The sequence below is a fragment of the Equus asinus genome, chromosome 9 (genome assembly GCF_041296235.1).
Source record: "Equus asinus isolate D_3611 breed Donkey chromosome 9, EquAss-T2T_v2, whole genome shotgun sequence".
Lineage (NCBI taxonomy): Eukaryota > Metazoa > Chordata > Mammalia > Perissodactyla > Equidae > Equus > Equus asinus.
Window position 1 is genome coordinate 43,597,379 of NC_091798.1, and position 67,650 is coordinate 43,665,028.

A 67,650-nucleotide genomic window follows, 5' to 3' on the forward strand; every position below is an offset into this window, starting at 1 on the left:
AGATGAGGCAGGTGCAGAAGGCTTTGGCCCTGGCCCGCCCCCTCTCCGCAAAGGCAGCTCCGAGGCCTGATTCTGGCCCAGCTAGCTCCCCTGCTGGTGGCTTGTGCCCCCTTCTCCCCCCAGTGCTAATCAGCTTAGGATGGCAGCAAGTGAAGGCTCAGAGCTGCAGGGCCCTCACTCTCTGCAGCTACAAATTAACACTTCAATTAAAAGCCAGCCAAGCCAGACCTGACATCCACACCCTCACTGGGTGAGGATTTAATTAAGACATGATGGGGAGGTGGCAGGGGAGGAGGTGACCTTGGAAGGCCCCACCTTGAGCTGACCATCTCAGTCCACCTATTGTTTCCAGCTCGGACCACGGGCTTGAGACCACTGAGCACATTGGAAGCAGCAGAATTTCTCAAGGTGCAACAGAATCCCCCGCAAAGGGGAGGGGGCCTTGTCAAAATACCCATTCCTGGGTCCCATCCCAGTGCTCCTGAACCCTACTCTCGGTGGTGGCCCAGGGGTCTGCATTTTTATATATTCCAAGGAGCTGGGGCTGAGTGTTTTAAAACCACTGCATTGGTAGGTTGTGAAAGCAACGTAGTGGATCAAGACGATCAGCATTTTTACGATGGAATAAAATAGAATGGAATATATAAATACAAAATATCAGAGGGCTTCACATAGAGTGGGGCGAAGTATTATTTTGTGAAACTTTTCTTTAGTGATATATCTGTGTGTGAATTGGGTTGCTGTGAAACTATATATATATATATATGCATGTTTCAGTAAAAAAAAAAAGTCTGAAAAACCCGGAACCCACAACTCTTTAGCAACGAAGAGGTGCCAGCAGTGTACAGAAAGCTCTAGGTGCACAGCTCAAAGATGTGCCCAGCAGTGACACCTTGCCATACTCTTCCTCCAAGGCCACTGGTCTGAAACATGCCCACTGGCAGCCTGCCTTCCCCGAGAAGTCATCTGCAGACAGGGGGAGGGTGCAGCCACCATATGCTCCTGGGGGTAACAGCCCCACTCTTGGCCCAGGCTGGGCAGGTATTGGAATGGGACCCCCAAAAGAGACCAGAGGTAGGGCTTTTAGTGATGGCGAGGACAGAGCCCCCAGCCCAGCCTCCCAGCCAGCCTCCGAGCTAGGGCAACACTAACGGGTTGATAGTCACATGCAGACTTCCAGAGCTCCGTGCTTGCTTGGGAGAAAAAGAAGTTGCTGGAAAGGGTCCCGAGCGTGTCATAAGGCAGCACAGCAGAGGAAGGAGGGGTTGGAGGGAAGGCCTGGCTTTGCGGGAGGGTGGGGCAGTGGGCAGGCTGCCTGCCCCAGTGCCACATTCCCCAGCCCTGAGAGGCCATGCTGTCCCTGCCCTCTCTGCCTTGGAAATCCCTTTGAGCTCCAGAGGGCAGATGGGGGTCAGAAAGTGATGAGCCCCGGCCCCAGCCCTGTTTGAAATCGAAGCATCCTGGGCCAGGGGCGAGGCCTTCGAGGTGGGGTCGCCACCTCCAGGGCAACGGCATCCTCTGGCCTGGGCCGGCCTGTTGCTAGGGCCCCTCTTCTGAGGCATCAGGTTATAGGGCCACGTGGAGCAGCCCATCTGCCGGCTAACTTCTCACTTTCCCCCCTAAGGCTGCCTATGACCCGGCTCCCCAGGCTCTGGCCCATGTGTAAAGTGGCGGGGGGCCTTTATTCCCACTGAGCCCCTTCTCAGCAGCTCGGCAGCCAAACTGCTCTTGGATTACATTTTGATGAGTTTTCAATTTAGGCCCAGCAGACAAGGGAAGGGAGGGGATGGGGGTAAGGGGATGGGGGCGGGCGGGGGCGGGGGCGGGCAGGGGAGCCAGGAATAAATGCAACAGATGGGTCCAATTGTGCTGCCTAGGCAAATGAAGGGAGACATCTGTAGCTCCCGAATACTGGTGGTCTGAAACGCAATTAGCCCTCTGTGAAAGGGGCCCCTCGCAGCCCCCTCGGCCAATCCCCTCCGAGGCACTGCTCACGTTACAATGGCCTTGACCACAATCCATTGAGCAGAAAAAGGAAAAAAAGAAAAGAAAGAAAGAAAGAAAGATTAATCCAGGAGTTGCTGGGCCGTGGGGCTGCAAGGAGAGTTGCCATGCTGGAAAGGAAAGGTTACTTACGTTTCTGCTTTTCTCTTGTTTTCTTCTCAATCTATCTACTGTAGGTTCTTATTAAACAGAAGGAGAGAGGGGAGTGTCTTCGTTTTTGGCTTGGTGAGGCTATGTGGGCCCACATCTTGAGTGGTTATTAATCTGCAAATTGCTGAGAAACCTCAATTTTCTACTGACTTATTTGGAAAATAATGAATGAAGACACAAGTCCTCATGGTTGAGAGTGGGCCCCGCCTCCGCCCCACCCCCCAGGGGTGAGAAGGTTGTTTTGTGATAAGACCTCTTCTGTAAGTGATAATTGTAATGGCTGCTATGAGTTTCAGGGACTGGTCTTGCGCAGCTGGAAACACGAGTTCTGCCTGCCTGCTCTGAGGACCTGTTTCTCCCCACTATTGTGGGAGCCCAACTGGAGAACTGGAAAAGGATTGGGGCCTCCTTTATTCATGCACATTTATGCTTGGTGGGACCTGGCAGGAAACTGGGGAAGCCCAGTACAATGATGTGTGCTGCCCCTAGGGGATCAAGACACCTTTAAATTACCCTCCTGGCTTTGTTCCCTCTGATTCTCCTGTGCCTGATCCAGGAGCTTGCAGCTTGGCCCTACGAGGTGAAAGAAAGCTCACATTCTGGACACTCCATCTTGGGTTTCTGCTGCCCATGCCTGTGAGCCGTCAGGCAGCCCGTAAAGCCCTAGAGCCCAAGTCGCAGGGGCCCCTCCAGGCCATGCGCTCAGCAGCTCATTTGTTGATGGACATTTGTCTTATTTCCACCTTTTGGTTATTCTGAATACTCCTCGTCTGGACATGGGTGTGCAAATACCTACTCCAGTCCCTGCTTTCAGGTCTTTTGGGTCTATACCCAGAAGTGGAAATGCTGGATCAAAGTAATTCTATGTTTAATTTTGTTTTGTTTTTATTTTGTTTCTTTTTTCATTTTTACTCCAAAAAAGAAAGCTCCAGATGAATGAAATACCGGGTCAGTCCAGGAAGATGCAGTTTAAAGATCACATTGATGATGACTTCCATTAGCCTTGGGAAAGTGATGCTTGGGTTCATGTTGCGTTCAGGCCCGGGGGTTTTGGTTTTCTTTAATTCAGAATTATGTGTGAAAGAAGCCCCAGGGTTCTCCATAGGTTCAGCAGTTACTGAAGCTGGTTTAGGGTTCACGTTCTGTTCAGGTCTCCATCAAGGCCTGCTCACTCCAGCCCCTTCCTCTTCCCAGGTCAGGCCACAGGAGCCTTAGTGAGCCACTGTTGTTGTTTCTGTAATTATTCTCATGTGCAAAGTAGTAAAAGCTTGGACGCTTTACTAACCAAGTGCTCTAAGATCAGGATTTCCTAGTTAGCCAGCACCTGATGCTATTTGGTCAGTCAAGAGACCCAGAATTGAAATGAACTAGCTGTGCTGTGTGACTCTCTTCTTGAGAACTCCCAGTGTTTCTCACATGGGCACAAATGTCTTCCCCTTTCCCAGATCCCTGTCATGGGCATAGAATCCGTTTGAGGAAATTGGCGGCCAGCTATCCCGATTTCCTAGGATGATCCTGATTTCAAGTACTGTATTCATGAACCTGCTGCACAGTCCAGAAACTCCGTGTTTCAACATTCAAGCTCTCTCGCGTCCTGGAAATAAGGCAAAAATCTTGTGTTAGGCCACAGGCCCAAGAGTTTGAAAAACGAAGTTACCTGTACCTTAAGAGTGTGGGAGTCACCAGAGCCTGAGGATTGTGAGTGAATGGCCCCCCTCTCAGGAATCTTTTCCCAAGTCTGAGCTATTCCCCCAACAAGGGCATTAAAATCCTCAAACGAGCTCTGTCTCAGGGCCTCTTGGAATAGGTCAACCAAGCAACACCATTGCCTATACTCTGGGCCTGGCACTGAACTCTCTTCCAAGTGCCAACTCTCCTGACCAAACCACCTGGACCCTCACCCCGCTCCCAAATAAGGCTAAGTTCTCTATTAGTGATGACATCCTGACCTGACCCGTGTCAGATGTGAGGATCCAGTGGATTAGCATTCTGGAGGGATAAGGCAGAGCTGCATACCTAACAGACTTCACTAGGTGTCACGCATGTGAGGTCATTTCTCTAGGAATCCCCAGGGCTGGTTCTTGAGTATCCCTCACAGAAGCTGCAGCCCAGGCCTTGCCCACAGCTGGGAATGGCTAGGAGAAAAGGGGCCCTAACCTGCCAAATGCAGTCATGCTCTCCCCCTGAGTGAGCTGCACCCCAGGTCCTCATCATGGGAATCTTTCACCCATTTACCTGGAACCAAGGCCCCCCTCCAGGCACAGACTGCACAGGTGCACATGGCTTTGCCCAGCACCAGCATCTAGAATTGCACACATCAAATTTGGATAAAAGGAACCCTATGTGCAGACACTAATATATATCCAACACTTTAGGGCTTAGGAAGCACTGCAAGATGCAGCCCCCATTTGAAACTCCAACTACCCAGAGGGACCAGGAGGACAGTCAGTACCCTTCCCCCATGCATCTGTTACTTCCGTTTATTGAGGCCATACCATACAACATGCCAGAGTCAGTTTTAGGCACTGAAGATAGAGCAGTGACAAGACAAGACAAGGGACCTCACCCAAAGAGCTTTCCTACTACAGGAGCAGAGAGTCAATTATCAAACAAATATCGAATGTGACTGCCAGGTAGTGATATGTGCTATAAAGAAAATAAAGCAGGAGGTGGTAGAGACTTCTGGTGTTCAGCCACTACCAGTTCTTTCTTTTACAGCACTGGGAATGTGAGGAGCTCATTTTTCCCCACCCCTTGCTGTTAGGCAGAGCCATGAAATTAGTAATGGCCAATGAGCTGTGAATGGAAGCAATACATGCCACGTCTAGGGTGCAGCATCTCATCGCTAGCATGAGACCCTCTAGCCCTCTTTTTCTTCTGTCACAGTGACTCACACTGTTGCAGAGAGTGGACTTCATTTGGCTTATTCTCTGAGGGATGATGGGTGATTACCACCACACAGCCTCGCCTGTTCTTGTTAAAACACTGTGAGGGGTTAGAACGGCAGCTCTCAAATGTTTTGGTCTCTTAAAAATTATTGAGGACCCCAGAGAGTTCTTTTTTATGTGTCTTACATCTATTGATGTTTATCCTTCCAGAAATTAAAGTAGAAATATTTATTTAATTATCCTAAAATAACAATAATAATGGTGGAGGGTCCAGGATGGTAACATAGGAGGCCCCATGACTTCCTCCCATGGATGTACCAAATGTAGAGCTACCCGTGGAGCAATTCCCTCTGAAAGAAATCTAGAAACTAGCTGAATGACTCCTACACATAGAGCAAATGAGAAAATACCCACATTGAAATAAGTAGGCAAGGATGAGACACAGTCTCACCATAAAACCCATCCCCAGCACAGTGCCGCACAATTGGGAGGGAACTCCCATCTCCCAGCTTCTCCCTCAGGAGCAAAGAGTTTGCACTCCACATCTAGTGTTCCAACTTTTAAGACTCCCACACAACGGATGGGCCCCCAAAACATCCAGCTCTGTAAGGTATGGGGTTTGTGTCCACAAGTCTCACAGGAATGTAACAAACATGAGTGAGTACATGAGCACTCACTGCACCTAGCCTCCCCCGGGCTCAGCACAGAGGGAACAGGCAAAATCACCCATCTACAAGTCTTTCCCTGAAGGCCATTTAACTGCATACTTTGCTGCTGCCTGAGGGTCTAGCTCCTAATTCAGCCTGCATCTAGGGGCTGACCGTAATCCTCCCCTTTGGGACACTGACAGGTCTTGGCACACACTCAACTACTGGAGCCACTAAGAACAAAGTAGGCAGCTTGGACAATCACAAAGATTTGACAGGACATCAGGAGCTCAGGCCAGGCTGTTTGACAGAGTTTATCTCCTACACAAGACCAGTCTGTCAAGACTGGGAGAGGTGACTGTTTTATCTAATGTGCAGAAGCCAACAGAGAGAGCCAAAGAAAGTGAAAAAACAAAGGAATATGTTCCAAACAAAAGAACAATATAAATCTCCAGAAACTAATTTTAATGAAACAGATAAGTGATTTACCTGATGGAGATTTTCAAAAAATGGTCATCAAGGTGCTTGGTGAGGTCAGGAAAGCAATGCATGAACAAAGCAAGAATTTCAACAATGAGAAAAGATATAGAAAAATACCAAACAGAAATAGAGCTGAAGAATACAATAACTGAACTGAAAATTTCAATAGTGGGGTTTGACAGCAGACTAGATCAAGCAGAAGAAAGAATCAGCAAACTGGAAGACAGGGCAGTGGAATTCAGCCAATCAGAGGAGCAAAAAGAAAAAAGAATGAGAAAGAGTGAAGGTTGCTTAAGGGACTTACAGGGCACCATCAAGCAGACCAATTATGCATTATAAGGGTCCCAGAAGGAAAAGAGAGAGAAAGGGGGACAGAAGCCTTATTCAAAAGAATAATGGCTGAAAACTTCCTTAACCTGAGGAAAGAAACAGACATCCAGATCCAGGAATCCAAGTCAGTACCAAATAAGATAAATCTATAGAGACCCCCACCAAGACACATTAAAATTAAATAGTCAAAACTTAAAGACAAATAGAGAATTTTAAAAGCAGCAAGAGAAAAATAACTTGCTATATACAAGGGAACCCCCATTAGAATATTAGCAGATTTTTAGGCAGAAACTTTGCAAGTCAGAAGAGAGTGGCATGATATATTGAAAATGCTGAAAGAAAAAAACTGCCAACCAAGAATACTCTATTCAGCAAAGTTGTCCTTCAGAATTGAAGGAGAGGTCAAGAGTTTTCCAGATAAACAAAAGCTGAAGGAGTTCATTACCACCAGACTGACTTTACAAGAAATTCTAAAGAGAATTTTTCAAGCTGAAAAGAAAGGACACTAATTAGGAACATGAAAGCATATGAAAGTATAAAATTCACTGGTAAAGGTAAATACATAATTAAATTCAGAATACTCTAATATTGTAATGGTGGTGGGCAAATCACTTATAACTCTAGTATAAAGGTTAAAAGAAAAAATATTAAAAATAAATATAACTACAATAACTTGTTAATGGATGCACAATATACAAAGATGTATATTGTGACATCAAAAACATAAAATGTTAGGGAGGGAATGTAAAAATGTAGAGCTTTCATATGTGTTTGAAGTTAAGTTGTTATTAGCTTAAAACAGACTCTCATAAATATAAGATGTTTTATGTAAACCTCATGGTAACCACAAAGCAAAAGCCTATAATAGACACACAAAAGGCAAAGAGAAAGGAATCAAAGCATGTCATTATAGAAAATCATCAAATCACAAAGGAAGAGAGCAAGAGAAGAAGAAAGGAACAAAGGAACTATGAAACAGCCAGAAAATAACTAACAAAATGGCTACAAGTACATACCTATCAATAATTACTTTAAATGTAAATAGACTAAATTCTCCTAACAAAAGACATAGAGTGGCTGAACACATAAAAAAATAAGACCCAACTATATGCTGCCTCCAAGAGACTCACTTCAGCTTTAAACACACACATAGACTGAAATTGAAGGGATGGAAAAAGATATTCCAGGCAAATATAAATCAAAAGGAGTAGTTGTACTTATATCAGACAAAATGGACTTTAAGGCAAAGACTGTAACCAGATACAAAGAAGGTCATTATATAATGATAAAAGGGTTAATACGTCAAGATGTTAGAACAATTGTAAATACTTACTCACCCAACATAGGAGCATCTAAATACATAAAGCAAATATTAACAGATCTGAAGAGAGAAATAGACAGCAATACAATAATAGTATGGGACTTCAGTATCCCACTTACATCAATGGATAGATCATCCAAACAGAATATCAATAAGGAAATATTGGACTTAACACATTAGACTAGATGGACTTCACAGACACATACAGAACATTACATCTAACAGCAGCAGAATACACATTCTTCTCAAGCACAAATGGAAAATTCTCCAGGATAGAGATCATATGTTAGTCTACAAAAGTCTTAATAAATTTAACAAAATTGAAATCATATCAAGCATTTTTTCCACCCACAATGGTATGAAACTAGAAATCAATTACAAAAAGGAAACTGAAAAATTCATAAATGTGTGGAGATTAAACAGCATACTCCTGAACAACCAATGGATCAAAGAATAAATCAAAGAGAAATAAAAAAAAATCTTGAGACAAATGAAAATGGAAACAAAATATATCAAAACTTATGGGATGCAGCAAAAGCAGTTCTAAGAGGGAAGTTTATAACAATAAATGCTTACATTAAGATAAAAAAAAGATCTCAAATAAACAACCTAACTTTACACCCCAAAGAATGAGATAAAGGAAGACAAAGTAAGTCCAAAATTAGTAGAAGGAAGGAAATAACAAAGATCAGGGGCCAGCCCAGTGGTGCAGTGGTTAAGTTTGCACGTTCCGCTTCAGCAGCCTGGGGTTCACCAGCCCGGATCCCGGGTGCAGACACAGCACTGCTCGGCAAGCCATGCTGTGGCAGGCATCCCACATATAAAGTAGAAGAAGATGGGCACGGATGTTAGCTCAGGGCCAGTCTTCCTCAGCAAAAAGAGAAGGATTGGCAACAGATGTTAGCTCAGGGCTAATCTTCCTCAAAAAAAAAAAAAAAAAAACAAAGATCAGAGTAGAAGTAAATGAAGTAGAGACTAAAAGACAATAGAAAAGATCAATGAAACTAGGAGCTGACTTTTTTAAAAAGATAAATAAGACTGACAAACATTTAGCTAAACTGACTAAGAAAAAAAGAGAGAAGACTCAAACAAACAAAATCAGAAATGAAAGAGGAGACATTACAATGATAACACAGAAATACTAAGGATCATAAGAAACTGCTATGAACAATTATGCACCAACAATTAGATAACCTAGAAGAAATGAGTAAATTCCTGGGAACATATAACTTATCAAGATTGAATCATGAAGAAACAGAAAATATGGAGCCGGCTCAGGGGCTGAGTAGTTAAAGTTCTGCATGCTCCACTTCAGTGGCCCAGGTTTGTGGATTCAGATCCCAAGTGTGGACCTACTCCACTCATCAGCCATGCTGTGGAGGCATCCCACAGACAAAATGGAGGAAGATAGGCACAGATGTTAGCTCAAGGCAAATCTTCCTCAACTGAAAAAAAGAAAGAAAATTGAACAGATCAATTACTAGTAAAGAGATTGAGTCAGTAATCAAAACCCTCCAAAAAAAGGAAAGTTCAGGACCGGGAGGGCCTCACTGGTGAATTCTACCAAACATTTAAAGAAGCATTAATACCAATCCTTCTAAAACTCTTCCAAAAATTAGAAGAGGAGAGAATACTTCCAAATTCATTTTACAAGGCCAGCATTACTGTAATACCAAAGACACTACAAGAAAAGAAAATTACAGACCAATATCTCTGATTGACATAGATGCAAAAATCCAGAACAAAATATTAGCAAACTGAATTTAACATGACATTAAAAGGATCACACATTATGACCAAGTGAGATTTATTCCTAGGATGCAAGGATGGTTCAATATGGACAAATCAATAAATGTGATACACCACATTAACAGAAAGAAGGATAAAAAAAATATCATCTCAATAGATGCATTAAAAGCATTCGACAGAATTCAACAAGGTTTGATGATAAAACCTCTCAAAAAATTGGGTGTATAAAGAATGTACCACAACATAATAAAGGCCATATATCACAAGTCTGCAGCTAACATCACACTCAACGGTGAAAAGCTGAATGCTTTCCCTCTAAGATCAGGAGGAAGACAAGGGGGCCCACTTTTGCTATTTTTATTCAACACAGTATTGGAAGTCTTAGCCAGGGCAACATGGCAAGAAAAGAAATAAAAGTTATCCAAATCAGAAAGGAAGAAGTAAAATTGTCTCTATTTGCAGATGACATGATATTATAAACAGAAAACCCTAAAGACGCCACCAAAAAACTGTTAGAACTAACAAACGAATTCAGTAAAGTTGCAGGATACAAAATCAATATACAAAAATCATTGTGTATCTATACACTAACAACAAACTATCAGAAAGAGAAATTAAGAAAACAATCCAATTTAGGATAGCATCAAGAAGAATAAAACATCTAGGAACAAATTTAATCAAGGAGGTGAAAGATCTGTACACTGAAAACTATAAAACATTGAAGGAAGAAGTTGAAAAAGACACAAATAAGTACAAACATGTTCTGTATTCACGGATTGGAAGAATTAATATTGTTAAAATGTCCATACTACCCCAAAGCAATCTACAGATTCAGTGCAATCTCTATCAAAATTCCAATGGCATTTTTCACAGAAAGAGAAACAACAATCCTAAAATTAATATGGAACTACAAAAGACCCCAAATAGCCAAAACAATCTTGAGAAAGAAGAACAAAGCTGGAGGCATCACACTTTTTGATTTCAAACTATATAGTATAGTTTGTATTTTGTATAAAAATACAAAGCTATAGTAATCAAAATAGTATAGAATTGGCATAAAACAGACACATAGATCAACGGAACAGAATAGAAAGCCCAGAAATAAACTCATGCACACATGGTCAATCAATTTTTGACAAAGGAGCCAAGAATATACAATAGGAGAAAAGATAGCTTCTTCAATAAATGGTGTTTGGAAAACTGGATTTCCACATGCAAAAGAATGAAATTGGACCACTAGCACCACTATCTTACACCATACTCCAAAATCAACTCAAAATGGATTAAAGACTCAAAAGTGAGCTGAAATGTAAAACTAGAAGAAAACATAGAAGGTAAGCTCCTTGACATTGGTCTTGGTGATGGCTTTTTGGATTTGACCAAAAGCAAAGGCAACAAAAGCAAAAATAAGTAAGTGGGACTACATCAAACTAAAAAGCTTCTGCACAGCAAAGGAAACCATCTACAAAATGAAAGGACAACCTATGGAACAGGAGAAAATATTTGCAAACCACATGTCTGATAAGGAGTTAATATCCAAAATATACAAGGCACTCATACAACTCAATAGCAAAAAACCAAGTAACCCAATTTAAAAATGGTCAAAGAACCCAAATAGACATTTTTCCAAAGAAGACATACAAATGGCCAATAGGTACATGAAAAGGTGCTCAATATCACTAATCATCAGGGAAAGGCAAATCAAAACCACAATGAGATATCACCTCACACCTATTAGAATGTCTGTTATCAAAAAGACAGGAGATAAATGCTGGAATGTAGAGAAAAGGGAACCCTTGTATACAGTGGGTAGAAAAATACAGCCACTATGGAAAACAGTATGGAGGTTCCTCAATAAATTAAAAATAGGACTGCCATATGATCCAGCAATCCCACTTCTGGGTATATACACAAAGGAAATGAAGTCACTATCTCAAAGAGATATCTGTACCCCATGTTCATTGCAAAATTACTCACAGTAAGCAAAGAATGGAAACAACCTAAATGTCCATAAATGGATGAATGGATAAAGAAGATGTGGTATTGTATACATAACGGAATATCATTCAGCCATAAAAAACAAGGAAATCCTGCCATTTGTGACAACATGAACAAACCTGGAGGGCATTATGCTAAATAAAATAAGCAAGACAGAGAAAGACAAATACTGCATGGTATCACTTATATGTGGAATCTGAAAAAAAAGAAAAAACGTCTAACTCATAGAAATAGAGAGTAAAAAGGTAAAACAGTGGTTGCCAGGAACTAGGGGTGAGGGGTGGGCTGGAGGCTAGAGAGAGGCTGGTAAAAGGGTACAAACTTTCACTTTTAAGATGAATAAGATCTGAGGATCTAATATATAACATGGTGACTATAGTTGGTAATATTGTATTATATAATTGAAATTTCCTAAGAGAGTAGAACTTAAGTGTTCTCACCCCAAAAAAAGTAAATATGTGAGGTGATGGATGCGTTAATTAACTTGATGTGCAAATCTTTTCATGATGTAATAATGTATATGTATATAAAATCATCACATTATGCATTTTAAATATATTACAATTTATTTGTCAACTATACTTCAATAAATTTGAAAATAAATAAAATAGTAATAAAACCATTTCATGTTAACATATAAAATTTTTAATGAAAAATTATATTTTTCAAAGCAAAAAATTAGTGAGAAGGATGACATTACAGTTTTGGAAATCTCTTTAATATCTGGCTTAATTGAAGACAACTAGATTCACTTACCTGCCTCTGCATTCAAGCTGGTCTGATACGTTGTTGAGGTTTATGAAAAGGCAGTCTCCCACAGGTATGTAGCTGGAAAAGCAAAGACTTGCAGACCACATGTGAGGGTCTCAGAGACCCTCAGGGGTCCTTGGAACACACTTTGAGAAACACTGGGCTAGAGCATGCTGAGAGGACTGGCAGCCAGAGTGGGGTTGCCCAGCCCAGAGGTTAGGGTAGGCTGAAAACATATGTCCCCATCATTCTTTGAAGACTTCCGTACTTTTTGGCATCAAGAGATGTTCTGGGCTCACCCTGCACCAGCCCTGGAACCTGCCCGCCTCAAGGAGCCCTGGTTCTCTTTCAGTAAAGAATGGCATTGAGAAACCAAGATCTGGATGTTGTGTGCTTATTGTAACTGGGCTATTTTTGCTTCTAGACCCTTTCATTGTACAGAACAAGGAAAGGTATGTATGTACGTGTGTATTTGTTTATATGTGTATATATTATATGTATTGTATGGGCTGATACCTCCAATCCTAAAGGTCCAATCTGACTCAGAGAATTCTTCCTAGCCTTCCTCTATTCCATATTTTTTACTCCCTTCTCCAACAGTAAGAATCTGACTCTCAACATTATCTATCTATTCACTCACTTGCTTAATCCTACAATACACAGAAAATTGCTATATGCATACTATTGTGAAAAACACACCTTGTAAATAGGGTTTAACACTTGCAGTTCTTTTCGCCTTAGACTGAGGGTACATGTGCATACCTCAGAGACGTCACAGATTCAGTTCCAAACCACCACAATAAAGTGAAGATCACAAAAAAATGAGTCACATAAATTTTTTGGTTTCCCAATGCATTTTGGTTTCCCTGCTCCTGGCCTTTGTCCATGCTGTTCCTCCTCTCAGACATCCTCTGATCTCAGGCATCCTTCACACCATGGAAGGCCCAGGCCAACTCCCGCCCTCCAAGCTGGTTAGGAGGACAGCCTGGGCCCAAGGAGGTCATCTCCAGACCACTGATGCCCTTTTGCTCCTACCTCAGCTTCTTTGAGGGGAGACTTGGAGGCAGAAAGCTTGCGTGAACTTTGCACACGGAACCAAGTCTGCCTGTCATATGAATGGAGCCTGAGGTTGAGCGAGTCCTTGGCAGAGCCCTGAGATCACGGTCTGGAGCACAGCCCCTTGGCTTCTCTGTGGCGAGACCCTCCCGCAGCAGCAGAGGCAGTGGGCTTTGGGATGCAAGGAATGAAGGCTGAGGCCTGTGGCAAAACCCCCTCTCCCACAAGTCCAGATACCCCTGCTCTCGCCAGACCTCGGCAGTCCGCCATCCGGAGACACATTCCCTTTGCGCCTCTCTGCCAGCCCCACATGGGGAATTCAATCCAGAAAGTGGGATTTAAAATCGGACATCAAGTATCATCACCCCATAGTTCAAGAGAGTATCCCCATCACAGGGACCCCATCAAGCCCTCCTGTTTCTTAGCCATCACCTTCAGCTCCAGGACTTTGTTACAGCTTTCAAGGATTCAGACCCTTCCTTTGCCTGGGCTATGAGGCATGCAAACCCCTGAGCTGCTAACCGTCATCTGGGGCTCATGAAAGATAAGCCCAGCTGGGTGTTTAATGTCTTCACTGAGACTTTGTGCCCGGTCCACTTGCAATCCCCCTGAGTCCCTGCCAACACACACCCTCCTTCGACCCGTTGCCCATGGGATGGTGTCTCTGACCTCCCTGTGTCAGGTCACCCTGGCCTGACACTGTTGCAGAGACCAGCAGATGCTGCCGAGTCCTGGCATTCTAGGCAGTGTGTTTCCACTTGGGGACAGTGAGTGCAAATTTAGCTCCTGTTTCCAGGACACGCCTCACTCTGCATGCACTTCTAATGAGGCAGCACACATGCACACACATGCAAGCTGTTAACTGTGGACACGCTGCAGCTTTCCAGTGATAGAGGATTTCAAGGGTGTATTTTTATAAGGAAGAAATGACATAAGCGTCCCTCTTTGTTATTTAAATTTCATGAAAATCAACTATAGACAGTGTGTAATTGAGCACAGAATAGGGCCCGAATATATTCTGAAATAACGGGCACCCTTTTATCAGGTTATATATGAAGGAAAAAAAAGTCAAAGAAAAGCGAAATCTCCATGCAAAATAATGAACTATTTGAAGGAAGAAAAAAGAGAGAGACGGGGTACCAAGCACAGCTGGGCAAGTATTCAGGGGCTGGTTTTAAGAAGCGCTTGGGAGTGGGGTTAGAGACGGCATGGGTTGTGGTCATATCGGTTGACTTGGGCTCAGAATCAGGCTGCACACAGAGCTTCAGCCAGGAACCAGGGCCAGGCAAGTGAAAACACTGGAGCCCCCCAAGGTGGGCCCGGTGACCCAGGTCCTGCAGGAGGACTGGAAGGGCTGCAGGTCCTAAGAAGATGCCTCCCTCAGACTCTCCCCCACCCTACCCTCTATACTCTGTACCCTGTGGCCCCCAGAGGCAGTGCGCCTCAGTGGCCAGGACCCGGGTGATAAACCAGAGCCTGTATGGGGACACGTGGTCAGGAGCTGGTCTGACTCAGGCAGAGGGGCTCACCAGCTCTGCACTCATATGCTCACTAACCGGCCCCCTCTCCAACACTGGCAAAGAGGGGACCTGATCCTAGTCTCCCCCAAGCACCCGACTCCGTGTGCCAACAGCACAGCTTCTCCTCTGCCACTCACCACGTGTACACCTGGACCTGAGACTTTCCTTCCCTGAACCTCCATGATCCCATCTGCCTAACAAGGAACAGGATGTCTCTTGAAAGTGTTGCTGTGAGGATACTATAGGATACAGTGCCTACTACAGGGCCAGCCATATGAGAGGTATTGAAGGCAGGCTAGTATTTCCTCTTTTTCTCAGCCCAATCCCCTCCCTTCCAGCCCTGCTTCTTCCTGCAGGCTGCTGTCCCAGGGGCCCTGCAGATGGATCCTCCTCCAAGGCCAGGTGCAGCCCTGAGGCCTAGCTGTGTGGACATCCCGAGACCTAGGGAGACAGCAGCTTCAGAGAGGGTGCCAAGTACCATCATGAAACTACAGGAGCCAAGAAGTCCCCAGGAAATGACCACACTTCTGCTAATGCCTCTGCTGATGCTGCTACTGTGGCTGGGCCAGGGCCCTTGATGTCTGCTCTCCATGCAGCCTCCACAATGCCCTCACCTACTCTCCTTCATTTCTTGAGTACCATCTGTGTGCCTGGTGGTGCCTGGTCCCAAAGATCGCCCCAGGCACAGCCTTATGAGAACTCTAACTCCAGCCTTCCTTCCACACAGTGCAAGTCCACCCAGTCCAAGAGGTCAGTGCCCCACCAGCGCCAAGCTCCTACCCAGCACCCTCCTGTCCTAGCCATGGTCACACTGAATCGCAATGGCCTTGTCTGTCCTCCCCATTGGACCACGAACTCTGAATACCCAGCACACAGCACAGGCCCTGGTATTCAGCAAGTGTCACATAAGTGTCAAAAGAAGGACAATGAAACAGGAGCTCTAGCTCTGAAAGTGCGGGAGCCTCCGGGTGAGCCTGGGATGGGCGGGCGGACTTTGGGATCCAGAGCACGGAGCGAAGCCGCGCTGACCGCGGAGCGGGGAGCGGGGTCGGAGCGCCATCTACGGGCAGCTTCGCAGACTGGCGGGAACGGGCTGACCGGGCTGACCGGGCGGCGGGATGCCGCCCCTCCAGGACCGCCCCTGCGGCCGTGATGTCAACGGCGGTTTGCAACACTCCTCCGGAGTCCACGCTCCAAACACTCTACACACTTACTCGCAGTCACCAGCAAAAGTGGCCGCCCCATTGAGAAAAGAAGAGTAGGGCCTGGGAGCGAGTAGGAAGTCCTGAACTGCATTGAGAATATCCAGGACGGGGCTTCTCCGGGGAAGGAATTTCTAAGAAACTCTCCTCGTTGGGAAATTTTGGGCAGGATTCTATGCCTGCAGTTACTGCAGAGCTGAGTTAAGGCCTGCTCCCTAGGGGACCAGCAGGCTTTGGAGTCAGACCCAGTGCCAATTCCAACTCTGCCTCTTATTAGCTGTGTGACTGAGGGCATGTTATTAACCCTCTCTGTGCCTCAGTTTCCCCACTTGAAAAAGCTCCATGATACTACCTACCCTACAGGGTTACTATGAAGATGAAAAATCATGTCTGTAAGCCAGATTCCCAGACACCCACTGTTCCCAAGGACCAGGCTTCCCTTTCGTGCCCAAATAGCATAAGAGACCCAGCCTTCACCTTGCCCGGTCATAGCATGACCAGCTGTTATCAGGTTGTGCTCCCAGTGTTTCTGGGAGTCAACAGGTTGAGCGTGCCTTTCTCTCAAATCTTGGCTGCTCCTGATCTCTCGTTCCATCTCCTCATTTAAGCTTCCCGCTCTCCCATTCTCAGGTGACTGCATAACAAGCTTCCCAGGCCTGTGGATCCCCAGACCTCCTCACCCCAACATGGCCAGGGATGCTCCCCCAACACCCCCAAAATCCAACTGGAACCAGACTTGTCTGAAAGAATAACAGGGAACCACAAAACGTGATGGAAAAACCCAAACTAGCTCCTAGGTGCGACCAGACTCAAAGCCCCAGCCCCAGGCTCCTCCTGACCCACTCTCTCTGGGGTCCCTGGACAGCACCTCCTCCACAAAGGAGAGCCCCAGCCGTGTTGCCCTCCCCCAGTTCTAGTTTTCTAAGGCCCTGAAGGAAAATCACTTCCTTTTTATTTCTGCAAGCAAACTGGCAAGAGACACAGTTCTGCCTGAATGAAAACAACCTTTCACGTGATTATACAAAACAAAATTCTCGAGTGTTTTTCTTTTGTTGCCTGGAAGCTCCCCATCCCAGGACATCATCTGCTTTTCTTCTATACAAAATCAAATGTCATATCTTGGTGAACTGGAGGTTGCCACACACCTCACACAAGGGCTGCAAACTCAAGGGCTTACAGGAGCCCAGAATGTAAATACGTGGTGAGATGGGCTGCAGGGGAATGGGGTAACCTGGGGCCCGAGTGCCCAACTCACCTCGAGGGTGCAGACCACACCAGTGCCTGGTGGGAGCGTGAGCCCTGGGTGGCCTCATTTTCTGACTTTCCAATAGAAGCTGCAAACAAGGTTTATATTTCCAGGCTCCTGATCTTAAAATGTTGACAATTTAGGGGCCACCTGGTGGTGTAGTGGTTAAGTTCACATGTTCCGCTTTGGCGGGTCAGGGTTCTCAGGTTCAGATCCCTGGTACAGACCTATGCACCACTCGTCAAGCCACGCTGTGGCAGCATCCCACATAAAACAGAGGAAGATGGGCACAGATGTTAGCTCAGGGCCAATCTTCCTCACACACACACACACACACACACACACACACACAATGTTGACAATTTAGACAAAATATTTAAAATACCATAGTCTGTGGCCCAAACTAGCCGCCAGTTTCTTATTTGAGGAAAGAGAATCTATGAGACGGAAGATACCAAGTCCTGGTGGCTCCGGGCTTAGACTGGCGTGCCCGAGAGTTAGGACAGCTTTCCCTAAACCCCCCCTCCCCCGCCGAGGTAAAGCAGACAGCCAATGTGAACGCCAATGCAGCTGTGCATTTGCAACAAACACTTAGAACAAGTGAGTTGTGACATTAATAATTCCAGCAATGACAGCAAATCCCAGAAATCAATGAAAAGTTGTGTTCTTGATTTCTTTTAAATACTGGTGTTGGAAAAAAAGTTCAGTTCATACCAAAAAATCCTCCAGGCCCTTGCACTTGTGGAGTACAGAATGAAAGAGGGAGGAGGGCAGACGCCTTCGCCCACCCACACCTCTCAGGGTCTCCTCACCAGAGGCTGAGATGGACTGAGTCAGTGCCACCCAGAGGGAGCGGGGACTCTGAAGGAGTGAGGTGGGGGGAGTTCTGGCCCTGAAGGAGGTGGGACTTTGCTGGGGTCCCAGCCAGCTGATTCAGTATGGGACAGCCCACCCCTCTGAGCATCCCGTGCTCTAAATACATAGGCAAGATTCCAGCAATCATGCTCCTAGGTATTTACTCAAATGAGTTGAAACTTATGTCCACACAAAAACTCGCAGAACGATGTTTACAGCAGTTTTATTCATAACTGCCAAACCTTGGAAGCAACCAAGATGTCCTTCCATAGGTGAATGGATAAATAAACTGAGGTACATCCAGACGATGGAATGTTATTATTCAGTGCTAGAAGGAAATGAGCTATCGAGCCATGAAAAGACAGGGAGGAAACTTAAATGCTTATTACTAAGTGAAAGAAGCCAATTTGAAAAGCCTACATACTGTGTGATGCCAACTATATGACATTCTGGGAAAGGCAAAACTATGGAGACAGTCAAAAGATGGGTAGTTGCCAGGAGCTGAGAAGAAAGATGCACAGGCAGAGCAGAAGATGATTAGGGCAGGGAACCAACTCCAGATGCGACTGTAACGTTGTCCAAACCCGTGGACTGTACAACACCAACAGTGAACCCTACTGGAAACCATGGAATTTAGATGATAATGAGGTGTCAGCACAGGTTCGTAGATGATAACACACGTACCACTGTGGTGTGGGATGTTGATAGTGGGGGAGGCTGTGCATGTGGGGGCAGGGGGTGTATGGGAACTCTCTGAACTTTCTGCACAATTTTGCTGCAAACCTAAAACTATGCTAAAAAATAAAATCCATTAAAAAAAATTACAGGCAAGACCTTTGAGCACACAGAAGTTGCCCAACAGTGCCCCCTAGCACCTACAAACTGTAAATTTTCTTATAGAGAATGGGGCTCAGAGGTTTTTTAAAGTATCTGAGAATAAGAGAGTAGTGGACGTTTTGCTTCTCTGAGACACACTTATCAACAGCTTGTGCATGTTGGGGGTTAGAGGGAGGGAAGGAAAAGCAAGTCGAGGCTGGCATTTCCCAGGCCCTGGCCCTGGTGTTTTAGCCAGGTTTCCAGGCAGGCCAGATCATGGCTTGTACTACACGCCTGCAAGGCCTGCCGGGGGAGCTGAGAGCCCCTGGGCTTTACGTAAAGGTGTTGGGGAAATTCTGCCGTCTGTGGAAGCCTATCAGCAGTAGGGTTTGCCTTCAGACAGTTGAACCACGGAGGTCTGGGGCCTCAACTACAAATGCTATAGCCCTACAAGCCGTGTCTTTGCTGCAGATGGGCCCACAGGGCGGGTGTGCCCATCCCAGTGCCAGGTCTGCTGACCCCAGGCAGATAGGTGGACAGGCAGAGGACAACACCCACCCAGCAGGGATGCACTGGGTCCACGGCCACCAAACAGAAATAGCCACGCCCTGGGTCACTGGGTGACAACTTCACCAGGCCTAGCTGATGATTTACGCTTCACGAGGTGACGCAGTCCCACGAGCCTCTGGAAAACCACTTGGAGAGAGAGCTCTATGGCCAGGATTTCTCATTTTCTCATCACTTTTCCATTTTCATGATATAGGTCCCCCCTGGGGCTGAGGCAAGGGGAAAATGCTTTTTATATTATGTTAGTGGCCATGTGGAAAAGACATATTTCCCACGACATTTGATTCAGAATGAAGACGCACATTTGTAAAGCATATGTGAAAAATGTCATGCGTGAAGGGTATGAAATATTCGTAGTCATGGCTCGGGCTAGTTTTGTGAAATATCGTAGGACAGGGAGAACAATTTCAAGAGTGAGAAACCACGGGGGAGAAGGTGAGCTGCTGGTCTCAGGGACACCTTCCCAGAGCAAGGCTCCAGGCAGCCTTAGCAAAGAGGAGGACACAGCGGCCTGTGATTCCTGTTTGCTGTGGCTGCATGAAGAACGCCTGGGAGGCCATGCAGGACCCTCAGAGCAGCTATCTGCTGGGAGGGCCAAGAGAGACTTTTCACTCTACTACTATCTTTTCAAAAATTGTGAACTATGTGAATAGATTAACTTTTCAAAACGTTACATAAAAATAAAGCAAAGAAAAAGCCTTTTACTTTGTGAAACTACATCTCAGAACAGCTAGAACATTCAAAGGAATCCTTCATATTTGGAGTGCAAAAAAAAAAAAATCTCAAAAACTCAACTTCCTCCCTCTGGCCATCCCTTTCTTTGTACCCAAAGATTGGCCATCAGCCACCCTCCGCTTCACAGAGGCCTGTTCAGAGTTGTGGTGGAAGCACAAGCGTCTGTGTAGGGATCAATCCCCTCTCTGGGGGGAGTCTTCCTGCAGCGAAGCGCTAGCCCTCTTGCTGCTGTTGCAGGCTGTCCCCTTGTTCTGCACTCTAAAACATGGAGGGCTGATCGTGGTGCTGTTCAACACAGCACCTCTGAAGTGCTGAGTTCACAGACAGCCTCCCTGTGTGGGAATAAAGCTACAGCTGCAGAGCCCAGCTCTGAGCTGGCTGAGGTGTAAGTTTGCAAGGTCCTTCACACCCTTGAGGAGTATGCTAGCAGGCTGAGGAAAGAAGATTCAATTGTCTCCCAATATCTGGTCTCCCCCTTTTTCTGTAACAATAGAACTCTCATTTTGTCACTGAGCACAGGGCCACACAGCCTCCCTTGCAGCTAGGCGTAGTCACTGGCTAAGGCCAGGCCAATAGGGTGTGAGCAGTTTCCTAGTCATGCCTTTAAAGGGAGAGGATGTGGCCACACTTTTCCCTCTGCCCCAGTCCCGCTGGCTGGAACGCAGACAAGGTTGGGGCCAACCGTTTGGAGCCACATGGAGGAGGGCAATGCTCTGGGCTTGGCAGAGTGACCAGTTGGAAGGAGCTCAGGTTGTTGACACTGGGGAGCCTCCATTGCAAGCCCTGGACTGCTTACACTTGGCCTATCAGGTAAGAGAGAAATACACTTGTCTCTTGTTTAAGCCACTGCTCTACATCTGTGTTATACCAGCCAAACCTTCATTACAAGGAGTGAGAGAAAGCGAGAGAATATGTGGAGAAAATTTAGTAGAACAAAATTACATCCGGAGTCTGGAGAAGACAAGATAGCAGAGCCCCACTCAGCCTGTCTTCACTGAGATGCAGGCTGTCAACACAGTCACACTGGCTGACGTCTCCATGCTCTGTGCTTTACACACACAACCTCCGTCTCACTCAATCCTCATTCCAGCACCATTTTGCAAATGAGAACCTGATGCTCTGAGAGCTTAAATGACTTGCCCACGCCCCTTGGCTCATTAGTGTTGGAGGTGGGATTGGAACTCAGACCACCTGCCCCTAGAACCACACTGCCTCCCAAAGAGCCAGGGGCAGGTTCTCTGGGTATGGCATCGTCCAGACTTTACAGCGGGATGTTGGACTTCTTTCCTGATGGCTTTCCACATCCTGAGGGGTGGTGATTGCATATTCTTTATGGGAGGCTGTGGCTGTACCCTGAGAGGTAGGACACTCAACAGGATGGCAGAGACAGGAATATAAGCCAAGTGATGAAGGCCAACATGCAACATCAGCCAGCCTTTGGGGCTTTGACAAGGTCAAGGGGAAGACTGGAGGGGAAGAGCCAGGAGGACCTGGGGGCAATGATGACGGCAGAACCCCAAGTGCCTGTGCAGAGGGCTGAGGTAGTATCAGCCTGCTCCTTCTCTGAATGTCTGGCTCCCTCTCACTTCTGAGTGAATCTTTGCTCATGCACGTTCCCCTCTTGGGATGCACACTCCTCCTTATTAACTTAGCCAACTCCTACTGGTTCTTCAAGACCCGGCCTTGGCATCATCTTCTTGGGGAAGCCCTCCTTATCTCTCTGGCTGGTCTTGACCTTGTTGGGACTCCCTTGGCTTCAGGCTTCCCTCCTGGGTCCCAGTAACTGGTGCTTGTCTGAAGCCTGTACTGGCCTGGACCTCCCTGAGGGCGGGGGTTGTTGCGCGTGTTTGGCCACTGCAGAGCCCACTGGGGCTGGGTGCAGAGGAGGCCAGTTTCCCCTGGGCCCAGCCAGCCCCTTGGGAAGAGTTCCAGGAGCGCCACTTGGAAACACAAATAAACGAGCTGGAAGTTGGCTTTGGAGGCATGCCGGGGTCGGGTCCGGAAACAGGGAAGGCTGGCAAGCTTCTGTTCTGTCCTGTGTGCGGAGACAGCCTATTAGGCCCCATGGGTTCAGAACACATGTACACGTGGGGGTAGGCTAGGAGCTCCAAAGCCTAGAGATCCTCCCACCAGAGCCCTCACTCCCCGGAAGTTTCCATTTCTGTGTCACAGATTGAAATGCAAGTCATGTGGAATCTGTCATCCACTCCAAAGAGAGGTTTCTGTCTTTCACTGGTTTTGAAATTCCCATTTGTATTAAACTAGTAAAGGAGAATTAAAAGCAGACAATTTAATTTTGCAAAACAAATCCACAGAAATTGCTGGAGGGCTTTACCTTTGTTTTGGCAAAATCAAGCCAGATGGCACTACCCACGAGGATGGCAGCGCCACGGGGACGGCAGCATCCTGAAGTGGTTCTGAGGTTCACAGCCCTAACCAGCTATTTTTCTTGGCCCTGGAAGCCTCCATGATTGAGCATTCTTCCCAGGAAATTCAAGTGCTCCTCCAGCTCACAATGACTATCCCAGATGCGGGAGGTGGCCTGAGGTGTTAAAGGTGGGGGAGCGTGGACCCACAGCCCGGGCAGCACAGGCCCCTCGGACTCCCTTCTCGGGCGCTGCACACGGTGATCTGTTTTCCTAGTGGGTTACTATCCAGCAGTTTAAAGAGCCAACCTTCTAGGAAGAGTTTTAAATTATGAGCAAATTCGAAAGTTTGGAAATGCCTTGAACCTCTGGGTTTTGTGTGTCCTCTGTTTTGGGGGATTCAGAACTCTCTTCATGGGTTCTGAGTCTGAGGTCTAAACCCACAAAAAGTGGTGCTCGGGGGTGACTGTCTGGCCTTAGCTTTATTGAGAGGCCCATGGTAGAAAAAAGATAACTGTAACACTCACCCTTGCCCTTAAAATCTATGACATCAGGAACACCGGAAAAGAGCAGCCAGTGAGCGGCACCGGAGCCAGCCCACAGGCAGGAAACGGCAGACTCGGCGCCTGGCGAGTAACCCATAGCAGGCGTGGATGATTCATTGATCCTCCCACTAGCACCTCCCCGAGATTTATATTGTTACAAAACTATCCACACTGCTGAGAGTGGAGTGTTATTTTAAACGAAGAGTATTTCTGTTAAACAGTATAAAGGCAGAAACATAAAATGAAACCTACAAACATTAATGAAACCTACAAGGTGAATTTGAATGCTTTTTGTTTTGTATTGTAACCAAAGTATGTAAAATATTTTATTCAACAAAATATAGTCAAATACGGTAAACTGTTACTATCCATCATAAATTTCATCTTAAGATAACTATTTGTAGGAAAACTGGATATCCACATGAAGTTAGACCATTACCTTACACCGTATACAAAAATCAACTCAAAATGGATTAAAGACGTAAAGGGAAGATCGAAAGCTATACAACTCTTAGAAGAAAAGCTTCATGACATTGGATTTGGCAATGATTTCTTGGATGTGACACTAAAAGCACAGGCAACAAAAGTAAAATACGTACGTTGGACTACAGCAAAATTGAAAATGCAAATCAAAGCACCATGGATAGTACTTCACAGCCATTAGGATGGCTGCCATCAAAAGAAAAAAAAAACAGGGGCCAGCCTGGTGACCGAGTGGTTAAGTTCCTGGGCCCCGGCAGCCCCGGGGTTCGCAGGTTCAGGCCCAGGGCATGGACCTACACACCGCTCATCAAGCCATGCTGTGGAGGCATCCACAGAGAGGAAGATTAGCACAGATGTTAGCTCAGCAACTAATCTCCCTCAAGCAAAAAGAGGAAGACTGGCAACAGATGTTAGCTCAGGGCCAATCTTCCTCACAAAAAACATACAGAAAATAATAAGACTTGGCAAGAATGAAGTGGAGCCCTTGTGCACTCTTGTTAGGAATGTAAAATGGTGCAGCCACTATGGAAAACAGTGTGGCAGTTCCTCAAAGACATTAAACATGGAATTACCACATGATTCAGCAATTCCGCTTCTGGGTATATACCCAAAAGAACTGAAAGCAAGGAACTGAACCGATATTTGTACACCATACTCATACATTCATTGTTGGAATTTCCAGTGTTCCTGATGTCACAGATTTTAAGGGCAAGGGTTTGTGTTATTGTTATGTTTTTTCTACCATGGGCTTAGAAATAAAGTTGCGGCCAGAGAGTCACCAGCAAGTACCACTTTTTGTGGGATAAAGCCCCAGTATAATTATTGTTTATGTCCCTTACAGCATTATTCACAGTAACCAAAAGGTGGAAGCAACCCAAATGTCCATCGACAGAGGAATGGATAAACAAAAGGTAGTGTATACATACAACCCAATATTATTCAGCCTTAAAGAGGAATGAAATTCTGACACATGCTACAACATAGATGAGCCTTAAAGACATTACGTTAAGTGAAATAAGCCAGTCACAACAGGACACACACTGTGCGACTCCACTTACACGAAGTATCTGGAGTAGTCAGACTCATAGAAACAAAAAGTAGAAGGCTGGTTGCCGGGGGCTGGAGGAACCAGGAAATGAAGACTTGTTTCATGCATATAGAGTTCCAGTTTTGCGAGACAAAAAGGTTCTAGAGATTGGTTGCACAACAACGTGAATATACTTACTACTGAACCGTATGCTTAAAATGGCCAGAATGGTAAATTTTATGTTATGTGCATTTTACCGCAATTTAAAGAAAGACAACTATTTGCGGAGGGACGGTTGTGTTCGCCCTCCCTCCTTGTCCCGTCAGATCTGTGTGAGTTACTGGTAGGCACCGGAACCACCTAAATTCCCACACAGAGGGTTTTTTCATGGTATGTTAAAAATCTGCCTTTGAAGACATGCTAATTTCAGAATATGCTTTATTCCTAAACTTTAGTTAAAAGTATTTATGCTAGGCTTTTACCTCACTTAATTAAAAACAAAAAGCCCATGTTTGATGTGTGTTGCACTGTGTTGGGGGCCGTCTTTGCTGGCCACTGCATTCTTTAAACAAGACCAAGCTGTGCTTCTTCAGTATGGGTTCTTGACCGAGAGAGAAAGCAGGCCTTGGCAAAGCCTTCTGAGCACATGGAAGCTGACCCCTCTCAAAGAGTTCAGTGAAGGCATTGGCTAGAGGGCAAGGGGGGCAGGGCAGGCATGATTAGCCCCATTCTATGGATGAGGACACTGAGGCCCAGAGAGGCAAAGCAATTTGCCATGGAATATGTCCACAGCAGAGCCAAGGCTGGGATCCCCGTGGAGGCTCCTTCCCTGTCCTCGGGCCCTCTGCTGCTCTGGGTGCTGTGGGTGAAGGTGGAGAGGACAGCATGCACACCAGGATGCGACTCCTCCTTCCTCGAGCCCTTGCTCCCCAGGCAGCCTTGGGATGGCTCTTTATCTCAGTGTATAAAAAGAAGGTCAGAAATGTGAGCTAATTACCGGGCTTATGGATACTGGCTCTGTGTGGCCTGACCACCCCCCTACCACCGCCCCAAGACAAGAGGCAAGAAGGCCTGCAGAATTCCTGGGCACCCCATCCCCAGGCCCACCCCAGGCATTGGTCAAGGCATTACTGGACTTAGCATTAAGTGAAATCAACACATATTAAGAATTTAGAACAATAATGAAAATGAGCTTAGCCATGGCCCCTGCAATAGGGGAGGAGCACAGGCCAGGATGGAAGCAGGTGCAGAGGGGTCCTCCTCTTATTGTCTCTGGCTCCTCAGCAGGTGGAGGTGACCCAGGTCATGCTGGCCAGCCCTACCTCTGCAAGGAGGCCCAGCCAGCACTCTGGGAGGAAATGCAGAGGAATAAGCAATCAGGGCCAACCCAGTAGCCATTTGCTTCCCTCCAGAACTCAGACCAGCAGACCATTAGAGCTGGTCAGACCCCGAGAGATCACTCAGCCCAGCCCAGTCATCAGAAGAAGGTGGACCCAAGGCCCAGGAAGGGGAAAGAGCTTGCCCCTTGGGAGGCCATGGATCCCAGGAGTTCAGGGCAAGGATCTGAAGATCAGCCCTGGATTGGAGACGCAGCTCTGTGACATACTATGTGGGGGTCTTGAGTAAGTTACTTACTTAATTGTGCCTCTGTTTTCTCATTGATGAAATAGGATTAATACTAGAACCTATCTCAGAGTTGTGGCGAGGATTAAATAAGACAATTCATATAAGGGCTTAGCACAGGACACAGCACATGGTAAGGACTCACTCAATGGTAACTTTATGGTTGTTTAAAATTCAAACACACCATTATTGTTGTTATCATTCTTATTAGCCGATGGCACGGAGCAAGGTGAGGCAGAGCCATTGCAGAAGTGGGATCTGACTCCTGCCTCCCTCCACCAGGCACCATCCCACATAACATCAGTTCTACCTGGCCAACTCCTAGGCATCCTGCAAGAGTCAGCACAAGCGTCCTCTCCTCCAGGAGCCTTCCCTGGTGCCCCTGCTGGAGTTCACAGTGCTGTGCATCCCCCTCACAGCATCATCTCTACAAGTTACAGGTGTTCTTTTTCCTACTTGAGAGCTCAGTTGGGGCAGGGAGCATAGTAACAACTGCTCCACCCATATCCTGAGTGCTAACTATGCACGAGGCCCTGGCCTGGGCCAAGAGCTTTGCATGCGTTTCCTCACTTGGTGCCTCCTCCCTGGAGAGGGTCATTGTTACTCCGTTTTACAGATAAGGGAGCAAACCTGGCTTCTCATCCTCGCTGTGCTGTGCACTGTCTGTGTCCTTGGGCAGGTTACTTAACCTTTCTGAGTCTGCATGTCCCGGCACCTGTGCTTGTAACCACTGCTCCTCATGGCCTCGTGCTCTGGCTTCCTGCCATATCTCCATGCTCAATGAGTCGGTGTCCTCTGGTGAGATTTGCTGTAGATTCATCTTGTATTCATCTGTAGATTCCAGGGCATTTTGAGTCCAAGAAGCAAGGACTCTCTCCTGTCCCACCCTTAGCATTTGGCCTCCCTCATGCTTCGCTCCCCAGCGGCCCCATGAATGGCTCCCCCAGACTTTCACTGTCCTCCCCTTCCACCTTCAAAAGCAGGCCCCAGGGGTTTAGGGATGCTGCTACCTGGTGGCCACAGGCCATCAGGACATGGCGGGGGTCCGGGGGTGGGGGTGGGGGGCAAGTGTCAGCTGCACAGGCTTGCGGGGCTGGAAGCAGACCCCTCTCTCTGCTGAGTGCATTGCCAGCCGGCCAGCTGGAGCACACCTTCCAAGGCAGGGCAGCCAAGTCCAGAGATCACCACCAGGGAGGTACAGTAGCCTCATGGTTAGGCCCAAGAGTCCCATCAACAGGGTTCAAATCCTGGTTCTGACACTTCCCAGATGTGTGGCCTTGGGTGAGTGGACTAAGCACTGTGAGCCTCAGCCTCCTCATCTGCACAATGGGTAGCCTTCTCCTCCCGTGTCAGGGCCTCATGCCCCAGCAACAACCTGGAGATTCTTCCGAGAGCTTCCCTTTTACTTCATTATCATTTAACATGGGATCTGTATCAAACTCATGAAAATTATGTGTTCAACTCCAAAATTAGGTTTGTTTTAAGCAAAACCTGGGACCTTCTGAGAGTTTGGGGTGTGGATGGGCTGTTAGTCTGCTCTGCCAGCCCCTCTCCCCAGGATGCAGCTCCACTCCGCTCTGCAGTTCAGGGTTCCGCCAGGACCAGTTCTCATTTACCAACTTCCCACCACATACTTGGCGCTTTGCACCTATCTCGTTTCACCCTCATGCAACAACCAATTATCCTCATTTTACAGAGCAGAAATCAGATTCAGAGAGGCTAAGTAACTTGTTTGAGGACACACAAGAAAGAGCTAAGCCTCAGACCCGAGTCTGTCTGACACCAGAGTCCTTGCCTGCCCACCATTGTAGAAAGACCCGGAAGCTGCTGTTTTGCTCTGAGTTCTCCAAGGAGCCCCTGATGGGGAACATTTGCTCACTGATGTGTATCAGTGGCCCAGCACCAACCAGAGGGAGCCGTCCTAGCCAAGGGGGCCAAGCAGAGCGAATCCATCACCTCCACCCACTCCCGCCCCCCGCAGGGGAATGCCTGCCAGTTACCAGCAGGACTTCCTGCGGGCTTTTGGAGGATGCAGCCTGGGCAGGACTTCCCCTTGCCAGATAATGTCCTGGCTGTTTCAGTTCTCTCGCTTGCTGGGAATTGCTCTGAGCAGAGTTACTAAGAACACAGGGGCCATGAACACCTTTCTCATGCCCACCCCTTCTCCCACGCCAGGGCTGGGGCTGTGGGCATAGCCCTCCTCTCACTGAGGCATGGTTGCCAGGGGCAGTAGGGAGAGGGTGTCCCATCCCCAAGGGAGGAAAACCAAGACCCAGAGAGGGGCTAGGACTAACCAAGTTCACACACCTGAGGATAGCAAAGCCTCCTGCCAGGCTTCTGCCTAGTGCCCACTGCCCTTCTGTGCTGGTGGGCAGGAACACCTGAGTATCATCGAGACTGAAAGGCAGTGTATGTGGGGAGCCCTGAGGAGGAGGCCTTCTCCCATGGTTCAGAGACGTGCAGTTGGCGGTCTGGCCTGGGGAGACTGATGCGCAGAGAAGAACGGCTCTGGAACATGGCCAGCCACCTTCCACTCTGCAGGCTCAGTCCCAGGTGCCTTTGCAGCCTTTGAAACACCTCAGAGTGGCCATTTGAGCTTCTGGTTATCCCTCCATCCATCAGGGAGGTACAGCTGTCTGTACTCAGAGGGGGAATGGTGCCAGCAAGAGCCCTGGGATCTACCTGGCTGCCCAGACTGTACATGGCTTCTCTCCCTCGCCAGCCAGTCAGCATGCCTGAAATGCTGCATTAGACCACTGAATACAGGGAGAACACTATGTCGGGATGAAGGCAGAGACCAGGGTGATACTCTACAAGCCAAGGAAGGCCAATGATAGCCAACAAATCACCAGAAGCTAGGGGAGAGGCATGGAACAGATTCTCTCTCACACATCCCTCAGGAGAAGCCAGCCTTGGTGAAACCATCTTGAACTTCTAGCCTCCGGAACTGTGAGACAATAAATTTCTGTTGTTTAAGCCCCCTGGTTTGTGGTACTTTGTTACAGCAGACCTGGGAAACTAACACACCCGTCAGTCCTTCTCTGCAGAGATAATTCAACATTCTGACCTCTTTTACCACAGGCTAGTTTTGCCCCTTCTTGTATTTCTTATAAATGGAATCAAACAGGCTATATCCTTTGTGCCTGGTTTCTTTGCTCTACATAATGGTTTTGAGATTCATCTACATTGTTGCATATCATTAGTTCATTCTCCTTTTTATTGCTGTGTAGTGTTTCACTGTAGACATATTATATGATTTGTTTATCCATTTTCCTGTTGGACATTTAGGTTGCTTCCAGTTTTGGGTTAATAGAATAGAACTGCTATAACTTTCTTGCACAGGTCTCTTCATGGACAAGCATTGTGAGGTTGTCTCTTGCTGGGCATTGCTCTGAGCAGAGTTATGTCCGTTTTTTCTCTTGTTTTTTGGCAGTTGGTCTGGTAGCTTAGCATGCCTGGTAATTTTTTTATTAATTATGGAACATTGTTAATGAAAAATTGTAGAGGCTCTGTATGATGTTAACTTTGTCTGGCAAGGATTGCTTTTTCTTCTAGAAGCCATTTAGAGAAGAGAGACTGAGATCATCTGAGGCTGGCTGTCAGCCTTCTTAAGGCCAGGTCTAATTTGGTTTGCCCTTAGTCCCCATGGACCCTGAGAGTCATCTGAAAGCCTGGGATGATTGACAGGCCCCTCTTCCTGGCTGGCCTGAATTTCAGTTCCCATCTCCCCAGCACCCTCACAGCTAAGAGCTCTGCTCAGCTTCTTACTTTGGAGCCCTTGCTTTCACTTGGTCCTCAGCCTCTCATTCCACCTGCTTTGAAACCAGCAGACATCTGGAAGGTGGAACAGAAAGATGAGTTCACTTCTCTGTGGTTCTCTTTTATCTGAGCACTTGGTCTCTCAAGTCCTGAGCTCCAGTTTGCATCTCCCCTGTCCTATGACACCCCTGAGAGTCTCAGCTGCCACTTTCTGCTCAGCCTCTGGGCCCATGTTGCTTTGGAACTGGCAAATGGCCCACAAGGAAGAAACCTGTTGGGCTTAAATTAACGGGTCTTTCTTCTTTCTCAGGTCTTAACCTTCAAGTCCTATCTGCCTTGTTGCTCTCCGATGCCTTCGAACAGATTTTTTTTTAACCCAACTTTTAGAGTTGTTCTTTGTGGGAAGGTTGGTCTGTTGTAACCTGTTCCATAGCTGGAGCTGAAATCTGATCATCAATTATTTGTGTCCACTCCCATTTGTTGAGTGCTCTGTGTGCCAGACACCATACCTAAACTGCATAATGCTTTTTCTTTTTTTGTCTGAATCCTCACAATGGTCCTTTGAGGTAGATGCTAGTACTATTCCCATTTCACAGAAAATCTGAGGGTCAGAGAGGTGAAAAGATTTGCCCAGGATCAGGTAGTCACAAAAAAATCTAGAATTTGAATCCAGATACAGCCGACACCAAAGCCAACCTTTAACTGCCAGGCCACCAACTTCTCTAGTTTAGCCCTGAGATTAAGAGTTGGCTCTAAGGCCTTCTTCCTCCAGAAAGCCCTCTGCACACACTCCTCAGGCCTCTCCCATCCCTGCCTTTCTGTTGCAATAACTGTTCGTGCCAAGGCTGCCTGGGCTCCCCGTGGGAGTGCTCACATCCTGTGCATGACCCTGATGGTGCACTTCCTTCAGGGGCTCTCACACACGCCTGGCACAGCTCAGTGCATGTTGGAGCTCTGAGAGATAGTGGAGAAGATGGAACACAGGGAGGCCGCTTGTGGTTAGTTCGTGATTGACTCCAGGGGCAGATATAGTTCCTGTCTCTGGGGGAGCTGGTTTCCTGGGGGAGCCTCAGTGGTGGTGTCACACTGGCTGGGGCAGGCATGGATGGCTGATGGTTTTCAGAGTTCTCTGTTTTTCTTCCTTAGTTACAAGCAACTAACTAGAGTTTAAAATCTGAGAATGAAGGAAGCAGGCTAGGGGTCCAGAATAGTATAGTACCCAGAGGGGCCTATCTTCCAGGGTGTGGTGTGCTGAGACCTCAGGGGCCCTGAGGGTCACCCACAAGGGGTGCGTAAGCAGTGGGCCTGGGAGCACTGAGGCAGATCAGGGAGGTACCTGCTGACTGACAGGAGTGGCCTGGCCTGCACCACTCACCTGTGTACCCTCCAAGAGTCCCCATGAAAGCCAGGGTTGGACGGGAGAAAGAGGAAGGATCGTGCTGTTGTTCTGGGGCCTTAGGCCGGGCACTGCCCCTCCCGGGGCCTCAGTTGCCCCTGTATAAGCTGGGCACCTGTCTCTTGCCAGTGTGGCAGGTTGGTGTGTACAATGAAGGCAATAGGAACACACTGGTGAACTATGAAGAGCTGTGCCATGTGAAGGGTCAGCACCATTGTGACACTGGGTCACCTCCAGGATGGCCCGAGCCATGATGCTGGGCAAGCATCCATCTTGATTTCTTCCAGACTGTCCTCGGAGGCCAGCAGAGCCCGGGAGGAGGAGTATAGCAGGTGTCCTCAGCTGTCCTCCTGCAGGGGAGGCCACCCTCTGAGTGGCTGTTTTATCCCTTCCCATGAGGCCCCACGTTCTCCTGAGACACTCAGTGGACTTCTCTGTTGCCCACAGCCCCCTCAGCCGTACCAAGTCCAACCATAATGGTCTCCACACTGTCCCTCTGTCCAAAGAGGCTCCTTTTTTCTTTATTTTTCTTTTTTCTCTCCCCAAAGCCCCAGTACATAGTTGTATATCCTAGTTGCAAGTCCTTCTAGTTCTTCTATGTGGGACACTGCCACAGCATGGCTTGATGAACAGTGTGTAGGTCCATGCCCAGGATTCGAACTGGTGAACCCCAGGCTGCCAAAGCAGAGTGCACAAACCCAACGGCTATGTCACGAAGCAGAGTGCATGAATCCCTGAGGCTCCCTTTTCTAACTGGCCTGGGATGCCTTTGCCCCTACTGATGGGCAGGAGAGAAGAAGGACTTGGCTGATACCCTGGACACAGATCTCAGGATCCCTGGGGACAGACGGGACAGTAGAGACTGGCAGAGTTGAAACCCACCTGTCAGGGCCTGTCCCAGCAGGAGTCCAGGCTGGGGTTTCTCAACCTCTCAGCACAAGGGTTGCACTTCTGCAATGGGAAATCACACTGTTTTTCTTTCCTTTTTAAAGGAAAAAAGGAAGAAAGCACCAAGCTGATGAGCACTCTGACACATCACATCCTCAAACCTCAGCTGTGATCATCATCCCCAGACCCGCCCCGGCCTGGAACCACTCCCTCCCGAGAGCTCACAGCTGCAGCATCAGAGCCAGATGTGCCACTGGCAGTAAAGTAAGTGGAGGTCAGAGGGGCTTGAATCCACAGTGAGGGGAGCAGGCCTGGCGGGGCCGGGAGAAGGGCCCCTGCTGGCTTCCGCCAGGTGCACACCCCAGAATGTCTTCCTCCATCTCATCCTGGAGGTGGTGTTGGTAGGGCTGGGTTTCTACTTCCCCAGATCAGCTAGGGTCCTAGAGGCACAAGACGGCCTCCTCAGGAGCTCGACTCTGGCGGGGGTCTCTGTCAGCTCTGGAGGGCTCAGTGGAGCAGAGAGAAAGGTTATATGAGCAGTGGTGAACCTTTATTTCTGAGGGAGTCTCTTAGGGTCCCTGGGCCATAGGATTTGTTCCTAGAAGTGAACTCTGAGTTTCTGGCCGGGCCTGAGGCCTTGGAGGCCTGGCCCAGCTGTCCTGGGCCCAGCTTATATCACACACTTCAGGAAGAGGCTTTCTGGAAGCTGGGGCCAGAAGAGGGTTGTGGAGGGAGGCAGGCGTGTGTCTGTGTGTCAGGAAAAGGGGGTGTCCTGAGGGGCCCACCCCTCACCATCAGAATGGAAGGTCCTCACCATTTGCCTACTTCATCCAAAAGGCAGGAGGGGTAGAGGGCCTGGGCAGTGGGGCACAGGGCAGCGTGGCAGCTTAGATCGGAAGCCTCAGGGGAGACAGGAGAGGAGCTCAGGAAAGACAGGACAAGGACCATGTAATGTGAAGATGGACTGAACGGGGGTTGGCCAGGTGCCCGGGGCGGGGGAGTCTCCCTGTTGTGGGGGTGAGAGGGCAGAGAAAGGAAAAGAGCTTCATAGATGAGGTCGAATTTGAACCAGGCCTTTGAAGATGAGCAGTATTTGGACACAGAGTTTGGGATGGAGGATGCGTTCTTAGCAGAGAAAATAGTGTAAGTAAAAGCCTGGTGCTTTTTTACATTAGTGCATGTGTCACTTGATGGGGTTTCATTCTGGGAAATGTGTCTGTTTGGTGATTTTGTCGTTGTGCGAACATTACAGAGAGTACTTACACAAACCTAGATGCTATAACCTACTATGCACCAGGTAATACGGTGTAGCCTATTGCTCCCAGGCTACAACCCTGTCCAGCAGGTTACTGTATTGAATACTGCAGGCAACTGTAACACAGTGGTAAGTATTTGTGTAGCTAAACATGTTTGAACATAGAAAAGATACAGTAAACGTACAGTATAAAGGATAAAAAGTGGTACACCCGCACAAGGCACTTACCAGGAATGGAGCTTGCAGGACTGGAGGCTGCTCTGGGGGAGTCAGTGAGTGAGTGGAGTGAACGTGCAGGCCTAGGACATCACTGTGCACACTGCAGACTTTATAAACACTGTGCTCTTAGGCTACGCTACGTTTATTTTAAAGACTTTTCTTTCTTCAATAATAAATTAACCTTAGCTTACTGTAACTTTTTTACTTCGTAAACTTTTCTTTTTACCTTTTTGACTCTTTCGTAATAACACAGCTAAAACACAAACACATTGTACAGCTGTAGAAAACATTTTCTCTCTTTATATCCTTATTCTATAAGTTTCTTATTTTTAATTTTTTTTTTTTACTTTTTAAACTGTTTCATTAAAAACAAAGACACATAGGGGCCAGCCCAGTGGCATAGTGATTGAGTTCACGTGCTCCACTTCAGTGGTCCGGGGTTTTTGGGTTCAGATCCTGGGCACACACCTAGCACTGCTTGTCAAGCCATGCTGTGGCAGCATCCCACATAAAGTAGAGGAAGATTGGCACAGATGTTACCTCAGGGCCAATCTTCCTTACAAAAACAAAAACAAATACAAAAACAAGAACAAAAACAAAAAAAACTAAGACACAAACAAATGCATTTGGCTAGGCCTACATAGGGTCAGGATTGTCAATATCACTGTCCTCCACCTTCACACTTTGTCCCACTGGAAGGCCTTCCAGGACAATAACATGCACAGAGCTGTCATCTCCTATAACAATGCCTTTTTCTGGAGTAGCTCCATTATAATCTTATGGGGCCACCATCACATATACAGTCCATTTTTTACTGAAATGTCATTATGTGGTGCATGACTGTAATTAGTTATTCAAATCCACTCAGTCCTGTTGAAGGTTGTTCCTGTAGAAGCTGGTGGCAGGTCCTGGGCCACATGGGGTTGGTGGATGTGGCAGAGAGTTTATGCTCCTCAAACCCCCAGGAACAAAGCTGACTGTTACAAGTAGCCTTCCCACATGTGCAAATGAGATTCTAAAGGACAGATTGTTGATATAGTTGCTGGGACAAAAGATGTGTGCATTTCCCACTGGGGCAGATATGGCCAGTTGCCCTCCCAGGAGCCCTTGTCAGTCCTTGAGTGAGATCTCAGCCCCTTCCACCTCCTTCATCAGGACCTGTCTTCTCTCCCAGACAGAGGATGGCATGCTCACGGCATTCACGCCCATAAACCACTGGGCATGGTGCCAGGCTCATAGGAAGCACTTGGAATGTGCTAGCTGTTTTTGTTCTTCCTCTGGGTCTCCAGGCAGCCTTCCTGACCCCCAGGAGCAGGCTGGGCTTCCCTCTTCTATGTCCCTCCATAACACCTGGTGCTAGAAGCACCTGTCTCCTCCGCCAGCTGGGTGCCCTGGAGAGCAAGGGCTTGTCCTCCTGTTGCATCTGCTTATCCTCAGCAGCTGGCCAGTGCCTGGTTCAGAGCAGAGCTCAGCAAGGGTTTGTTGTGTGACTGTCAGATACAAGGAAGGTGTATTCTGTCTGTCCTTCTCTTCCCATGAAGCAGAGCCAGATTGTCCTCAAATGACAATAGACCACCAAAACCCCACCCCCAAGCTGGTATGCCTTATACCTTGCACAGACAAGGACAGACATATCTAAATTACAAAAACTAAAATTCAGAGAGGGTGGGTGGCATGTCCTACTCGCAGAGTGTGACTGTGATGAAGCTGGGGCTAGAACCAGTGGGCCTGATCTTCCACTCCAATTCCAGCCTTCGCTCCATCCTGGCTTAAGCAGAATGACTGCATCCCCAGTCAGTGCTTGGCTCTGTTTGGCTGGAGGTGGGCAGTGGTCCCTGAGATGGGCCAGCATGTCTGGGCTCAGGAAGTCAGAGGTGTGTCTGGCTCTAACCACACCTGTGTGTCTGTATTCCCTCCTTCCCAGGGTCCCATCCATGGAGAGGCCCCTCACGGTCTTGCGAGTGAGCCTGCACCACCCCACACAGGGCCCGGCTGCTTTCACCAATGTCCCACTGCAGCTGCAGCACGACACCAGCCCGCTGCTGGTGGGGCGAGGCCGGGATGCCCACATCCAGCTGCGGCTCCCCAACCTCTCCCGCCGACACCTGTCCCTGGAGCCCTACCGGGAGAAGGGCAGCGCTCTGCTGGTCTTCTGCCTCAAGGCCCTGAGCCGCAGGGGCTGTGTATGGGTCAATGGGCTGACCCTGAGGTTCCTAGAGCAGGTCCCCCTGAGCACCGTCAACAGGGTCACCTTCGCCGGCATCCAGATGGTGGTCCATGTAGAGGGAGGCACGTCCCTGGAGGCCTTTGTCTGCTGCTTCCATCTCAGCCCCTCGCCCCTGATTTACAGGCCCCAAGCTGAGGAGACGGACGAATGGGAGAGCATCCCCCAGGAGCAGCCTCCCCCAGGTTCAGGAGAGCGAGCGCTGGGTCACCTGGGCTTTCTCCATGGCCCTTCCCAGATTCAGGACGACCCTCCTCAGCCAAGCCCTGGAGGAGGAACAGAAATACAGTTCCAGAGGGAGCCCCCAGACAGCCTGCTCTGCTAGCACCACCGGCCGCCAAGGGCAAGCGTCAGCTGAAACAGGCCCTGGAATATTCGAGCTCCATCATGTGAGGTTGACAAGCGAGGCCTGCCTGGCTAATAATGAACCGATTCTGCAAACACGAATAGGTTGGGGTGGGGGGGAGCAACCTCCATGGTTACAGCTATGCAAGGTAACAGGAACTTCATATACTTTTAGAGGCCCTGAGGGGTTCTCCGACCCTCTCTCAGGCTTTCCCCACATTTCCCCCTCTTGTCTGACTAGGAGTTACTTTATGTTGCTAATTTTGTGTGCTGCTTAAGAGCTGGAGCTTGAGGTTGCCCCAGGAATGCATGGACACATGTAACAATTACGTTTGTGGTAGCTCCGGGTTACCTTCGACTTTCAAATACCCACAGGCACTTGAGGCTTAGGGAAGCCTGCATTTAATAAACTGCAAGTATTTCATTAAGCTGGCATGCCCAATAGGATTCCCTGATCCCCAGATGGGCTGCATGCATGCCACGTTGTCAGGCAGAGCTGGGGGTGGGAAGTATGGAAGAGGTGTAAGAGGAAATTGGAAAGGTGGGGCTCACATTTCTGGAAAGGACACAGGCAAAGCTCAGGGCTTCCTGAGGATGGGGAACTGGGGGCTGGGCCTGCCTGGAAATTCATTGTCACCATCATCCTCTTCATCTTCACACTATACCCCTCTCTGTTGTTTCTGCATCTAAGCTTTGGCTGACCAGAGGGCAAAGGTCTTCAGGGAAAGGTGGCTTCCCAGAGCAGTGGGCTCTTTCAGGACTAATACTATGAAACAGTGGGGTGGAGGTGTGTTAGAATTCAGCCCAGCAGTTCTTTCACTCAGAGGGGGTCATATACCAATGGCCGTGGGGTGGTCTTTCCTGATAGGAGACTAGGAGGGGACCAGGCAGGCAAGGGTGGGATAATTTTCTCGGTGAACAGGGGAGCAGAGCACAAGCAGCCACTCTCCAAGCCATCCTGGGGGCATGTGGGAGGCAGATTTGGGGTGGGCAGTCAGGAGTGGGTCTTATCCTGTTCTTTACTCCAGAAGGCCCAGTATTCAGGGTTTGAAGAACGGGAGACACTGTCAGGGCTGGCGAGCAGAAGACGCCATGCATGGTGTGGTCTGATAAAGCCCACCGCTTTGGAACTGCCTTTATTTTTCACACAGACATTCTAAATGCAGCAATGATCCCTCCACAGACCAAAGTGTTCCCCAGACTATGCATTAGGGAGCAGCAGCCCACATACAGAACTGAGAAGCCACAGTCTGGAGACCACCTGAACACCAAAGGCTGAAGAGAGGAAGTTGGCTGGTGGCCCCTCAAAGTCCCAGGGTGCAGCTCCCCAACTCCACTAGGGAACCTCTGCCACTGAGGGAGGGTCCTCTCCCCGCCAGGAAGGAACAAACCCATCCCAGGAGGGAGTCTATGAGAGGGAGCAGTCTGCCTCCTCCACGGGGGAATCTGCGACTTGGGGTGAAGTGTCTGTGAGGCCCTCTGGGACCCAGGATGAAATGCACTGCAGGCTGAAGGATGACGGGCCAGAGACAGGACAGGAGGGAGCCAAGACACAGCCAGGTGTTGTTTCAGACTATCCGCTCACGCATCTTCTTGGGAAACTCACTGCTTGCCTTGTACCAAGTTTCAAGACAGCGAAGATCCACTCCACACTAGGGTCCATTTTTCTTGAGTAGGGAACCATTTAAATCACCAGATCCCTCACACCCACCCCCATTCTCGCCTAGAGGTTGGAATAATCAGTTTACTTTCATGGCCCTGGTCTACACATTTGATCTCACCTTCCTTTGCACAGACAGCCTGAGCAGGTCAGTGAATCCCTCCCAACAATGTCGTCCGCCTTCTCTCAGCTCCCGCACACAGGGAAGCCCACGTGGTTGAGGGGAAGCACATGCATACACGTGTGGACACATACACACAACACACATGTGCTGTGGTGGCTCCAAGCTGGGGCTCTGCAGTCAGAGTGCTGCCTGGGTTCGAATTCTCGCTCTACTACTAGTGCTGTGATGTCGGACAAGTGACTGAATCTCCCTGTGCCTCAGTTTCTTCTTCTGGAAAACAAGAAAGATGACAGCTTGGTGAAGGTAGAATGAGGCACCACATCTAAAGCACCTAGGCAGCGCCTGGCCCGCAGTAAGTGCTTGGTAGGGTTAGCTTTTCTCATCCAATTCAAGGGAATGAATTGAATGTATGTGGCACATGGACTCAGCTGGCCCCCCCCTCCCCCCGCACACACACACCCCTGCTACAAAGAGCTACATCAATTACATTCCGACAGTGTTGGAAATCTAGGAATCATCCCCTGTGTCCTTTAAGGCATTTTAACCCTCACATTCCTCTGCTTTGCCAAGAGTAGGAGTCTTTCCAACCTGTCTGTAAATAAGACACCAAGTTCCCTCAAGTCCCGTGTTGAGGGAGACACGAGAATGCCCCAAAAATGCACCATGAGGATGCAATGGCAGATGCATCAGACAGGTCAATCTTGGCTGCAGCCTAGAGCAAGGAGGGCCACAGCTGAGCATGGGCAGTCCCACAGGGCACGTCAGCATGCTGTGACCACAGTTTCTGTCTGTTTCCCCCGAAGAGCTCAAGCTCCATGCAGAGAAGACCACGGATTGTTCACTGCTTTGTTCTTGATGGCCACTACGGAGCTGGGCAGAGGATGGATGGACAGACAGATGGGCACGGGTGCTCAGGGAAGCAGTCACCCTCACTCTGCTAAGGTATGAGCCAGGCATCCCTGGGCAGTCGAGGGCAGGGCCAAGGCCTGCAGTGGCGGGACAAGAAGCAGGCCAGCCAGCTGGGGCAGAAAGGCCTCAAAGCCATGGGCAGACAGCAGGTAAAGGTGAATATCGCTCACCTGTTCTAGGCCCCAGTGAGGGCAACCCAGACCCTCTGGCTGTGGCAGAACAAGGCTGGTGCTTCTGCCTAGTTCTTGAGCCTCTGCAGCCCAAACTCAACCAAAACTCTGAGTTTTTGGAATTCTGTGTGATGACTACTAAGGAAAGTTGACCAAGTTGACAAGGCCCCACGTCACTGAGAGAAAGCTCTCAGCCAGCACTTCCCACCCCAAACAGAGGTACATCAGCTGCCCCCAGGAGACCCTTGAAGGGCTGCAAGCAGCAGCAGTCAGGGGCTGAGCTGGCTGGGCTGATTCTGGGCCACGTAGATCCCCTCTCCCAAAGACGCGAGGAACACTGCCTCCTGGAATCAAGCCTCCGCCCACCCGGAGCACAGCTTTCTCCTAAAGAGACTGTACAAGAGGCTAAGACATCACCCCGCTGGATGCATTTGCATGTTCAAAGAAAACATTGGAGACGGCAGTGAGTACCCTGAAAGAGTGAGTTTCCTTGTAGAAAAAGTGGCATTAAATACTGCATGATTTCACTCATGTGTGGAAGATAAACAAACACATGGATGAAGAGAACAGATTACTGGTTACCAGAAGGAAAGGGGGCTGAGGGATGGGTGAATGGGGTAAAGGGGCACATACGTACGGTGATGAATAAAAATTAGACTACTAGTAGTGAGCACGATGCAGTCTATACAGAAATTGATAAACAATAATGTACACCTGAAATTACACAATGTTATAAACCACTATGATCTCAATAAAATAATTGAAAAAGTGCATAAAAATTTTGATTAATAAAAACTAAACTCACATACAAAGAAAAGGTTTCACAGCAGGCCAATAAAGAAAACATTTCCCTTCCCCTCTAATGCACGGCTGCTGCATAAGTGCGGAAAGCCAGACGTAGTCAAGGGGCTGGCTCAAGGTCTCCCTGTGGCTAAATGAAGCTGAGACGGGAACTGAGGACTGACTCTTTCCACAACGGCCAGGCTGCAGTCGATGTGCAGAAGTAAGTCAGCCCCATGCAGTGTGGACGGTTCATCACCACCTCCAGGCCCTCCTCCCACCCCCACACTGAGCTGCAGGCTGGGAGACCTTCCTTCCAGTGGATCTACTGTGTGAGCCTGGTTCTCAAGCTCTGCTCTGTGTCCTCTTCTTCCTGGGCTTCCACAACCATGGTGCCTGGTGGTGCTGATGTGGCCATGCGGAGCCGGATCCTCCAGCTTCCCTTCACTGCAGCAGCTCTACCTGTGCTCCAGGCTCCAGTCACTCGCCACCACACTGTTCCTAGAAGCCCGTGCAAGGCTTTGGGGCGAGGAGTAAACAAACCCAGCTCCTCCACCTTTAAGAGGAGATGCCCAAGCTAATGAACTCAATTCGCCTTGCAGGGCTGGGATCCCTCTTACCTTGAACATGAACTCACAGGCGGATTAAAGTGAAATAAAACCTACCATTTGAGTTACATTCTCAGCTGATTGGAAACATGCATTACCTCCCCATGACCGGGCCGTGAGAAGGGAAGTTATTATCTTTCTTTAGAGTTTGTAAACTCTTTATGGCTGAGGCAGCTTTAATCCTGCTGGGGGAAAAAATGATCCAGGAATAGATTGCTCTCATTTACCTTTGTTTTCCAATCACATGCTCCAGTGGGAACAAAACATCCTAAGTGAGGGGATGTGGGGAGCCAGGTGATCCCAGACAGAAGAGTTCAATTATTTTCTTCTTTAGGCACATGAGTTGAAAGGCCTTTAAAATGCTGTTTGGCAAGAGGGTTGCTTCACAAAAATGTGCACTCCCACAACGACGCCGGCACTCCTGCGCCGTTACCGCTCTCTGCCGTTTCTTTCTGGGGGAACACAGCCTCCATTTCCCCACAATGCCACTGTGCCCAGCTCCAGACATTTGGAAACAACCAGGAAGGAGTCTGAGAAAGGATAGATTTGAATCAAAATCAAATCACAGTCCGGGAAGGAGGGAGAGACCGTGAGGTCTGGGGTTCTGGAGGGGGCTTCCTTTCCTCCTCTGTTGTTTCTCTGATCCTCTCTGTGTTACCTAATACACAGCTTACACAGAGCAGGTACTGAGCAAAACCATCAGGAGGCACCAGGCTCTGAGCCAAGCATTCTAACTGCTGGAAGGAGCCCCAGCTGAGATGTCTGCCTCACTTCCCTTCAAAGATGCAGAGGCAGGGGGTAGGGGGTGGGGAATCTTCAGAATAAAGCTGAGACAGGGATGCTCAGTAGGCGGCCAGCCACAGGGCTTCCATAATCGCTTCTCCGAGGGATCGGGACGGGATATCACTCTTTCACTCATAAGCAGCTTGTGCAGATGGGCTGAGAAGAGGGACCTTATTAGGTCATCTCACTTGGGGAAGACGGGAGAAGGGGATGGGGGAGAGTGTATCAGTCAGGAAAACAAAAACCACTCTATTTCAAAAATTTATTTCAGGGAATTGGGTACACAGGTGATGCAATTCAGAGATCAGCAAGAACAGGAAGTTGCTACCTCTGCTTGCTGCCAGCCCTGGGCCTGCAGGGGCAACTGAGAGAGGCCGTGTTACCAGAGGCAGAGCAGACACTGTGCTGCCCAGAGCTAGAACTACCATCACTGTGGAGTTTCCCTGCAGAAGCCAGGACCTCGGAGGCAGAGGCATCCAGGGGAACTGGAGCCAAAGAGGAGATGCAGTGGCTGCCTGACACTCTCCCGGAGATGCTGAGAGAGAGGGCGAAATATCCTGGCTTCTCCCCTTTCCCACCCCACCGTGGCTCCCATTGGCTGAAGGCAGCCAGAAGGCAGCTGACAAGGGAGCCTAGGAAATGCAGCCTCAGGGTAGACTCCCCAGCAGTACAGAGCAGAGGCAGGAAGAGAGCGATGGATCTGAAGGCAAACAGTCAAAGTCAGCATAGGGACATGCCCACTTCAACGCCCCTCAGCCCTTGCCTGGGGCCCTGGGGTGGCCACCAAAATGGAGAGGGGGCCTACAGTGCAAAGGGCTTCACCACCTGGGGGCTTCCTGAAGGCAATAGGCAAACACAGATCCCCTACTACCATCCCTCCAAACTCTGTGACCTTTGACCTCTGTAAGAAAGGAAAGAGGAAGGCACAAAAGGATAAGTGCAATCCAGGAAAGAGTGAGGCATGGCCTGGCCTGGCCCACACAATGCTACTTGAAACCCCCTCCCCTCCCACCTCAGAGGCAGGGTGGCAGAGCAGGGTCCGAACCCCCACTGCACTCCACTTACTAATTCTGACACTCCCTTCATCACCCAAGCCACTTTTCCTCCTGTGTGAAATGTGGACACCGTCGCTGCCGACCTCACCTCTGTGAAGACTGAAACACACAACGCGTAAAGGAACGTAGCACGCACACCTCTGAAATAATCAACGCCAGCCATTAACGTTAACTGCCACCCATCCCCAGATGTTCCTCCCTCCAGAAGGCTTCCCTGACTTCCTCCACACAAGAGCCATCTCCCTCCCAGCTCCAAGCCAGTGTTGCAACACTCAGAGGAGTTTTCAAGCAGTGACCCACGGAACAAAAGGTATTTCCTCAGCTGGGAATATGTGTACTTGCTGTGCACTCTGCGCCATGCCGGAACCTCCCCCAGCAGAGCCCCGGGAGTGGCAGAAACTGTCTTGGACATGTCTGATTGAGCAGCCACCCAGCACACAGTAAGTCCTCAGTAAAGGTCTATTGGCGGAATGACAAGAGAGGGAGCTGGGAGAAAGAATTTTGGTGGGGTGAAAGCAGACCATAGGGAATGAAGCTTTGAGCAGAATCTCAAACCACAACAAAGCTGCTTGTTAAAAGGTTAAAATGCACTTTAAAAAACAACTTATTACTCAGGATGAGAAGAGGCCAGAAGGAGTGGTTTGCTCAGTGAATGGACTCACTATATCCATAAAACGCTGAGCCCAGGAGCCAAGGATGCATCCCAGCAGGGTGGTGCGGGGCCCACATCCCTGATTCTTCTGCTCTCCGCCAACAGGTTTTCCTGCTTCCAGATGAGTCCTGTCTCCATAGTGTAAGCCAACCGCCCAGCCCGTCACCACTCAGAAACACACGCACAAGGTGCAGGGCTCCCAACCTTGGAGCTCTGCCCCGCGAGCCCTGGAAGCCAGCAGGCTGGATGCTTGAAGTCGGGGGCTTCCAGACCAGCACTGGGCCTCATTACTGAGAACACGTGGTCCCCTGTGGACGCTTGTTGGAGGCCAAGGAGGGAAGCTAATAATCGGGGGGCTCCGTCTTTCAGTTTTATGTTCCTCTTCCCCTGGGCCTGCGGTTGCTGTGCAGATTTCAAGTTGAAACATCAGGAAAGCCTCACGTGGTCTGACTTCTCCTTCCCCGCTCCACTCCCCAACACATGCACACACATGCACACTCACACACGCCTGCCTCTGGGCTCTGTCATGCTCCCCAGGTAAAGTGTTGGTTGGAAAACTACAGGGTAATTATGAGCTGTGAGTTTTGCTCCTCAGTTAAAGCAAGAGAAAATACCTCCACTTGAGATCCTCAGCATGCTTTACAAACCAGAGTGAATGTTTTGGCTCAGCTCTGGGGAAGAACAGAAGCCAAGGAGAGACTTCATTAAGAGGAATGGTGGGGAGCATTCGGAGGAGGCCAGAGTGTTTTGGATAAAGAAATGCCAGACGCCCTGGACACCAGGTCCTGGGAATGCTGGCATAGCTAAGTCTGATGGAGAAAGCAGTGGGTTGAGAGGAAAACATCCAGCATGGCTACAAGACTCTGGGAAAGTCACCAAAATCTCCGCTAATTTCTACGATCTGGGATGTGCTGGTAAACATTTAATAACCAGCTCTCTGGTGGTGGGGGAATTCTGATTGTAGTGTTGGCCAATTTCTGATTTCCGTGGTGTAAATTCTCCCACCATGGTCAATTTCAAGGTGTCAAGATGACATCACTGAACTTAGAGTTGGAAACAGATGCACAGTGAGCACACTGTTATATAGCATTTCTACCAAACAGATACAATGTAGATAAATGATTTTAAGAGCACAGATACAGTAAAATAGAGTAAAATAATTAGGAAGCAGTGAGTTTTAGTTATTTATTAACTTTGTATTTATATGACTTATTTAACTGTAAGTTCATACAATTTAATTTTTAATATAGTCCTGGGCAGAAAGAGGAAAAGAGCTTCATAGACGAGGTCACATTTGAACCGAGCCTTTGAAAATGAGCAGTTTTGGACAGAGTTTGGGATGGAGGATGCGTCCTTAGTAGGGAAAATAATGTAAACAAACCCTGGTGCTGAGAAAGTGTATACAGCCATGTGTCACTTAACGACGGGGATACATTCTGGGAAATGTGTGGTCAGGTGATTTTGACATTGTGTGTCGTGCAAACAGAGTGTACTGACACAAACCTAGATGGTGTAACCTACGATGCACCAGGTAATACGGTGTAGCCTATTGCTCCCAGGCTACAACCCTGTACAGCAGGTTACTGTACTGAATACTGCAGGCAACTGTAACACAGTGGTAAGTATTTGTGTAGCTAAACATGTTTGAACATAGAAAAGATACAATAAACGTACAGTATAAAGGATAAAAAGTGGTACACCCGCACAAGGCACTTACCAGGAATGGAGCTTGCAGGACTGGAGGCTGCTCTGGGGGAGTCAGTGAGTGAGTGGAGTGAACGTGCAGGCCTAGGACATCACTGTGCACACTGCAGACTTTATAAACACTGTGCTCTTAGGCTATACTATATTTATATTAAAAACTTTTCTTTTTTCAATAATAAATTAACCTTAGCTTACTGTAACTTTTTACTTTGTAAACTTCTTAATTTTTTTACCTTTTTGACTCTTTTGTGATAACACTTAGCTTAAAACACAAACACATTGTACAGATGTACAAAAATATTTTTTCTTTGTATCCTTATTCTATAAGCTTTTTTCTATTTTTAAAATTTAGATTTTTTTTTTTTTTACTTTTTAAACTTTTTTGTTAAAAACTAAGACACAACACACACGCATTAGACTAGGCCTTCGCAGGGTCAGGATCATCAATATCACTGTCTTCCACCTCCACGTCTTGTCCCACTGGAAGGTCTTCAGCAGCTATAACACACATGGAGCTGTCATCTCCCATGACACAATGCCTTCTTTCGGCACACCTCCTAAAGAACCTGCCTGAGGCTCTTCTTGACGAGGTGCCACTCTTTTCAGCAACATGCTCATGGTGCTTTGTTGGTTTGTTTCTTTTTCTCATCATAGATTTGTTTGTAAGCAGATAATGGACCAAGAACATTCCTCTCTATTAATGAGAACCTTTCAGTGTTGAAGTCCATGGTTTCAAACTTTTTAAGGAGCTTCTTGAGGGTCTGCGGAAGTTTCTGCTAAACCCTTCACTGTGGATTTTCTTGGGGGGTTCTCTTTTCTCCTCTTGCAGTTTTCTTTTTCCTGCTACAACGTTACAACACCTACAACATCACTAAGTGATAGGAATTTTTCACCTTCGTTGTAATTTTACGGGACCACCATCCCATATATGTGGTCCGTTGACTGAAACATCGTTGCGTGGCACATGACTGTAACAGCTCGTTTAACAGTCAGCTCTTATGAGACAGCTCCAGCCCACTATTGTGTGGAAAAAGTTCCAGCCCTTTGTGCTCAACTGTGGGCCAGAGAACCAAAATAACCAGTGTGAAAATGTCTTAGAAATAAGGATGATATCTACACAGAAGCCATGGAGAGGTCAGAGTGACCATTCTAAGAGACCTGTACTATGTTTTGTTATCTAAAAGTGAATGTGTTTGTATTTATAACATTAGATATTCAAAATAGCCTTACGAGGATGTTAAACCACCCCAAGCCACAGACAAGGAAACTAAGGCTCAGCGAAGGGATGCATGCCCAGATTCACTCAGCTGGTAAGTGAGCAAGCCAGCAGATGTCGCCAAGTACGGCTCACAATTGGAGTGCTTGTGCCGGGGCCCTGGAGTCAGTCCTCTGACTTAAAACGTGCAACAGAGGGTATTAGGGAAGAGGCCACACTCACTTCTTTTCTGGGACCTCTTTCTCAGAGCTTAGTGCAATACAGGTCACCTGGTGTTTAAAGGCCACCCTCCTTCCTTCCCTGAGGAAGGAGAACACAGCTCTCTGGGCCCCGCCCCATCTCTCTGCCCTCTTGGACACAGGATGGTGGAGTCCCTGGTAAATTGATCTGCAGGGAGCAGAGGAGCTTTAAAACTCCATCTCTGAGCCATAGTTAAACCCTGAGGCCTCCTGGACAGTGAGAGCAGGGCAGTGCATGGTTGGCCACCCAGGCTGTGCGTGAGCATTACCCAGCAGCCCTTTGGGGGTCCCAGACAGGCCACCCTCAACCCAGAGTGACTGGCACTGGATTCCAGACAGGATCAGGACCCTGCTTGAGGCTTGGATCCCAGACCCAAAAATCACATGCGGCTGGAAACCAGTCCCTACAAAATCTTCCGACGCAAAGTGAGCCCCTCTCCCACCTCCCACTTTCTCCCAGCTTGGCTATTAGCCCTCTGGCTCCTGGATAGGAGACGCCCCATTGCCCAGCCCACGTCCCCTCAATTCTGTGTCATTTCACATTTTCTGGCCTGTAGGTTTGGTGTGCTTGGCTCTTTTAAGCATCACGCTTTATGGCCTTTTGCAGTGTAATTTCATTCCTGTCCTGCCATTCAGTTTGAATTAAATATCAAACAGATGTGAGTCATTTTTTGCTCTTTTTAAAGAAAAAGTTTAATATTAGGGAGCATGCCCTCCTATATGATCAGGAAAGCCATTCGGAGAAATAAGCCCCTTCAAATTAAAAAAGAATCATATTGGTTAACATTAAGATGCTTTCAAGTGATACTTTTCGAAGTGCTAAAGGAAGGTGTTTCCAGCAAGCTATAAAGCAGCCAGGAGAAAGAGGGAGAAGATATACGGCCCCAGGCTGATGGGGAAATTGGAGCTCAGAGAGGGGCAACCCCACCTGGGGAGGAAGCTCTAAGCTTGGAGATGAGGTTCACAGATGATGTTGGGGGAGGCCATCTTCCCCAAAGGCCTATGGGGGCCTGCTCTCTGCAGCCTGTGTGGTCAAGGTGCGATGGGAGTCAGGAGGAGCTCCATTGTGCTCAGAGAGCCAACATGACCTGGGTACCCATTCTGCATCCTCACATACTTGCACCAGCTTGGCACATCTACCTCCAACAGCTGTCCCAGGGGTGATTGTGTGTGTCTGGACATGCTGAATGGCTTAATCCCCTGGTTCCAGCTGCAGCCTCTTGGATAGTGGGGTCTTGGCCTTTTGTGGGCCTTGGATACCTCTGAAAATGCAGAGAAAGCTATGGCTCCTCTTTGCACACAGGAACGTGCATAAACTTGCATACCACCTCAGAGGCCCATGGTCTCCTCGTTTAGGACCCCCTCCCCCCACCCCCACCTCATAAGCACAGAGCATTTCATCACCAAGACACTCAGCCCACAGGACCAAGGCCTTCCTTCTCTTATAGAGAACAGGAACCTACGTTACTAAGCACCCACAAGCCCAGCACAGCGCAGGGCCTTTGCGTGAGCTGGAGGAGCTGGTCAGTTTCCAAACCCCTCTTGCTTCTTGGCAACATGCATGCCTGGAGCTCAGTGTTATTGGACCTGCCGCCATCCGTGGCTCTGAGCCAGAGCTTCTCCAGTGCCGGCTCACGCTAAAGTGTTTCCATGTGGTCCTTTGACTCACTGCACCTAAAAGGCAGCTCTCCAACTGCAGCCGGCTGACTGCAGATGACATTTCCATGTGGTGGGGAAAGGGGCCAGAAGGCCTCTGATTCCAGCTGGTTCTGGACATCCTGGACCCTGAGCTGAGGCTCTGCACACCCAAGGTTTGCCTCCAGGGATGATGTGCAAATGCCCAGAGTCTTTGCTCCATGGGGAGGATGAGGCCCTGCTGATAAGAAACAGAACCAACACTTCCTAGAATTCCGCAGACAAAAGAGAAGGTGGAGTGGATGGATTTAGAGCAAAGAGAAGCCTGGACTTTGGAGTCAGACAGCTGAAGTCTGGGTCCCAGCTCTACCACTCTCTAGCTCCGTGAGCTTGGGCAAGAGACCAACCTCTCGCAGGCTCGGTTTCTTCCATCTGTAAAGCAGGACTGTCGCCCACCTCATAGGGTGTTTGGGAGGATGAAATGGGATGATGCAGTGCAGCGTTTAGCACAATGCTTGACCCACAGCAAGGGCTCAGTGTTCAGAAGGGGTGTTTCTTTGCCCTGCCTTCCAAGATGACAAACCCCCTATCTAATGGTGCCTGCAGGACCTAGAGGGCTGGAAGGTGGTTCACAGCCAGGCTTATCCCCTGAAGTAACCGTACTGACGACCACAAGAGGAGCGGGAGATGCAAAGGGAGGGGATGTGAGTTACTGTCTCATAATTTTTGTCTGGGGGGAAGGAAGAAGTGGGAGGGGAAGGGGAGAAAGCAGCAGAAATATCTGCAAGTGGTTTCAGAAGAGGAATTGAAATTCACAAATCATTGCTGCTATTGCAACCGTTATTTTGCATCAATGGCAATTCAATCAGAATGTACTGAGATCCATTCTGAATGCTGGTGGCGGGGGCGGGGAGCGGGAGGGGCAGCAGAGCAAGGGCGAGGCCTGGCTCCTGCCCTCCAGGGACTCAGGACCACATCCAGATTCTAGAAGGGCTCTGAGCTCAGACAGGCAAGGGTGGGTCTTGTCAGAAGAGGTTTCTGGTAGCAGTAGGATGAAGCTGTACCTTGAACAATGGGAAGTCTGTTAATGGAGAGAGACGCCCACCCTCTATGCCTTGCTGCTCACTAGGCAGGGGTCCGAGGACAAGGCAGCCTGCTCTCAGGGGTCTCGCTTTAGGCCCCCTCCACCTCCCAACCTACACAGCCACACACGGCAGCCATTCATCTGTGCTTCACTCAGAACAAGAGGTCCTTTCTATAGTGCTGCCCAGGTGCCCAGCCTTGGAACTCCCGACAGCAATGAAAACACATTTCTCTCACCCTACAACTAGGGGCAGCCGTGTGCCGGTCAGAGCCCCGAGGACACTCCCACCCCTCCTCAGGGGCCCAGCTCCCTCTCCAGGCTATAGGGGCAGGGGGAGTCTGTGGGGTCCTAGGCTGTTAAAGGAGGCTGACTGTGGCGGGAGTTCAGCCCCATTTCCCCCCAGGATGCCCAGGACACCCCACCCAACCTGGAACCTCATTCGGTGGCCACACTGATTGTGATGATTCTGCTTCTATGTCCCCCACAGTGGCAGTACCCCAGCTGCAGGCTTTTCTCCAGCCTTTGGGACCACATCCATCTTGTCCTGGACTGATGACACAGAGGTCTCATCCTAGTAAGAACTAGATAACTTAGACACATTCATATCTCCCTCTCTTCTTACTTAATATTCATTTTTTATTTTGCATTTAAATGTTTTGAATGAGTTAAATATATTTAAATAATCAGTTACTTAAATCTCCCTCCAGTCTTTTTCCCACAGTTGTAATCAGGGTGCATACACTCAGTTTCTCCAGTTATTTCCTGGGCATTTTACATGGCTTCATACTTGGCATATTTATCTTTCTGGCTATTCACTATTGCATCAATAACACACCTCAGTCTATAATCAATTGATGGGCATTTTCATTGGTTACAATTTTTTTTTTTTGCTATGTTTGAAGTAATGCCCTAAACCATTCATAAAATAACTTTCCTTTTGAGCAATTCCCTTGGGGATGTTCTCAGAAGCTGGAGGCCCAGTTGAGAGCTGCGTGAACGTTCTCTGTGTGCTGGTCACAAATCGTGGGCCTGGAGTTTTATGAATGATACCTCATTCATCTGCATGGCAACCCAGCAGAGTTCATTCCTGTGATTCCCATTTTACAGATGGGAAAACTGAGGTGGGTAGAGTGGGGTGGACATTTGCGCAGAGCCACACCGTATGTCTACCTGTGCCGTTTCTTAGCATGCTCCCTCCCTCCCTGGATTTACCAGGAGACAGAGTGCCTCTATCCAGGGCAGTGAATAACTAAAGGTGGAATTGCCCCACTGGCAGCCCAGGGATATTATGGGATGAGGACAGCTGCCTCTTCGGCCTCTGAAACAAACCCTGCAGATGGCCATCTCAGACCAAGCCCAGGGCTGCGCTCCCCAAGCCCTCCAGAGACCCTTTAAGCAAGGGAGGGTGTGCTTTTTGGATCTCTAAGCCCTTCAGAAGATGTGAAAATGGGGGCAGGTCAGCCACATGAAGTGCTGGCTACAATGTGTAAACACCACCTTAGGGCGCTGTTAATCTCCCAGGTCAGGCCCTGGTGCCACCAGCCACCCACTGCAGGCACAGGGGCTGGGGTGGCTTTTGCCAAGTTGCCTATGTGATCTTGCATCAGTGCCGGACGGTCATTGGGCTCCCAGGGCCAGGCAGGGGACCGTTCGATGGTACCTCCGTCTGCTCTGTGGCCGCCTGAGTGCTCTGCCCAGCCTTCCCTAGATGCAAAGCTGCGGCAGCTGCCGGGCCAGAGAGGCCCCGGGCTCACACAGGCATCCCTAGCCCCGAGTTGTGCCCCCGGGCGAGGTGCACCGGGCTAACCAGAAACACCTGTGTACATGGAATTTCCTGCCCCAGTTCAGCCTTCATTTCCTCCGCCAGTAAAAACCCAAGGCGTGCAAAGGTGAAAGAAACCAGCCAGTCAATCACCCAGATGACGGCCACCAGGGCCGCAGAGACAGGACTTTCTAAATTAAATTTTAATTCCCACCCGATGGTCTGGCCGGGACAACCATGATTCACACCATGCAACTGGCTGCCTCAGCCAGGCAGATGCCCGCCCGGGTCCTTGCAGGAATTAACCTCCCCCCTGGGCCAGCGGACAGTGGCATCTGCCTTGGCCATCAGGTCGTGGAATGAGACCCTAAGAATGAAAGGGACCCCCTTTCCTCCTCAACCCCATTGTGCAGCTGCAAGGGCTGCCCAGCTGATTAGCTGCTCACTACCCCAGGCTGCTTGAATTATTAGGTGCTGGAGAGATCAGAGCCTACCAGTGACTCAGGGACATTTACCAAGACAACATCAAAGCTCGGGGCGGCCAGGTCCAAAGTGTAGGATAATGGTCAGAGCCCGAGGGTCTGTGCTCTGTCCTGGCCCAGCAGGTTTAGGTGAGGAGAGAGTCATAAAAATGCCTCCGTTTTTCCAGAACATTTTTCCAGAGATTCCTGCCGGCTAGAGGAGGTGGGACTTGGAGCAAGAAGAAGGGAGGTGTTGAGCTGCCCGTTTTATGGTCAAACCAATGGAAGCATCGTCTGAGCTAATGACTTGCCTGGCCACACAGTTGGTTGGGACCTGGCCACAAGACTGAGCCCATCACTGGAGATTGTCATGACCCCATCTCCCCATCTCAGCCAGTGATGGGAGGGGCAGGGGGACGGCCTTGAGAAGGGATACTGGGGCTAAGAACTGGGCTTAGGGTCACACAGACCTGGGCTCAAAGCCCAGCTCATGCCCTTATGCAAGTTCACTTCTCCCAGTCTCCGTCTCTTGGTTGAGAATCATGACAGCCCCTTCTTTATAAGGTTGTTGTGGGGAATAAACGAGTGTCCGTGAGGTGCTTTATGCTGAGGGATGTGACAAGCCATGGGACCAGATGAAGCAGCCTTTTGGAGGAAATTTCTGTTTCTCTGCCAGTGGCATGTCAGCCACAGTCATCACGGGAACAGAGGTGAAGACCATCCCCTCAGGAGGACCTGACGCCATCTGGGACACTGACGGCCCCATTTCCTATTCCACCTTGTGCAGTGCACACCTGCCTCCGTCCTCATCCTGTCTGATTGGTCTCCTTATCGAGGGGCTCCAACACAAATATACATCACCGGTGATGACAGGGGAGTCAGAGGATGGTGGGATCAACACAGATCCTTCCAAGACCTGGAGAAGGAGCTGGGAGGGACAACCTTGAGGGCAGTGAGTCAGAGGCTGGAGGCCACGACTAGCTCCCCAGCAGAAGGACTGTAGAACACTCATCAGCAAGTGGAAAGTGTCCCAGGATTTTAATAGCTGCTGTCTGCCATCTTTTAAAAGTAGCTTTATGATTTTAAAAATAATGTATGTTCATTATAATATTCTACAACCACACACCATAACATAGATGAATCTCGCCAACAACGTGGAGCAAAAGAAACCAGACACAAAAAAGTTCACACTGCATGATTCCATTTATAGAAAGTTTTAGAACAGGCAGATGGAATCTATGGTGTTTAAAACAGGAAATGGGTCATCCTTGTGGGTGGTAGTGACTGGAAGGGACACAGGGGGACTTCTAGGAGGGCTGGTGATGTTCCATTTCTTGGCCTAGGTGCTGGTTACACAGTATGTTCACTTAGTGAGCATCCACTGAGCCTACACTTAAAATTTGTATACTTTTCCGTACGCATGTTACATGCAATAATAAATTTCCTTAAAATAAATTATTGGGTCCATGGCAACACTGTGTGCACAAATAAATAAATATAAAACAGTCATGTTAGGTGTAGAAAACGTGGGGAGGGAGTTTTAAAGTAGAAAATTCAAAACAGGTCACTTCCGACCAGCCAGAGTGAATTCCTCTGATGTTTTAGTATTTTTCCTTCCCACCTTTTCCCATGGATGATGTGTGCTTATTTTATGCATTTAGTGTTATTCTTGTATGTAAAATTATATGTACAACTTTTTTTCTTAATATTATGTTGTAAGGGTTTTCAAACGCATCCTTAATGACTCCTGAAGACTATCTCATGACTCTGTAACATGCCACCACATGGCAGGTCATCCTCTAACCTGGTGGTTCCCAACCGGAGTTGATTTTGCCCCTCCGTCGGGAGCACTTTGCAATGTCTGGAGACATCTTTGGTTGTCACAATTTGGGGGTGATGGTGGTGCTGACTGGCATCTAGTGGATAGAGGCCGGAGATGCTGCTAAACATCCTGCAATGCCCAGGACAGCCCCCGCAGCAAGGAATTATCTACCTCAAATGTCAACAGTGCTGAGGCTGAGAATCCCCAGATAATTATATCCTTATGGTCACACACACAGGCTACTTTCAGCTTTTCCTGTTATTAATAAATCAACAACAAACCTCCTAGATAAATTGTCCTGTGCCTCTCTGACTATCTCCTTAGCATCAGTTTCTGTGGGCAAACTCAATGTTATGGCCACTTTAAAAGCTTGATTCACACCATTAGACTGTCTTCCAGAAAGTGGTCTTGGTTTACCCTTCCCGACCCCTGGCCCTTTCACCCTCTTCTCTGGTGAAAAGCTCTGGCCCCTCAGCATTTTAGGGACTTGTGGACCGCCCATCCCTAAAGACGCCCTTCTTTGCCTGGCCTCCCTCTCTCACTATGGCCCATCCTCTCATGCTTTCTCAGAGGAACTTCCTGAAAGAGCTGTCCACAAGCCTCTCCCCGGACCCTCCTCCCTGTTCACCATTCAGGCTACAGCAGAAGGACTGCCCCCCACACCCTCCACTGAGACTGCCCCCAGAGCTACTATAAACCCCCCTTGAACAAAATGTCAAGGTTCTTCTTCAATGCTCAGTCCACCTGACCCCCAGCCACATCTGCCGTAGACAAGCACCCCCATTTCTCTCAAAAGGTTGCCACAGACTTCCATGCCCGCCACCCCTCAGGGCTGGTCTTCCCCAAGGCTTGAACCCCACTCTCTTCTCACCCAGGAACCAGAGATGATTCCAGCCCAGCCTGCCCTCCTGAACTCCAGACCCGTGTTTCCAACTGAGACAATGCAACATGGCCTCTCTCCCAAGCCAGGAGAGAGGAGTCTTCCATAGTTCACCTTCTCTGTGTGATCTTTCTACAGCAAAAGTCATAAATGCAATATGTGGACTTGATTTGAATCCTGATTCATACAGGTCAACCTTGAAACAACAACATCTTGGGGACAATCTGAGAAATTTGAATATGAACTTGGTATTAGATATTGAGAAACTTCTATTAATTATGTGAGATGTGGTAATGGTGGTGTAGTTGTGTAAAAACATGCTTGTTTGTAAAGGATTCACACTGCAGTTTTTAGAGGGGAATGGTTAGGACGTCTAGAGTTGTGTTAAAATATTTTAGCAAAGAAGAAATACATTAATCAAATTTGGAAAAACATTAATAATTGTTCAGTTTAAGTATGGATTCATGGAGGCTTATTATACTCTTTTCTCACTTTTTATGAAATTTTTCATACATTCAAAAGACCCTGCAAATCTGACCACATTGCTCTCCTGCTCAGAATATTCTGGTATTCCCTACTGTCTAGAGGATCCAGTCCAGACCTGTAAATGCATTCATACCAGCCCAAGGGGCTAGGTCACTCTCCATTCTCCCGCCTCATCTCCCCCCACATCCATCGACAATCCTCTTCACTCTGCTTGGAAAGCATGGAGCCTAACCCTGTCCTTGCTGCCTACAAAAATGTGTTCATCTTTCAAGAGTCTTTTCAAAGTGTTCCCTCATTTCTGAACTCTTCCCTGAGTCCTCTCATCTCTGACCCCTCAAGCCAAGCCACTGGCCCTCCCTCTACACCCCTGCCCCACCTGCTGATCAACTATTTTATAGTTGGCAGTTTTCCTTTGTTCTCCACCTCCATCCCCCCCATCCACCAAGGACAGAGCTCCCTGTGGCCACCAGCTGTGTCTCATTCACTCCCACTTCCCAAGGGACTGGTGCAGACCCAGCACCTGGTTGGGATTCAATAAAAATCAGTGGGATGAAAGAGTGACCCTCCTTCCTTCCTCCTCTTTCCCTTCTGAAGGTGAACAATACTTACATTTGTGTTTCTAGGCTGAGCTTTTTCTATGCTTTTCTCTGGATGGGACATTATTAGAATAGTTTCTGAAAATGAGTCTTAGGGACTCAGAGTGGAAGTGTGAACCAATCTCAAGAATACCTGAGTGGCCAGGCAACAAAAGAACACAAACACGAGTTCTCAAACATCTGCCCTGAGATGTTTTGTAATTGCTCAGGGTCATTCTCCATACTAGTAATTTGCTTACTACATGCAAGGAGAGACTTAATCAATAAGTAGAGTAAATTGTGTCGATCACTGGGAGGAGATATCAGACGTGGGATCCTGTACCACTGATAAAAGAAGCATCACCCACCCCTGGCACTGGGAATATTAGGCAGAAAGAAGACAGCATGACCAACTTCAAGAAGTGGTCAGAACCCAAAGTCACCTCCTGCCCCTGGCCTTTGCTGGACCCAGCAGAAGAACTTGGCTGTGGAAGTGCAGGCTGGAGAAGGAGGAAGGACAGGGCTCTGAATGCTGACATAGAGATGGATAGACGCCATGCAAGGCCCTGGATCTCAGGGCCACAGAGTTGGATGTCATATCCCTGCTAGTCCTCTGATCCCAAGACTGTCACATTTGGATGCAGCCTGGGTAGACCAGTGTGCCCATCTGACTCAGCCAACGCACAGAGGGACCTCCCTCCCTCTGTCCCAACATGCAGAGCATGAATGTCCTGCCTTCAGGACAAGCTCTGAAGAGCAGCAAGAACTTCTCATCTGTTTTCTTGTGTTTCACAAGAAAGAAAGTTGGCATAGCCTACATATGTCTGCGTTTCTAAAATGGGCCCTGGATTACCCACATCAGAGACACCTGGGAAGCCTGTTGAAAAGGCACATCAGCCCCAGCCTGGACTTACTGACTCAACAAGTCTGGGAGCAGGTTCCAGGAATCTGCATTTCAGCAAGCTTTCTGGTAATTCTTTTTGTTTTTTAAATCGCAGTAATATATATGGCATAAAATATGCCATTTTAACCATTCTTAAATGTACATTTCAGTGGCGGGCATTAATCACATTAGCACTGTTATACAATCCCCACCACTGTCTCCAGAACTTTTCCATCACCCCAAACAGGAGCCCTGTACCCATTAAGCAACAGTAACCCATTTCCTCCAGCTTCTGGTAGCCTCTAATCCACCTTCTGTCTCTACGAATTTACCTATTCTAGATGAGTGGAATCATACAGTGTGTGTCCTTCTGTTTCTGGCATATTTCACTTAGCATAAACTTTTTCAAGCTTCATCCACATGGTAGCACGCATCAGAGCTTCATTCCTTCTTATGGCTGAGTAATATTCCATTGTATGGATACACCACATTTTCTTACCCATTCTTCGGTTGTTAGACACTTGGATTTCTACCTTTCGGCTATTGTGAATAATTCTGCTGTGAACATTGGTGTACCAGTATCAGCTCAAATCCCTGTTTTCAGTTTTTTGGTGTATACACCTAGGAGTGGGATGACTGGGTCATAGGATAACTCTATGTTTAACTTTTCGGGGAATGCCAAACTATTTTCCACAGTAGCCACACCATTTTGCCTTCCCACCAGCAATGAATGCACGAAGGTTTCATCCCCATCCTCACTAATGCTTGTCATTTTCCATGTTTTTTATTATAACCATCCTAAGTAGGTGTGAAGTGCTTTCTCATTGTGGTTTTCTCCAGGTAAAGTTGGAGAACTCTGCCATGCATAAAGGAGACAGAACACTCAACAGAGAGAGACAGGAACTCAGGGCAAAGGGAAGGGGATTTGTGTTATTTTTTAAAGAATGAATTTTCTTCTTTTTTTTGGTGACCAAACATTGGTTCTTAGTGCTAAGTTCAGTGGCCCATCAAGAGCATCTCTAGTCCTGAAGCACACTTGAAGAGTCTGGGAGTTGAAGGGCCAGCTGAGGTCTGAGCAGACTGGGCAGGTAAGCATGACTGAGCTGGTGGCAGAGGCACAGGGGTGGTGACGGTGGAGCTGGGAAGCCTACAGACAGGGGTCCTCTCTCATTAGGCTTTCGTCAGTGGAAGGGATTGAGTCTGAACCTCTCTCCAGGGGCCAAGGATTTTATGGGTTGGCTTTGTAGGACCACTTGGCCTTTTAGGAAGAGCCATAATGAGAACGCACAGTGGGAAAAGTGCCATGCAGCTTTTAGTGAAAAACCACGTGAGTCGAGGGTGGGGAGACTGACTTCTCTGCATTCTCACCAACGGTGTCTACAGGGCAACACTTGGTGGGCAAGCTATCAGGCTTCAGGGCCATCTTGACAGATGTCCAAGCAGAGGGGTTTCTTGTGTTCCAGGACTTGAGTGTGGGATGAGTGGAAATCTCTCTGGAGGCAGGCGATGCCCCTCAGGCCCCGCCATCACCCTGATCAAGAAGCTGTGGGGCTTCTGACAGTGTGAGAAGGGTTGGGTGGGACCCAGAGTTGACCTGTAAAGGCTGCCCTCTCCCAAATGCCAAATCCTGCCAGAAGAAACACTCACTGCTTCAGGGGGCATTTTGCCTCTTCGGCTACAGCAGGCCAATTAGCATAGCAGAGCTCTGTGGGTAAGCACACTCTCAATGGGACTTGTAAGAGCCACAGTCAAGAGATCAAATAACCCCCTTGCTCTCTGTGCAACAGGCCTGGACTCCATCAGAAGGACACACCCAGCCAGCCAAGACGTAACTTTGGTGCAGACAGCAGGGCAATGAGGCAAGCAATAAAAAGGCCTAATCTCTTAAGGCAACATGAATTGTTGGCGAGAACATAAGTGGAAAGCAACATTAGCCAAGGATCATTTTCCTCTTGTTATAGATGCCTGCTGACTGCTTGGAAAAACCAAAGTGGGAAAATAATCCTTCTAACATTGGTGGGCGGCAAGATGCAATTTACAGAACTGGTTTGCCCAAAATTTTAACAGCTAAACAGTTAGTCTTATTGCAATCATTAGTGACTACCATTGACTGAGTGCTTCTTCTTATATTAAATATTAAATATAGCTTGCCTAATCCTTGAAAAATTAGCAGTCTCATCATCCTGTGTCAATTGAGTTCAGTGCAAGAAATAGAAGTAATTCTAGATATTTTGAGCAAAAGAGGATTTTTGTATTAGAAATCAAACGCTTACAAGATTATGGTAAGGGCCGGAGGAGCATGTGCAAGGGTGTGACAATGAGCTGTTGAATACAAGGACCCATCACAAGGCTGGGACATCAGGAAGCTGTTATAGCTGCCACCATAGCCACTGTCACAACTGCCTCTCCCACCCTGAAGCTAGTCACCATCTTTCTTGGCTGCCTCAAAACTCACCACAACCAAGCTTGCCAGCAACCTCAACAGGAGGAAGAAGGCCTTCCTCAGCTCCACCTTCCAAACCTCCCATAAGAACCATCAACTAGTGAAACTTCCTTGTCAAACAGGACTCCACTGCAAGGGAATCTGGGGAGTCTTCCATGCTCCCCTAGGGAACAGGGTGCAGTTAAGAACAAGCATGGCTCTTGTCCCCATTTTTTAGTTGCATCCAGAAAGGTTAAGACACTTGTACAGGGTCACACAGCTGGTGGGTAGTGGAGCCATTACTTGAGCCCAAGTTTGCAGGACTCTGAAGCCTGTTCTTACTCACTGCTTTCTAGGGAATTCAGGAGAAAAAGCACTTTACATATTCTAAGCATTTCTATTAATTATAATTACACTGGTGTCTATTATTAGACCTCAGATTAAATTGCCAAGAGATTACTCTGAACTTTACGGAGATAATGACTCTGGCAATTGTGAGAAATGAACTGTTCCAGTATCAGCAGAGAGAGGGTAAAGAAGGGAGTTGTGAAAGAAAATAAATGTGACCAGTCTGGACTTAACCGCAGAGAAAACCTGTTTCCTCCTAGATCCCCGTTCCAGGCTACAGGTTCTTGACTCCCTGCCTGGAGAGTTTTTGCGGCACCATTGTTGAAGGGGTAGCATGGAAGAGCAATACTCACAACTAACACTGGCACTTAGATGCCAGGCATCAAGCCAAGCGGATTACAAGGTTTAGCTCATTTCATCTGCACAAGAACTTATAAGGTAGGTGACTTTCCTTTGAATTTCATGCATAAGGAGATTGAGTCCCAGAGAGTTTAAATGACTCACCCAAGTTCATACAACCAGCCTGTTAGGAAGTCAGAGTTGGCACCCAAGTCTGCCCAAGTCCGTATTCTGAAATTCTTAGCCCCTGGCTGTGCACATACCTCCCTGACCCTACAAGGTCTGGCAGCCCCTCACAGCACACCCAGAGCTGGATTAAGCCAAATAGACTGAATACTGAATAGACTGTGAATAGACCAGCACAGCACTGGTGACCAACTCCCAGGACCCCAGCCTGGAGAACTCAGTGGAGATGGCTCCAGCAGGCCTGAGGACAACCTGGGGCTAGGGCATCTCCCTACACCAGGGATTCCTTCCAGGTCCATAATGCATGCCCCCCCACCACACCCCATCCTAAGGGATTTGATGCAAGTCCTAAAACCATGTTGTTCCAGCTTAAGAAACCTTAGTGGCTTGCTTATCCAAGCCTCCCATTGTACATATGGAGAAATAGAGATTCTAAGAGAGGAAGTAACCAGCCAAAGGTCGTTGAGATGGCTAAACCAAGGGGAGGCTGCCTCATCCTCTCTTCAACTTTGGAGCTAACATTTAATGGAGGAGGCATCATAGCCCAAATGAGGTACCAGCAACTCCGGGCCCCTAAAATACCCTCCCTCATTACCAAGAACTCCTCAACCCACACTTACCAGCTGGTATTTGAGATGGTGGTAATGTTCTATTTCTTGATCTGGGTGATAGTCACATGGCTATGTTGACCTTGTGAAAATTCATTGAGCTGATTACTTATGGGCTTTTGCGGGTGGGGGTTTGGGTACATTTTTCTTTATTATGTCAAGCTTCAATAAAAAGCTTACTTAAAAATAATGTCGGCTGATTGGACCTCCCCCAGGACCAGGAAAATATTCCATGTTTTAGTTAAAAGTATCTTCCTTCTAGTCTTAAGAGGCCGAAAAAACTGTATCCAGTGCTACTCTCAACCCAGGGTTTGAGTAAACTGAGGAGATGAAAGAGCCAAGAAGGTTTGGGGGCTCTTTTGCAAAAGTCAAGACATTCCTTTTACTTTCCCTTCAGAAGGCAGACACACACACACACACATACACACATAAATGAGACCTGTGGCAGAGACTTGATAGCTATTCACAACCTATTTACCTATCCCTCCTAGAACAGGTAAATAGGCTCCACTTCCCAGCCTCCCTTGCAGGTAGTTACAGCCATTTGACTGGATACTGGCCAATGGAATGCCCAAAGTAGACAGAAGTGATGGATACAAATTCCAAGTCTGGCCCATAACTCACCCCGCCTACCCTGCCCCGCCCCATGTACAACCCTTGGTTACCTTTTCCTATCTGCTGGCCAATTGGAGAGTTCTCTGAGGCCATAGTAGAGAGCGGAGCCATAAAACCAAGAGAGCCTGGTGTCCCTGTGACATCATGTGGAGGAGAACCATGTAGGAGAGTCATCTGACCAGGAAAACCTATGCTGGGACATTGCACAAGCAAGAAATAAACTTTATTGTGTAAAGTATTGACACACATAGCTTATTTGTTACAGCAGTTAGCCTACCCTGAATAGAACAAGAGCCATTTTGAAATTAGGCAAATCCTATCCTCCCAATCACCCCTACCTTCTCAACCTGGAGTCAGATCCAAAGGATTTTTAAAAATCTGAGAAGCCAAAGTGTCCTCTTGCCTGTTGCTTATTGACTCAATTCAGAAACAGTTGCAACAGGTACGCTTTGCCAGTCCCAGGTGAGTTAGGGCAAGAGATCAAAGGGGAAAGACTCATTGTTATAAGATGTGAGAGTTGGCTGTCATTTTCTAAAAAATTGTTCTGTCTTCTCCTGTGTTGGCAGAATTCAGAATAGCAACATTCTGGACCCATTCAATACACGGGCTAACAGTTCTGTACCACCAGAGGGCAATACTATATAATAGTTGATGCACATAATGATAACTTCAAATCACCATGAAACGGAGAAATGGAGGCAACATTTATGGAAAGAGGCAGGAGGTAGACACCAGGATTGTGGCAAGGTCCCTAGGTGATGGGATGGGGGACAGTAAGGAAAGTGTCTTTAAGATGCATGCCCCCTACCTCCATTTCCCTTGCAATTGTTCGAAGGACTGACTCTGCCTGTATATTTTCTGCATGTGGAAAAATTCTCTAGCTGAAAGATTCAGCTTCTTGAGGCAAGGAAAAATTGTGCTAAAGCTACCTTCTATCGAAACATCCAAATGTATAGATATTTAGAAAAAAAATTAAAAAGAGGTACACATGGGGAGAGAACCTCATTTTGTTTCCTGATGGGCCTGGGGCATGCAAGAGTCTGTAAGGAAACAGCAGTTTCTCTAGCAGATCCCTGTGGTTTCCTATTAAAACCCAGGGTTGTGAGTTCTGCTTCCTGGAATGGGGAGCTAGCTTTTTACCAGACCAAGCTTCTAGACAAAAATAGCTAGAAAAGAGGACAGAAATTTATCTTTTAAATTGTTTGCTGGCATTAAAAAGTAGCCAAGAATTTCTAGAAGCAAGACCTCAGAGAGAAGGGGAACCCAGGATTCTGATCCCAATATTTGGCATCCCTTTTCTCCTTGATATATTTGCCAATATGAACTTTTTAGTTGAAAAGCTAATCAGAAAGTGGCAGCTGAGAAGCTGAGTAGACTTTTGACAGTCTCTTATCAGGTTGCAGGAACAAAAATTGGAGTTTGAGAACTGCCAGTCAAGAGAGGATGTGTGCACTTCCATGTATGTACATTTTACCTTAAAATAAAAGTGCTGTTAAAAATCATTATTACCAAGTTGGGAAGTTGTGGGGAGTATAGATGATGCAAGAATGGCAGGATTTGATCATTGTTGTAGCCAGGTGACAAATACTGTGGGAGTTAACTATACTCTCCTCTTTACTTGGTAAGTGTTTGAATTTCTCCATAACAGAATTTCTTGTTAGTGAAATACAGAAGTTTTTGAGACTTCTTTAAAGAATTAAAAAACAGAGAATTAATTGCCAGCAAGTCTGTATTAAAAGAAGCATTATGGTAGTTTTTTCAGGAAAAATAAAAATGCTCCACATGGACACATAAATATGCAAGGGAGAATGAAGAGCTCCAGAAAGGGTAAATATGTGGGTAAGCACGGATTAATATAGCTGTACAGAATCATCCTAGTGACATTGTGGAGTTTAAAATATAAATAGAAGATTCATGACAATAATGAGAAGTTGAGGGAGGTAAAATATTCTAAGTTAAAATATTCTAAGTTCTTAAAAGTATTGGGAAGACATGAAAAATGATTTCTTGGTAAAATGTCAAGGATACGTCTTGGAATATCTGTGGTAATTTGTTACAATAGTAACAGGAAACTAGTATAGTATCACTGATCGTTTTTGCTGAAACTGATCTTTACTATGATGGTTGCGAAATGCTGCTTTTCCAACCCCACCACTCCCTCTACATTTGCTGGTTGCCATTCACCATTCTACCACAGCAAGAGAACTTCTTCCACCCACCTTTATAGACAAATATATTTTGTATATATTATATATGAGTGTGTATATATATATATTTATATAAATGTCTTTATTCTCAGTATGGACTCAAGAATCCCTCAGATTTGACCGATAGGAGCCTCTTCAAACTGTCTGCTTTATTCTTGTGACACACCCCTATCATTGTGTGTGTGTGTGTGTGTGTGTGTGTGTGTGTGTACTTCCCGACTTCCCGGCGTGACAAGATATCCCAGGCTCATCTTGCATTCTTCCTGCTCCAGCCCTAGAATCAGCCATTTCTCCAAGGAGCCTTGGTTCATTTTAGTGGGAAATGGTATTAGAAACCAAGATCTGGGTGCCAGATATGTTTAATGCTACAGGGGTGTCTTCTCGACCCTTTCACAGATAGAGCTAGCAAATATATGTATGTATACACACATAAACATACACACATGCATATATACGTGTGTACACATATATAGGTATATATACATACACATTTGTGTATACCTATTTTATTTTATTATTGTTATTATTATTATTATTTTTGCTGAGGAAGATTCTCCCTGAACTAACATCTGTTGCCAGTCTTCCTCTATTTTGTATGTGGGTCACCGCTGCAGCACGGCCACTGGCAAGTGGTGCAGGTCCACGCCCGGGAACCGAACCCAGGCCACTGGAGCGGAGCATGCCAAACTTAAACACTAGGCCACTGGGCCAGCCCCTGCATATACCTATTTTAGAAATGAGTTCACACTAATGGCTCCAGTCCCAGTTAATCCCCACAGGGTTCTTTCTTGCCTTCCTGCATTCCATATTTATATGTCCCTTCTTCCTATAGCGAGAATTTTGGCTCCCAATAACATCAACACATTTACTCGTTTGCTAAAACCTATAATAGATGCAAAATTGTTTTAGAATTGACTTTCCCCTACACTACAGAATGCAAACTCCACAAAAATGGTTCAGGATTCCTTTGCAATTCTTCCCTGAATCCCTTTCTCATCACAAACAGAGAGTATCAAATCCTGTGTTCATAAATAAAGTGGATTACTTCTTTTCCCTCCTTCAGTAGGATTATGGTCTTCATTTGAAATATAATTGGATTCAGTGGTTTTAGTCTGATTTCAGCTTTAGGAATTTTCTCCCTGTCTATTCTTAGAGATGCAATTTTCGGTTTTGAATATATAGAATATTAGCATGCTTCCGTAAAGCCACATGTATGCAAAAAATATACTCAGAGAAATGTCACTGTCTCCCTTTCTTCCTGCCCCTCACACCTTATAGGTAACTATCTTCATTGTCTTCTGGTTTATCCCTTCTGTGTTTTTATTTGTAGAGATATATGTACGTTTTCTTATTCTCCCTTCTTTCTTACACAAAATGTAGCATACGATATATACCCATTTTCACTTTACTTTTTTCACTTAACAATATCTCCTGGAGATCACTCCATAATCAGTTCATGGAGATTTTTACCATTCATTTTTACAGCATATAGTGCTTACTGTGTGTTTGTATCATAGTCGATTCAACCAATCTCCTATGCTTGGATATTTAAGTATTTGCCAATATTTTGCAATTACAAATAATGAAGCAACAAATAATCTTGTGGGTAGGCATTTTCATATCATTGGGTACATTTTCAGGGTAAATTCTAAAATAAAAATTGCTTGGTTAAGGGTGAAGGCAGAGATAGCTGTGTTACATATTGTGAAATTCCCCTCCCAAGAGCCGTCACAGTTGGTCTTCCGACCAGTGATGTATGAGAGCCTGCTTCTACAGCTTTGCCAGCAGCCTGTAGTTTCAAGCTTTGGAGCTTTTGCCAGTCTGCTAAGTGAGAAAGGATAGCTAGGTGTCATTTTGTTTGCACTTGCCTTATGAGTGAAGTTGAACATCTTCATATTTTAAGCACCATTTTTATATCTTTTTGTTAATTGTTCCTATCTTTTGAGCATTTTTTCAATAGGACTTTAAATTTTTCCTATGGACTGAATTGTGTCCCCTCAAAGTTCATATTGAAGCCCTAACCTCCAAGGTGACTGTATTTGGAGATGGGGCCTTTAGGAGGTAATTAAGATTAAATGAGGTCCTAGGGATGGGGCCCTAATCCAACAGGATTGGTGTCCTTATAAGAAGAAACATGAAAATGCTCTCTCTCTCTTTCTCTCTCTTGTCCGTACGCATGCACGGAGGAAATGTCATGCGAGGACAAGTGGCCGTGTGCACTGGAAGACAGCTTTCACCAGAAACTGAACTGTGCCAGAACCTTGATCTCGGACTTCCCAGCCTGCAGAACTGTGAGAAAATTCTGTAATTCAAGCCACCCGGTCTATGGTATTCTGTTATGGCAGCCCAAGCAGATTAAGACAGGGACAAGGGCTTTTATCTGTGTCTATTTTGCCAATATTTTCTTCCACTTTGTCATTTGTCTTTTGACTTTCTTGTGGTGTTTTTTTTTTTTGCCCATGCAAAAGTTTTGTTTTGTTTTTAACGTAGTCAAAGGTGGGGTATCACAATAACCTTCTTGGATAATTGTGGCTATTGTTCTCTGATTCTACACCAAAACTTGACAAATGGTAATTTCTTAAGGGTTAGTAGTGATGGAGAATATTAAAATATATCACTGAACTTTTTATACTCTGTGAAATTAAATTCATTGCTTTATCTTGCACTTTGAATGGATTTTTTTAAAACCTACGCATGATGTTGTAGCATCATACATTAGTCATTTGGAAAATATTGGTCCACTAAGACATACTATCTTATATATCCCGGAAATATATAAGAGCTTGCCAAATGTTAACAGATTTTATTGTACAACATCAAAGAATCATATCAGTTAATACCATCACCAATCTCATCAGAAAAGTTTTAAGTCTTGGGAAGCTGTCAAGCTCATGCAGGCAGAGACAAGCTTTCAAAAATTTTTAAATCTGCTTCATTAAAGACACTTTTAATTCTTAAGTGAAACTAGCTCTGTGTGTGTGTGTGTGTGTGTGTGTGTGTGTGTGTGGTGAAGAATCCCTTGACTATTAGCAGTTTGGGGCCACTTTTATGCTAAGGCACAAAGCTTTACCCCGCCAGTGCTTTTGTATTATCAGTTAACATGCAAATGTCAACGGAGTGAAAAAGGCATATGAGGCCTTACAATTATTATGAAAGTTGTTTTGACCCACGGACTCCATTAAAGGGTCTGGGGACCCACGGGGGTCCATGGACCACACTTTGAGTACTGCTACTCTACAGGTAGCATAAATCCTTCAGATGTGTTTTCCATACAGCTCTAACCTCAGGGGAAAAAATATTTAAATCTAGAGATCTCTCTAGGCCTAAGAAGAGGTAATACAGACCTCCCTCCCTCAGACATACACCCTAGCCTGGTTTTCCTTGGCTCCCTGTTATTCCTCATTAAGGGAAAATATTCACCTGTATTTCTCTTAGAGAAGGGCATTAACTGCTTAACAAAGTCAGGAGGGGGTGGGGTTGTTGAAAACAAGGGAAAGTGTCAGATGTCTCCGCTAATTGCAGATCAAAGAGAGAGAAGTTATCTCTGAAGTAATCAAATAAGGAAGAAAGGCTGACGAATGCATCTGTTCCGTGGAAAAGAGCATATCTGTTTGTGGGGGCAGAGGATGGTGGAGGAGAGGTTTGCCAGAGGCTTTCTTTCCTGGGATTCCCCCAGTCCCTCCAGCACACACACACTCCCCTTGGCTTGATGTGCGTTGATCAAAAGTCTAGGGACTAACTGGACACCCACTGCTTGCCCTTCCACAAACAAGGTCATACTAAACCGAGGGAAACGGTGACACCCACTGTTGACCCTCAGATCATCAAAGGTCTTGGAGGACACTCAGGGTGGGGCAAAGAGGGGCTGGGGAAATGCAGGAATGCTCAGTCCTGCCCACCGGCTGGGTGGTACACTGTCCCAGCTTTTCTGGAGGGCCATCTGGCTACTTGTGTTAAAGCTTTTAAACCGTGGATCTTTGATCCAGCACTTCCACTTCTAAGAACTTATCCTCAACAGTCGGATATGCACAAAGAGGTATCTCTAAGGATATTCATCAGATCTTTATAATAGAGTTGGAAACAGCCTGAAAGAAAAACAACAACAATAAGGAACTGGTTAAACAAACAATGGTACAGCCCCAGGAACGTCTGGAATAGTGGTTCCCAAAGTGGGGTCTGCAGATGCCCTGAAGGTTACTGAGACCCTTTCTGGGGGTCTACAAGGCCCAAACTTTCCAGAATAATGCTAAGATATTATTTAGCTTTCTCACTGTCTCGATCTTTGCACCACTGGTGCAAAAACAATAGTGGTAAAACTGCTAGTGACTTAGCACAGATCAGCGATGGCAACAAACTGTAGTAATAATCATTTTATTCGTTATTGCCAAGCACTTGCAGAAAAACCCCAACAATTTCACCTAAGAATGTCCTTGATGAAGCAGTAAAAAGTACTAATTTTATTGACTTTCGATGCTTCAGGACGATTTTTAACTGTTGTGTGTGACTGTGTAGGAAGTGTCTATGAAGTGTGTCTGCTGTCTGATGCACTAGTGTGGCTGCCTTCAGGAAATGCGCTTGTGTGTTTGAGTTGTGCACCGAGCTAGGTGTTTTTTACATGGAGCACCCTTTTGCCTTGAAACAATGACTGACGGCAGGGCTATCATAATCCTTCTGTGGGCCCTAGGCACTTTCGCCTTTGTGGGCCCCTTCCTCTATAAAAAGACATAAAAATTATATTTTATGACTGCATTGGTATAAAGACAAATATTGTTGTATATTAAAATATTTTATTTGACCTAAAAGAATTAACCTTCATTTTCTTCTTCTGATTTTAAAAGAAATTAAAACATTTTCACGGGCCCATAAAGTCGGGTGGGCCTCAGTACTGTTCCTCATGGAGAATTTGGGCCTGATTGACAGACAAGCTATGGTTGTTCAGACTTGGGTGTGTGCAGGGCTGAATTCTCTATAAGGTACAGTTTTAATATACCAT

The 67,650-nt window shown here is 47.3% G+C and overlaps 1 protein-coding gene across 3 annotated transcripts; it reads left to right on the plus strand.

Annotated features, from left to right (window-relative positions):
* The first annotated feature begins 32,523 nt into the window (after positions 1–32,523).
* Positions 32,524–40,754, plus strand: TIFAB (TIFA inhibitor). 3 transcript variants are annotated; one of them, XR_011505815.1, is made up of 3 exons: positions 32,678–33,544; positions 35,800–38,580; positions 39,032–40,754. XR_011505815.1 is itself a non-coding variant. In XM_014828474.3 (2 exons), exon 2 carries the CDS (start codon positions 35,810–35,812, stop codon positions 36,422–36,424), a length of 615 nt encoding a protein of 204 aa, XP_014683960.1. In that variant the 5' UTR covers positions 32,524–32,665; positions 35,800–35,809; the 3' UTR covers positions 36,425–40,753. The 3 variants fall into 3 exon arrangements, 2 of the variants coding, with proteins under 2 accessions (XP_014683960.1, XP_070373443.1); XM_014828474.3 differs by lacking the exon at positions 32,678–33,544 and adding an exon at positions 32,524–32,665 and having other exon boundaries at positions 35,800–40,753; XM_070517342.1 differs by having other exon boundaries at positions 35,800–40,754.
* The last annotated feature ends 26,896 nt before the right edge of the window (positions 40,755–67,650 follow it).

Excerpts from the sequence above, each read along its gene's own strand:
- TIFAB (XM_070517342.1), top strand. The coding sequence starts at position 33,453 with ATGAGGTCGAATTTGAACCAGGCCTTTGAAGATGAGCAGTATTTGGAC. Across the intron at positions 33,545-35,799 it reads TTCTTAGCAGAGAAAATAGT|GGTCCCATCCATGGAGAGGC; the intron begins GTAAGTAAAAGC and ends CCTCCTTCCCAG.